Source organism: Caenorhabditis remanei, chromosome III, assembly GCF_010183535.1.
Source record: "Caenorhabditis remanei strain PX506 chromosome III, whole genome shotgun sequence".
Taxonomy (NCBI): domain Eukaryota; kingdom Metazoa; phylum Nematoda; class Chromadorea; order Rhabditida; family Rhabditidae; genus Caenorhabditis; species Caenorhabditis remanei.
The window spans coordinates 4,721,251-4,792,070 of record NC_071330.1 but is presented as its reverse complement, the minus strand read 5'-3'; the positions used below and the strand labels follow the sequence as shown (position 1 = coordinate 4,792,070).

General features: G+C 39.1%; 11 protein-coding genes and 1 pseudogene across 12 annotated transcripts; 8 read left to right on the top strand and 4 right to left on the bottom strand.

Moving 5' to 3' along the window:
* Positions 1–22,873: 22,873 nt before the first annotated feature.
* GCK72_009099 (uncharacterized protein) lies at positions 22,874–23,878 on the top strand (the record flags this gene model as incomplete). The annotated part of the gene is made up of 5 exons (XM_053727212.1): positions 22,874–23,087; positions 23,165–23,277; positions 23,322–23,528; positions 23,578–23,703; positions 23,747–23,878. The coding sequence occupies 5 exons, from the start codon at positions 22,874–22,876 to the stop codon at positions 23,876–23,878; spliced, it is 792 nt and encodes a 263-aa protein (XP_053586789.1).
* Positions 23,879–24,734: 856 nt separating this feature from the next.
* Positions 24,735–26,178, bottom strand: GCK72_009098 (uncharacterized protein; the record flags this gene model as incomplete). Its single annotated transcript, XM_003091882.2, has 3 exons — positions 24,735–25,148; positions 25,900–26,007; positions 26,056–26,178. The coding sequence occupies 3 exons, from the start codon at positions 26,176–26,178 to the stop codon at positions 24,735–24,737; spliced, it is 645 nt and encodes a 214-aa protein (XP_003091930.2).
* Positions 26,179–30,326: 4,148 nt separating this feature from the next.
* On the bottom strand, positions 30,327–32,098 carry GCK72_009097 (annotated as a pseudogene). The gene is made up of 3 exons: positions 31,851–32,098; positions 31,352–31,569; positions 30,327–30,463 (listed from the first exon to the last, which is right to left on the bottom strand). Coding segments are annotated over exons 1-3 (603 nt in total).
* A 2,381-nt stretch (positions 32,099–34,479) lies between these two features.
* GCK72_009096 (uncharacterized protein) lies at positions 34,480–38,786 on the bottom strand (the record flags this gene model as incomplete). Its single annotated transcript, XM_053727211.1, has 4 exons — positions 34,480–34,617; positions 34,670–34,786; positions 35,452–35,695; positions 38,635–38,786. The coding sequence occupies 4 exons, from the start codon at positions 38,784–38,786 to the stop codon at positions 34,480–34,482; spliced, it is 651 nt and encodes a 216-aa protein (XP_053586788.1).
* On the top strand, positions 37,892–42,417 carry GCK72_009095 (uncharacterized protein; the record flags this gene model as incomplete). Its single annotated transcript, XM_053727210.1, has 6 exons — positions 37,892–37,933; positions 40,063–40,194; positions 40,272–40,444; positions 41,343–41,570; positions 42,086–42,140; positions 42,199–42,417. 6 exons carry the CDS (start codon positions 37,892–37,894, stop codon positions 42,415–42,417), a joined length of 849 nt encoding a protein of 282 aa, XP_053586787.1.
* A 171-nt stretch (positions 42,418–42,588) lies between these two features.
* Positions 42,589–44,669, bottom strand: GCK72_009094 (uncharacterized protein; the record flags this gene model as incomplete). The annotated part of the gene is made up of 3 exons (XM_053727209.1): positions 42,589–42,933; positions 42,976–44,316; positions 44,367–44,669. 3 exons carry the CDS (start codon positions 44,667–44,669, stop codon positions 42,589–42,591), a joined length of 1,989 nt encoding a protein of 662 aa, XP_053586786.1.
* A 1,454-nt stretch (positions 44,670–46,123) lies between these two features.
* Positions 46,124–47,699, top strand: GCK72_009093 (uncharacterized protein; the record flags this gene model as incomplete). Its single annotated transcript, XM_003091880.2, has 5 exons — positions 46,124–46,288; positions 46,824–47,114; positions 47,198–47,314; positions 47,365–47,450; positions 47,501–47,699. 5 exons carry the CDS (start codon positions 46,124–46,126, stop codon positions 47,697–47,699), a joined length of 858 nt encoding a protein of 285 aa, XP_003091928.2.
* A 704-nt stretch (positions 47,700–48,403) lies between these two features.
* GCK72_009092 (uncharacterized protein) lies at positions 48,404–48,808 on the top strand (the record flags this gene model as incomplete). The annotated part of the gene is made up of 3 exons (XM_053727208.1): positions 48,404–48,456; positions 48,508–48,660; positions 48,709–48,808. The coding sequence occupies 3 exons, from the start codon at positions 48,404–48,406 to the stop codon at positions 48,806–48,808; spliced, it is 306 nt and encodes a 101-aa protein (XP_053586785.1).
* Positions 48,809–49,644: 836 nt separating this feature from the next.
* On the top strand, positions 49,645–51,682 carry GCK72_009091 (uncharacterized protein; the record flags this gene model as incomplete). The annotated part of the gene is made up of 6 exons (XM_053727207.1): positions 49,645–49,707; positions 49,755–49,873; positions 50,069–50,276; positions 50,358–50,747; positions 51,228–51,410; positions 51,602–51,682. 6 exons carry the CDS (start codon positions 49,645–49,647, stop codon positions 51,680–51,682), a joined length of 1,044 nt encoding a protein of 347 aa, XP_053586784.1.
* A 3,256-nt stretch (positions 51,683–54,938) lies between these two features.
* Positions 54,939–57,360, top strand: GCK72_009090 (uncharacterized protein; the record flags this gene model as incomplete). The annotated part of the gene is made up of 9 exons (XM_053727206.1): positions 54,939–55,034; positions 55,081–55,206; positions 55,256–55,351; positions 55,437–55,514; positions 55,615–55,765; positions 55,815–55,938; positions 56,889–56,988; positions 57,037–57,219; positions 57,265–57,360. 9 exons carry the CDS (start codon positions 54,939–54,941, stop codon positions 57,358–57,360), a joined length of 1,050 nt encoding a protein of 349 aa, XP_053586783.1.
* A 1,822-nt stretch (positions 57,361–59,182) lies between these two features.
* On the top strand, positions 59,183–59,604 carry GCK72_009089 (uncharacterized protein; the record flags this gene model as incomplete). The annotated part of the gene is made up of 3 exons (XM_003091875.2): positions 59,183–59,308; positions 59,357–59,480; positions 59,528–59,604. The coding sequence occupies 3 exons, from the start codon at positions 59,183–59,185 to the stop codon at positions 59,602–59,604; spliced, it is 327 nt and encodes a 108-aa protein (XP_003091923.2).
* A 7,457-nt stretch (positions 59,605–67,061) lies between these two features.
* On the top strand, positions 67,062–70,285 carry GCK72_009088 (uncharacterized protein; the record flags this gene model as incomplete). The annotated part of the gene is made up of 10 exons (XM_003091877.2): positions 67,062–67,161; positions 67,240–67,427; positions 67,495–67,565; positions 67,819–68,288; positions 68,767–68,957; positions 69,009–69,096; positions 69,293–69,525; positions 69,571–69,666; positions 69,752–69,881; positions 70,044–70,285. 10 exons carry the CDS (start codon positions 67,062–67,064, stop codon positions 70,283–70,285), a joined length of 1,809 nt encoding a protein of 602 aa, XP_003091925.2.
* Positions 70,286–70,820: the final 535 nt, after the last annotated feature.

Genomic DNA, 70,820 nt, shown 5'->3' with positions numbered 1-70,820 from the left:
CCTTCAGAAAGTGCATATGAAAAGTGACACGTATTAAATCGAATTCGGGTCAGGAAGTGTAACGCTCTCTCATGATGATAGAGTTGAACAATACGAACATAGTGGTAAGGCGGTTTCATGTTATCTATCACGAACCTCGAGATCCAGGCGCTCAAAATTTCCTTCCGCTTCTCAGATTTCCTTCAGAAAGTGCATATGAAAAGTGACACGTATTAAATCGAATTCGGGTCAGGAAGTGTAACGCTCTCTCATGATGATAGAGTTGAACAATACGAACATAGTGGTAAGGCGGTTTCATGTTATCTATCACGAACCTCGAGATCCAGGCGCTCAAAATTTCCGTCCTTTCACAGATTTCCTTCAGAAAGTGCATATGAAAAGTGACACGTATTAAATCGAATTCGGGTCAGGAAGTGTAACGCTCTCTCATGATGATAGAGTTGAACAATACGAACATAGTGGTAAGGCGGTTTCATGTTATCTATCACGAACCTCGAGATCCAGGCGCTCAAAATTTCCTTCCGCTCTCAGATTTCCTTCAGAAAGTGCATATGAAAAGTGACACGTATTAAATCGAATTCGGGTCAGGAAGTGTAACGCTCTCTCATGATGATAGAGTTGAACAATACGAACATAGTGGTAAGGCGGTTTCATGTTATCTATCACGAACCTCGAGATCCAGGCGCTCAAAATTTCCGTCCTTTCACAGATTTCCTTCAGAAAGTGCATATGAAAAGTGACACGTATTAAATCGAATTCGGGTCAGGAAGTGTAACGCTCTCTCATGATGATAGAGTTGAACAATACGAACATAGTGGTAAGGCGGTTTCATGTTATCTATCACGAACCTCGAGATCCAGGCGCTCAAAATTTCCGTCCTTTCACAGATTTCCTTCAGAAAGTGCATATGAAAAGTGACACGTATTAAATCGAATTCGGGTCAGGAAGTGTAACGCTCTCTCATGATGATAGAGTTGAACAATACGAACAAATGGTAGTGGCGGTTTCATGCTATCTATCACGAACCTCGAGATCCAGGCGCTCAAAATTTCCTTCCGCTCTCAGATTTCCTTCAGAAACTGCATATGAAAAGTGACACGTATTAAATCGAATTCGGGTCAGGAAGTGTAACGCTCTCTCATGATGATAGAGTTGAACAATACGAACATAGTGGTAAGGCGGTTTCATGTTATCTATCACGAACCTCGAGATCCAGGCGCTCAAAATTTCCTTCCGCTCTCAGATTTCCTTCAGAAAGTGCATATGAAAAGTGACACGTATTAAATCGAATTCGGGTCAGGAAGTGTAACGCTCTCTCATGATGATAGAGTTGAACAATACGAACATAGTGGTAAGGCGGTTTCATGTTATCTATCACGAACCTCGAGATCCAGGCGCTCAAAATTTCCGTCCTTTCACAGATTTCCTTCAGAAAGTGCATATGAAAAGTGACACGTATTAATTCGAATTCGTGTCAGGAAGTGTAACGCTCTCTCATGATGATAGAGTTGAACAATACGAACATAGTGGTAAGGAGGTTTCATGTTATCTATCACGAACCTCGAGATCCAGGCGCTCAAAATTTCCTTCCGCTCTCAGATTTTCTTCAGAAAGTGCATATGAAAAGTGACATCCTTATCGTTTTGATAAGAAATCTAAAGATATCTGCAGGGGAGAAGACTAAATTCTCCACGACAGACGTGTCAGTTGACCTATGTGTTTATTTCTTATCGTTTTGATAAGAAATCTAAAAATATCTGCAGGGGAGAAGACTAAATTCTCCACGACAGACGTGTCAGTTGACCTATGTGTTTATTTCTTATCGTTTTGATAAGAAATCTAAAGATATCTGCAGGGGAGAAGACTAAATTCTCCACGACAGACGTGTCAGTTGGCCTATGTGTTTATTTCTTATCGTTTTGATAAGAAATCTAAAGATATCTGCAGGGGAGAGGACTAAATTCTCCACGACAGACGTGTCAGTTGGCCTATGTGTTTATTTCTTATCGTTTTGATAAGAAATCTAAAGATATCTGCAGGGGAGAAGACAAAATTCTCCACGACAGACGTGTCAGTTGGCCTATGTGTTTATTTCTTATCGTTTTGATAAGAAATCTAAAGATATCTGCAGGGGAGAAGACTAAATTCTCCACGACAGACGTGTCAGTTGGCCTATGTGTTTATTTCTTATCGTTTTGATAAGAAATCTAAAGATATCTGCAGGGGAGAAGACTAAATTCTCCACGACAGACGTGTCAGTTGGCCTATGTGTTTATTTCTTATCGTTTTGATAAGAAATCTAAAGATATCTGCAGGGGAGAAGACTAAATTCTCCACGACAGACGTGTCAGTTGGCCTATGTGTTTATTTCTTATCGTTTTGATAAGAAATCTAAAGATATCTGCAGGGGAGAGGACTAAATTCTCCACGACAGACGTGTCAGTTGGCCTATGTGTTTATTTCTTATCGTTTTGATAAGAAATCTAAAGATATCTGCAGGGGAGAAGACTAAATTCTCCACGACAGACGTGTCAGTTGGCCTATGTGTTTATTTCTTATCGTTTTGATAAGAAATCTAAAGATATCTGCAGGGGAGAAGACTAAATTCTCCACGACAGACGTGTCAGTTGGCCTATTTGTTTATTTTTTATCGTTTTGATAAGAAATCTAAAGATATCTGCAGGGGAGAAGACTAAATTCTCCACGACAGACGTGTCAGTTGGCCTATGTGTTTATTTTTTATCGTTTTGATAAGAAATCTAAAGATATCTACAGGGGAGAAGACTAAATTCTCCACGACAGACGTGTCAGTTGGCCTATGTGTTTATTTCTTATCGTTTTGATAAGAAATCTAAAGATATCTGCAGGGGAGAAGACTAAATTCTCCACGACAGACGTGTCAGTTGGCCTATGTGTTTATTTCTTATCGTTTTGATAAGAAATCTAAAGATATCTGCAGGGGAGAGGACTAAATTCTCCACGACAGACGTGTCAGTTGGCCTATGTGTTTATTTCTTATCGTTTTGATAAGAAATCTAAAGATATCTGCAGGGGAGAAGACTAAATTCTCCACGACAGACGTGTCAGTTGGCCTATGTGTTTATTTCTTATCGTTTTGATAAGAAATCTAAAGATATCTGCAGGGGAGAAGACTAAATTCTCCACGACAGACGTGTCAGTTGGCCTATTTGTTTATTTTTTATCTTGGTGATAAGAAATCTAAAAATATCTGCAGGGGAGAGGACTAAATTCTCCACGACAGACGTGTCAGTTGGCCTATGTGTTTATTTCTTATCGTTTTGATAAGAAATCTAAAGATATCTGCAGGGGAGAAGACTAAATTCTCCACGACAGACGTGTCAGTTGGCCTATGTGTTTATTTCTTATCGTTTTGATAAGAAATCTAAAGATATCTGCAGGGGAGAAGACTAAATTCTCCACGACAGACGTGTCAGTTGACCTATGTGTTTATTTCTTATCGTTTTGATAAGAAATCTAAAGATATCTGCAGGGGAGAAGACTAAATTCTCCACGACAGACGTGTCAGTTGGCCTATGTGTTTATTTCTTATCGTTTTGATAAGAAATCTAAAGATATCTGCAGGGGAGAAGACTAAATTCTCCACGACAGACGTGTCAGTTGGCCTATGTGTTTATTTCTTATCTTGGTGATAAGAAATCTAAAATATCTGCAGGGGAGAAGACTAAATTCTCCACGACAGACGTGTCAGTTGACCTATGTGTTTATTTCTTATCGTTTTGATAAGAAATCTAAAGATATCTGCAGGGGAGAAGACTAAATTCTCCACGACAGACGTGTCAGTTGGCCTATGTGTTTATTTCTTATCGTTTTGATAAGAAATCTAAAGATATCTGCAGGGGAGAAGACTAAATTCTCCACGACAGACGTGTCAGTTGGCCTATGTGTTTATTTCTTATCGTTTTGATAAGAAATCTAAAGATATCTGCAGGGGAGAAGACTAAATTCTCCACGACAGACGTGTCAGTTGGCCTATGTGTTTATTTCTTATCGTTTTGATAAGAAATCTAAAGATATCTGCAGGGGAGAAGACTAAATTCTCCACGACAGACGTGTCAGTTGGCCTATGTGTTTATTTCTTATCTTGGTGATAAGAAATCTGAAAATATCTGCAGGGGAGAAGTCTAAATTCTCCACGACAGACGTGTCAGTTGGCCTATGTGTTTATTTCTTATCGTTTTGATAAGAAATCTAAAGATATCTGCAGGGGAGAAGACTAAATTCTCCACGACAGACGTGTCAGTTGGCCTATGTGTTTATTTCTTATCGTTTTGATAAGAAATCTAAAAATATCTGCAGGGGAGAAGACTAAATTCTCCACGACAGACGTGTCAGTTGACCTATGTGTTTATTTCTTATCGTTTTGATAAGAAATCTAAAGATATCTGCAGGGGAGAAGACTAAATTCTCCACGACAGACGTGTCAGTTGGCCTATGTGTTTATTTCTTATCGTTTTGATAAGAAATCTAAAGATATCTGCAGGGGAGAAGACTAAATTCTCCACGACAGACGTGTCAGTTGGCCTATGTGTTTATTTCTTATCGTTTTGATAAGAAATCTAAAGATATCTGCAGGGGAGAAGACTAAATTCTCCACGACAGACGTGTCAGTTGGCCTATGTGTTTATTTCTTATCGTTTTGATAAGAAATCTAAAGATATCTACAGGGGAGAAGACTAAATTCTCCACGACAGACGTGTCAGTTGGCCTATGTGTTTATTTCTTATCGTTTTGATAAGAAATCTAAAGATATCTGCAGGGGAGAAGACTAAATTCTCCACGACAGACGTGTCAGTTGGCCTATGTGTTTATTTCTTATCGTTTTGATAAGAAATCTAAAGATATCTGCAGGGGAGAAGACTAAATTCTCCACGACAGACGTGTCAGTTGACCTATGTGTTTATTTCTTATCGTTTTGATAAGAAATCTAAAGATATCTGCAGGGGAGAAGACTAAATTCTCCACGACAGACGTGTCAGTTGGCCTATGTGTTTATTTCTTATCGTTTTGATAAGAAATCTAAAGATATCTGCAGGGGAGAAGACTAAATTCTCCACGACAGACGTGTCAGTTGGCCTATGTGTTTATTTCTTATCGTTTTGATAAGAAATCTAAAGATATCTGCAGGGGAGAAGACTAAATTCTCCACGACAGACGTGTCAGTTGGCCTATGTGTTTATTTCTTATCGTTTTGATAAGAAATCTAAAGATATCTGCAGGGGAGAAGACTAAATTCTCCACGACAGACGTGTCAGTTGGCCTATGTGTTTATTTCTTATCTTGGTGATAAGAAATCTGAAAATATCTGCAGGGGAGAAGTCTAAATTCTCCACGACAGACGTGTCAGTTGACCTATGTGTTTATTTCTTATCGTTTTGATAAGAAATCTAAAGATATCTGCAGGGGAGAAGACTAAATTCTCCACGACAGACGTGTCAGTTGGCCTATGTGTTTATTTCTTATCGTTTTGATAAGAAATCTAAAAATATCTGCAGGGGAGAAGACTAAATTCTCCACGACAGACGTGTCAGTTGACCTATGTGTTTATTTCTTATCGTTTTGATAAGAAATCTAAAGATATCTGCAGGGGAGAAGACTAAATTCTCCACGACAGACGTGTCAGTTGGCCTATGTGTTTATTTCTTATCGTTTTGATAAGAAATCTAAAGATATCTGCAGGGGAGAAGACTAAATTCTCCACGACAGACGTGTCAGTTGGCCTATGTGTTTATTTCTTATCGTTTTGATAAGAAATCTAAAGATATCTGCAGGGGAGAAGACTAAATTCTCCACGACAGACGTGTCAGTTGGCCTATGTGTTTATTTCTTATCGTTTTGATAAGAAATCTAAAGATATCTGCAGGGGAGAAGACTAAATTCTCCACGACAGACGTGTCAGTTGGCCTATGTGTTTATTTCTTATCGTTTTGATAAGAAATCTAAAGATATCTGCAGGGGAGAAGACTAAATTCTCCACGACAGACGTGTCAGTTGGCCTATGTGTTTATTTCTTATCTTGGTGATAAGAAATCTGAAAATATCTGCAGGGGAGAAGTCTAAATTCTCCACGACAGACGTGTCAGTTGGCCTATGTGTTTATTTCTTATCGTTTTGATAAGAAATCTAAAAATATCTGCAGGGGAGAAGACTAAATTCTCCACGACAGACGTGTCAGTTGACCTATGTGTTTATTTCTTATCGTTTTGATAAGAAATCTAAAGATATCTGCAGGGGAGAAGACTAAATTCTCCACGACAGACGTGTCAGTTGGCCTATGTGTTTATTTCTTATCGTTTTGATAAGAAATCTAAAGATATCTGCAGGGGAGAAGACTAAATTCTCCACGACAGACGTGTCAGTTGGCCTATGTGTTTATTTCTTATCTTGGTGATAAGAAATCTAAAAATATCTGCAGGGGAGAAGTCTAAATTCTCCACGACAGACGTGTCAGTTGGCCTATGTGTTTATTTCTTATCGTTTTGATAAGAAATCTAAAGATATCTGCAGGGGAGAAGACTAAATTCTCCACGACAGACGTGTCAGTTGGCCTATGTGTTTATTTCTTATCGTTTTGATAAGAAATCTAAAGATATCTGCAGGGGAGAAGACTAAATTCTCCACGACAGACGTGTCAGTTGGCCTATGTGTTTATTTCTTATCGTTTTGATAAGAAATCTAAAGATATCTGCAGGGGAGAAGACTAAATTCTCCACGACAGACGTGTCAGTTGGCCTATGTGTTTATTTCTTATCGTTTTGATAAGAAATCTAAAGATATCTGCAGGGGAGAAGACTAAATTCTCCACGACAGACGTGTCAGTTGGCCTATGTGTTTATTTCTTATCTTGGTGATAAGAAATCTGAAAATATCTGCAGGGGAGAAGTCTAAATTCTCCACGACAGACGTGTCAGTTGGCCTATGTGTTTATTTCTTATCGTTTTGATAAGAAATCTGAAAATATCTGCAGGGGAGAAGTCTAAATTCTCCACGACAGACGTGTCAGTTGGCCTATGTGTTTATTTCTTATCGTTTTGATAAGAAATCTAAAATTATCGCCCCCTCTCTTTAAATCACGTTGGTATGAGAAGGCCGATTTCGGTAGGCGGAGCTTCGTCAAAAGTGTCGATAATTTTGTTCCGCAGTCATTTTTTGAATAACTCTTTTTGTTTTAGAGATTTCCAAAAAGTTCTTTTTTGAATTTACTTCAAAAGTTAATACGGATGTGGCGACTCGGAGGGGGTGTGTTCGGAGTATTCAGATCAAAGTTATGGGCACAAAACCGAGAGCAACTTTTTCCTCTAAAATAAATGGCTTGAGAAATACACGATTTTCGCCGTTTTCTCTTTTGTACGGCGCCAGCTTTGAATATTTCTGTGGGATTTTCTGGACTTAAGATCTCTGAAAATCTGGCTATCGAGACATGTAAAAATTGTTTGGATATCTGAAAAAATAAGATTTACAGCCATAAAAGTGTGAGCTCAACTTTTTTCCTCGAATTTTTCACTTTCCTCACGATATCTCGAGTTGTATTGAACCGAGAACTTTGGAATTTGGTACAGTTATGTAACTTGGCATGGGAAAGATGGATAAAAAATCAGATTTTAAGTTGGATTTGTTAGTTTCGAGTTACACTCAAATAACCTCAAAAAATGAGCAAATGTAAAAATGACGTAAAAATGACGTGACGTAATGGATAATGGAATTTTTAATCCCAGGTTTCTTTCTTATTTTTTTTTTCATTTCTTAAATTATTTCTCTCATTTCTTAATTTATTTATGTAGAATGGTCCGTGAAGCTAAAGCGGATCCAGATAATCGAGAGGAATGTTGAAAAATCGAGAAAAAAGGTTGAGCTCACACGGCAAAGCTCCGCCCACCGAAATCGCTTACGTCATACAGTACCGGACAAAAAGGTATCAATTTTGGCTGTTTTCTGTGAAAATGACCAAGTTTGACAGTGTATTTCGGTGTCCCCTGATTGTCCGACAAACTCAAGTTTATATGGGTTAGACAGAGCAAAAACAGTACATTATTTTTGTAGTTGACCATTTTTTCGTAGGGACACAACCATCAAAGTTACAGTTCATCAAAGTAATTTCTCCCTGAAATCGACTAATGTCAATACAAATTAGCAAAATTTTGGAGATTTTTACTTTGGCAACCTATAACTCGCAAGATAGTGTTCCTACAAAAAATGGTCAACTACAAAAATGATGTTCTATTTTTGCTCTGTTCAGTCCATACAAAATTGAGTTTATCGGACAATCAGGTGACACCGAAATACACTGTCAAAGTTGGTCATTTTCACAAAAAACAGCCAAAATTGATACCTTTTTGACCGGTACTGTACCTATTGGATCCAAAGAGATTTTTCTGGCCAAATCATTAACTCACTCAGTTTTGCAAAATTTGTGGATCCGAAAAAAGGAGTTTTTGACACCGATCTAAACCTTTCGAGATCTAATGAAACCAAAAAGTCGGCTCTATTCCAGTTTAGATGTTCTTTAAAAACTCGAACGTCCCCTAAAACGCTTAAACGTTCTTTCAAACTCTAATATTTTTGAAACGACCTTTCAAATGTTTAGACGTCCCATGAAATATTGAGACGTCCCTTGAAATTCCAAAAAATAGTTGTGAATATTTAGACGTCCCAAAAAACATTTAGACGTTCCAAAAAACGTTTTGACGTCCCAAAAAATATTTAAAGGTCCCTCCAGCACTAAAAATCACAGAAAGTGTTCAAGGGAGTCTGAATATGTTTTGGGACGTTTAAATGTTTTTTGGGACGTCCAAATATTCACAACTATATTTAGGAAGTTCAAGGGTCGTATAAATGTTTGAAAGAGCGTTTAAGTGTTTCAAGGGACGTCTAAGTGTTTTTTGGGACGTCGGAGTTTTCAAAGGACATCTAAACCAAAAAGTCTAATCAAAAATATCGAAACCGACGGGTATTCATTGTTTCGAACTCAGAGGCTTAAATTCTTGGTAGTAAAGTCAGCTTTCACTTGCCACTTATTAAAAACCAACTTTTGAATGTAAAACTTGCTAAGCACTGGGCTCGAGGCGCAGCCGAGTCTGGCGGAGCGAGCCGTTAGGCTCGGGACGCTATCTGCAGGGGAGAAGACTAAATTCTCCACGACAGACGTGTCAGTTGGCCTATTTGTTTATTTCTTATCTTGGTGATAAGAAATCTAAAAATATCTGCAGGGGAGAAGACTAAATTCTCCACGACAGACGTGTCAGTTGGCCTATGTGTTTATTCCTTATCTTGGTGATAAGAAATCTGAAAATATCTGCAGGGGAGAAGACTAAATTCTCCACGACAGACGTGTCAGTTGGCCTATGTGTTTATTTTTTATCTTGGTGATAAGAAATCTGAAAATATCTGCAGGGGAGAGGACTAAATTCTCCACGACAGACGTGTCAGTTGGCCTATGTGTTTATTTTTTATCTTGGTGATAAGAAATCTGAAAATATCTGCAGGGGAGAAGACTAAATTCTCCACGACAGACGTGTCAGTTGGCCTATGTGTTTATTTTTTATCGTTTTGATAAGAAATCTAAAGATATCTGCAGGGGAGAAGACTAAATTCTCCACGACAGACGTGTCAGTTGGCCTATGTGTTTATTTCTTATCGTTTTGATAAGAAATCTAAAGATATCTGCAGGGGAGAAGACTAAATTCTCCACGACAGACGTGTCAGTTGGCCTATGTGTTTATTTTTTATCTTGGTGATAAGAAATCTAAAGATATCTGCAGGGGAGAAGACTAAATTCTCCACGACAGACGTGTCAGTTGGCCTATGTGTTTATTTTTTATCGTTTTGATAAGAAATCTAAAGATATCTGCAGGGGAGAAGACTAAATTCTCCACGACAGACGTGTCAGTTGGCCTATTTGTTTATTTCTTATCGTTTTGATAAGAAATCTAAAGATATCTGCAGGGGAGAAGACTAAATTCTCCACGACAGACGTGTCAGTTGGCCTATTTGTTTATTTCTTATCGTTTTGATAAGAAATCTAAAGATATCTGCAGGGGAGAAGACTAAATTCTCCACGACAGACGTGTCAGTTGGCCTATGTGTTTATTTCTTATCGTTTTGATAAGAAATCTAAAAATATCTGCAGGGGAGAGGACTACATTCTCCACAACAGACGTGTCAGTTGGCCTATGTGTTTATTTTTTATCGTTTTGATAAGAAATCTAAAGATATCTGCAGGGGAGAAGACTAAATTCTCCACGACAGACGTGTCAGTTGGCCTATGTGTTTATTTCTTATCGTTTTGATAAGAAATCTAAAGATATCTGCAGGGGAGAAGACTAAATTCTCCACGACAGACGTGTCAGTTGGCCTATGTGTTTATTTCTTATCGTTTTGATAAGAAATCTAAAAATATCTGCAGGGGAGAGGACTACATTCTCCACAACAGACGTGTCAGTTGGCCTATTTGTTTATTTTTTATCGTTTTGATAAGAAATCTAAAGATATCTGCAGGGGAGAGGACTACATTCTCCACAACAGACGTGTCAGTTGGCCTATGTGTTTATTTTTTATCGTTTTGATAAGAAATCTAAAGATATCTGCAGGGGAGAGGACTACATTCTCCACAACAGACGTGTCAGTTGGCCTATGTGTTTATTTTTTATCGTTTTGATAAGAAATCTAAAGATATCTGCAGGGGAGAGGACTACATTCTCCACAACAGACGTGTCAGTTGGCCTATGTGTTTATTTTTTATCGTTTTGATAAGAAATCTAAAGATATCTGCAGGGGAGAAGACTAAATTCTCCACGACAGACGTGTCAGTTGGCCTATGTGTTTATTTCTTATCGTTTTGATAAGAAATCTAAAAATATCTGCAGGGGAGAGGACTACATTCTCCACAACAGACGTGTCAGTTGGCCTATTTGTTTATTTTTTATCGTTTTGATAAGAAATCTAAAGATATCTGCAGGGGAGAAGACTAAATTCTCCACGACAGACGTGTCAGTTGGCCTATGTGTTTATTTTTTATCGTTTTGATAAGAAATCTAAAGATATCTGCAGGGGAGAGGACTACATTCTCCACAACAGACGTGTCAGTTGGCCTATGTGTTTATTTTTTATCGTTTTGATAAGAAATCTAAAGATATCTGCAGGGGAGAAGACTAAATTCTCCACGACAGACGTGTCAGTTGGCCTATGTGTTTATTTCTTATCGTTTTGATAAGAAATCTAAAAATATCTGCAGGGGAGAGGACTACATTCTCCACAACAGACGTGTCAGTTGGCCTATGTGTTTATTTTTTATCGTTTTGATAAGAAATCTAAAGATATCTGCAGGGGAGAGGACTACATTCTCCACAACAGACGTGTCAGTTGGCCTATGTGTTTATTTTTTATCGTTTTGATAAGAAATCTAAAGATATCTGCAGGGGAGAGGACTACATTCTCCACAACAGACGTGTCAGTTGGCCTATGTGTTTATTTTTTATCGTTTTGATAAGAAATCTAAAGATATCTGCAGGGGAGAAGACTAAATTCTCCACGACAGACGTGTCAGTTGGCCTATGTGTTTATTTCTTATCGTTTTGATAAGAAATCTAAAAATATCTGCAGGGGAGAGGACTACATTCTCCACAACAGACGTGTCAGTTGGCCTATTTGTTTATTTTTTATCGTTTTGATAAGAAATCTAAAGATATCTGCAGGGGAGAGGACTACATTCTCCACAACAGACGTGTCAGTTGGCCTATGTGTTTATTTTTTATCGTTTTGATAAGAAATCTAAAGATATCTGCAGGGGAGAAGACTAAATTCTCCACGACAGACGTGTCAGTTGGCCTATGTGTTTATTTCTTATCGTTTTGATAAGAAATCTAAAGATATCTGCAGGGGAGAGGACTACATTCTCCACAACAGACGTGTCAGTTGGCCTATGTGTTTATTTTTTATCGTTTTGATAAGAAATCTAAAGATATCTGCAGGGGAGAGGACTACATTCTCCACAACAGACGTGTCAGTTGGCCTATGTGTTTATTTTTTATCGTTTTGATAAGAAATCTAAAGATATCTGCAGGGGAGAAGACTAAATTCTCCACGACAGACGTGTCAGTTGGCCTATGTGTTTATTTCTTATCGTTTTGATAAGAAATCTAAAGATATCTGCAGGGGAGAGGACTACATTCTCCACAACAGACGTGTCAGTTGGCCTATGTGTTTATTTTTTATCGTTTTGATAAGAAATCTAAAGATATCTGCAGGGGAGAGGACTACATTCTCCACAACAGACGTGTCAGTTGGCCTATGTGTTTATTTTTTATCGTTTTGATAAGAAATCTAAAGATATCTGCAGGGGAGAGGACTACATTCTCCACAACAGACGTGTCAGTTGGCCTATGTGTTTATTTTTTATCGTTTTGATAAGAAATCTAAAGATATCTACAGGGGAGAAGACTAAATTCTCCACGACAGACGTGTCAGTTGGCCTATTTGTTTATTTCTTATCGTTTTGATAAGAAATCTAAAGATATCTGCAGGGGAGAAGACTAAATTCTCCACGACAGACGTGTCAGTTGGCCTATTTGTTTATTTCTTATCTTGGTGATAAGAAATCTAAAAATATCTGCAGGGGAGAAGACTAAATTCTCCACGACAGACGTGTCAGTTGGCCTATGTGTTTATTCCTTATCTTGGTGATAAGAAATCTGAAAATATCTGCAGGGGAGAAGACTAAATTCTCCACGACAGACGTGTCAGTTGGCCTATGTGTTTATTTTTTATCTTGGTGATAAGAAATCTAAAGATATCTGCAGGGGAGAGGACTACATTCTCCACAACAGACGTGTCAGTTGGCCTATGTGTTTATTTTTTATCGTTTTGATAAGAAATCTAAAGATATCTGCAGGGGAGAAGACTAAATTCTCCACAACAGACGTGTCAGTTGGCCTATGTGTTTATTTTTTATCGTTTTGATAAGAAATCTAAAGATATCTGCAGGGGAGAAGACTAAATTCTCCACGACAGACGTGTCAGTTGGCCTATTTGTTTATTTCTTATCGTTTTGATAAGAAATCTAAAGATATCTGCAGGGGAGAAGACTAAATTCTCCACGACAGACGTGTCAGTTGGCCTATTTGTTTATTTCTTATCGTTTTGATAAGAAATCTAAAGATATCTGCAGGGGAGAAGACTAAATTCTCCACGACAGACGTGTCAGTTGGCCTATTTGTTTATTTCTTATCGTTTTGATAAGAAATCTAAAGATATCTGCAGGGGAGAAGACTAAATTCTCCACGACAGACGTGTCAGTTGGCCTATTTGTTTATTTCTTATCGTTTTGATAAGAAATCTAAAAATATCTGCAGGGGAGAAGACTAAATTCTCCACGACAGACGTGTCAGTTGGCCTATTTGTTTATTTCTTATCGTTTTGATAAGAAATCTAAAAATATCTGCAGGGGAGAAGACTAAATTCTCCACGACAGACGTGTCAGTTGACCTATGTGTTTATTTCTTATCGTTTTGATAAGAAATCTAAAAATATCTGCAGGGGAGAAGACTAAATTCTCCACGACAGACGTGTCAGTTGGCCTATTTGTTTATTTCTTATCGTTTTGATAAGAAATCTAAAGATATCTGCAGGGGAGAAGACTAAATTCTCCACGACAGACGTGTCAGTTGGCCTATGTGTTTATTTCTTATCTTTTAATGAAAATTTTTATGATATCTACAGAGGAGAAACTCACTTCTGTGTGTAGAATGTGCTCGACCAATTGATTCCATTTGTTTGATTGTGATCGCAGTTCCTGCTCCTTATCTCCTAGTCGTCGTTCGATATGTTACAACTTAGCAATGTGGTTGATTGACGTGGTGCTTTTCGGCTGGAATAAATAATTTTTTAAAATTTCAATAAAACAGTTCTATGAAAATTCATATATAAAATTACGAGAGTGATGACGGTTATGTTGATGTCTCTACAATGCACATGAAAGTGAAATGAGGAAATAACACTAAAGACTTTGAACCTAATGACTTTGACACTAATGACTTTGAAAAATTTTAAGCCTATAAAGAGAGGACTGCTCAGTGTGGCAGTGAAAGGAACAACTGACTGTATTTTGTATGCCTAACCTCATATTGTCAGAGGGCGTGTCCTATTTGCTGTCATCAATCTCTGATTTCCCATTGAGATTAGAGACAGGTGCGAGCGTTAGCGGCAGAGAATAACAAAAAGAACATAGGCCGCCTCTTTTAGCATTTATAGTTGGTTAATTAATCTTTTGTGTGTGCACCTGTCGACATCACCTCAATCGACATATCTACCAACTTGTGTATTAACGGTTCTATGGGAAATATATCCAACGGGAAATATATCCAACCTAAAGGTTACCGATTTGAAATTTTTTACCAATGAACCGAAATCAAACTTTTGATGCAGATAATAATGGTAAGAGGACAGTACCAAATTTTGAAAGTGCTTACCAAGTTTCGAGTCTTTATTCGGGTGATAGGCATCTTTCCTGATCGATTCCATAGGTCGTTGCGCTGATCGAACTTCTAGTAGACTGCGGCGCCCAGTGCTGGAAGCAAAAATTAGTTTAAGCGTAAATGGTGAAGTATGTTGCAGGAAATAAGAAGCATTAGAAGAAAAATAAAATAAAGGAGATATATAAATAATTCAAGTTAGGCAATCATGCAATAATCACTTGAATTAAATGAAAGAAGTTTTGAAAAATGCGTGCCCAAAAAGAGAGGACTGCTTGGTGAGGGAGTAAAAGGGACAACTGACTGTATTCCTATCATTTACCCTTCCCTGGTCAGAGAAGCGTGTTTGAATTACTGCCTCCGGGAAGATGTCACAAGGAGATACGGGGGCAGATGTTATTAGGTGGAGAAAAATGAGCCCGACAATGGGCCAGGTGACAGACAATGTGAAAATTAGTTGACATGTTAACATCGGATTACCGCATCTGTTGTTTGTTCGTTCTATCGCAATTGGAAATAATAATAATAATAATACTAGGGGTCAGGGAACAAAAATATTAAAAAAGGGACAACGTGTTTAAAAGAGTGTCTTTATCTATCTTTCATATATTTTTATTGATAAAAAAAACATTTTACGCTAAGACTAAAAACGTGTCTGTTAATTAATTAATTCTCTGCTTTTTCAGTTCCCCATTTTTTCCCTTAATATTTTCTGACATGCTATCTTGCTTTCTTTTATTTCTCCCTCTTATCAGGTATATCGCCTCGTGAGGGACTGAATCGGGTCTTCTGTATACTTTATGATTATTTTCCCAGTTTATAAATAAATTAAACTAAAACATCGGTCGACAAAAGGAGTGTAAGAGTGAGCTTGATGAGAATATAAATCTACTTTCAAAGTTCGATTTGTTAAGTTTCGACTTTAATGATGATAAATGTTTTAAAATCTCTTGTTTCCGGTATTAGTTATGGTTGGTTGTTCTCTTTCTTTTCCCTGACCCCTAGTATTATTATTATTATTTTCCATTGCGAACAAACAGCACATGTCGTAACCTCATCTTCACATGTCAACTAACTCTCTCTTGGAGTTAGAAAATAAAGATAGAAATGAGAGAGGAAAAGTAGGAACTAACGGAATAAAAATGATTTTGGGATGGAACACCGAGAACATCAGTTAAAAATCACTTGTTCAGATGCAATTCAGCGTTTGTCAATATCTCATCTAGAAACAAAGTTATAGGAAATGCCTAGTTTTGGCCTCTACCAATTTTATCAAAAGTAAAAAAATGCGATTTCTCAGAGATTCCTCGGTCAAATGACCTGAATTTTTGATGGAAATACTAAACAAAACATGCTTGTTCAGATGCAATTTAGCGTTTGTCAATATCTCTTCTTGTTTGGAGGACCGCGAATGCAGTCCGCTTCATGTGACTCCAATTCCAGACCCTAATTAAATAGTTAACAATTTTAATAATTTTGAGGAAAAGGCATGTTTGGAGGACCGCGAATGCAATATATACAATCGATCCAACCTGATATGTTCAGGGGGCGGGGCATATGCACAGTATACGGTCAGATTTCTCAAGAAGATAACATGACAGGTGGTAAAGGCAATTGAGCAAGAGACAATTGATTGATATGTTCACATTGGGTTACGACATCTGTTTGTTTGTTTGTTCTAGTTTGAGTTATTAAAAGAGGGTCAGGGGAGAAAAGATAATAAAAAAAGGAAAAAAAACATGTTTGTAAGAGTGAAAGAGTCACTGGAGGTCAGGTAAAGTCCCTCACGAGACTAAACCTGAGAAAGGGAAACCTGGAAAGAAGGATAACAGGTGTTTTGCATGGAGGGGGGGGGGGGAGAATAAAAGAATCAGTTATCAAAATCGTGCAATGTTACACAAGAAGACCCAATGAATTCCGAAGGGCAAAGGCATTCTAAATAGGTATTATAGTTCAGAAAAATTAGAAAAATTAGGATTTACACCGATAAGACACATTGGGCGACGGGAGGAAGAGCCTAACCTGACATGGGTATCAATATTAGGAAAATATGAGGCCTCGATTATGAAATTATACAAGAGAAGTAGTTGCGCTTTGAGCCTACGGTGACGCATAAAAAATAACTCAAGTTGGAAGAGGCGATCATAGTAGAATCGATAAGGTGTGTGACAGCGTTGAAAAATTTTCTGCGAAAAAAATCTGAGAGGAGTTTCAAGCTTGTGCGCTAGTTCAGATGATGGTGGATCTTTCTACTCCTAAGTCTTCAGTTTTGTATAAAAACATTTTTCTGAGCAAATCACGCTGAAACCCTCAAATCAGAGCAGTTGGTTAATTATTCAACGCGCAAGTCAGGGAGCGTCTTAATTAAAAAGACGCCTCTATCACAAGTCTTACGGTATCTACAGTACCGGACAAAAAGGTATCAACTTTGGCTGTTTTCAGTGAAATTACCAACTTTGAGAGTGTGCCATAGTAATTCTGATTGTCAAACAAAGAAAACTTTTAATGGATCATACAGACCAAGAGTAGAACTTCATTTTTGTAGTTGATAACTTTTTTATACGGACACTCCCAAGCAAGTTACATATTGACAAAGTAATTTCTCCCTCAAAATGATCCATTTCAGTGCAAAATAGAAAGATTTTGAGCTGTCGTCTTAAAATGACCATAACTCTCTAGGGTGTGTCTGTACAAAAAAGTTGTCAACTACAAAAATGGAGCTCTACGTTCAATCTATATGATTCATTAAAAATTTTCATGGTGTGACATTCAGAATTACTACGCCACACTCACAAAGTTGGTAATTTTTCACTGAAAACAGCCAAAGTTGATACCTTTTTGTCCGGTACTCTACCACCTGATTCTTTATTTCAAACTTTGATATCTCTTGAACACATTTTTTCTAGTCTCTGAAAATAAACTTGAAACTCAAACCAGTATTCTCAGTAATAAAGTAAATTAGAAATCCCGAATAAACCAGATAGAAAACTCCTCAAAACTTGGGACCTGCTAAACTTTCTCTGTGGGAAACTTGGAACCTTCAACGGTTGGAGGATGCACCTGTCCTTACCCTTGATGACTATCGTCTCATTTCACATTCGTTTGAATTTTTCTATTGCCTCATTACTGTTAACAACACAAACCACCTGCTCACTTATCTCCATGGAAAATCACTTTTTATGACATAATCTATTAGACCATCAGACGCCTGCCCTCTTTCAGATGCATCTTACTTGGAACATTCTCAGATGTGGACCCGTGGGTCTAGCGGGCGTCGGCGGGCCCACCCAAGTCCGAGGAGTTAAGTGATAATGTCATTTTTGTGAGGTAACTGGGTGATAAGCTATGCAATCAGAGAACAGTACACAGTTTAAACGAATCCCAATTTATTGAAAGGAAGTATAAAAAACAATATATAACGTTTTGTCTCGATAGACACACAACTTGGTTAATCTGTTATCGGTTTTTTTCAAACTTGGCTCAATCATAGAGATTATCACCCTCTTTCAGATGCACCAATCGGATTTCTGGTTTTTGACCTACCGACCGAGTTACAGCCTTTTGTCGGTCAATCAGACTATATTTTAATTGGTACATTCCCAAAATTTTTCGGTAGAGGACACACAACTTGGTTGAGCGACAAAAGGCTGTAACTCGGTGGATAGGTCGAATATCAAAAATCTGATTGGTAAATCTGAAAGATAGTAATTAATTCTATAATTGGGCTAAGTTTGAGAAATACCGATAATATTTTACAATTAAAATCCTTTAAAAAACGGGATATGTTCTATGATATTGACTTCCGTGGAGCAGAGGATGATGTTGACTAACTTTCTACGTGGCATAATTACAAAAATAAATACACGTTTGAATTCTTCCCATCAAGGCAAATCTTTTTTATGGAATAAGAATTCCACAACAGTGACTTTTTTGTAAAACACGTCCTCACTAATTTCTACGTGTCTTTATTAAAGAAATCGGATTTAATGTACTTGAATTCGAATTTCTGCCACTTTTCAGGAAAATCTATAACATATTAACGTAGTAAAAATCCCAGAAACATCTATACTTCAAATATCAGAAAGTATTGTTATTGCTTCTCATAATTCTGAAAAAGTGCTCTATGCGATTTCTTCTCCGAATTCTCCTCCATTTCCAAATCTTTCAATTGAGAATAACCGGGTGGTGGTGTACAAACTGTTTCCGATTTTGTGCTCAAGTTCTGAATTCATAAAATCAATAAACTTTTTAAAATAATTCCCAACCGAATACTTGGGCGGACTATCCAAATTAACCGTAATCGGCTGATCTCGATTGTTCAGTTCGACGAGTCGATTATAGATTTGTGCTCTGCGAGCAGCTTCTTCTCGTTGTCTTCGTTCGGTCAGGATCTGGAATAGAGAGGGTACTGTAGGTATTAGGGGGTTACTGTAGATATACCCGTTTTTTCTCAAAATGAGAGCACAAATGAATCATCGACGCCAGACATAGACCATTGTATACGAAGAAGAAGCAGGATAGGACGAGGAAGATTTTCACGTAGTCTCCGAATATTTTCTTACTGTAGGCTTCCAAATTTGCATCTTTTTTAGAATTGAACCAGTGAAAGCTGACATCCACAAGTGCAATACTCATAAATATAATATTGACTATTATAGTGATTACCTGGAATGAGATAGGGGAGTGCGCTCCACCGCTAACTATTAGGTTGTCCCAAAAGTTTTCGAACATATTTTTGCTATTCTGCTATAGGACAGAGAGCAAGAATCAAACCAAATAGTGTATGTTTTCCATTATATAAGACGTCGGGTGTATTAGCAATAACATTCATTTCTTCTGGCTGCCTTCTCTCAATGAACGCGGCACCAATCTTTGTCCCCGACCGACTTCATTTTCGTCATGTGATTTTATTTTTGTTTCTATCTAACTCCAAAATCACTGAGATTGAAGAACGTAAGGTTGAAGTTTAAAAGGATAATGCCCCTCAGCGGTAGACAATTAGCCGTTGGGTTCATCATTTCAAAAATAATGATTTTTCTTTGGCCGAAGAAGCACGTTCTGGAAGACCAGTGGAGTTCGACATTGACAAGTTACGAGAGGTAGTGCAAAGTGACCCATTTCATTTCATTCGTGAACTGGCAGCAGTAATGGGCTCTACTCATTCTGCGGTAGAAAGAGGACTGGGAGCTCTTGGCAAGTTAAAAAAAATGGGAAGATGGATTCAACACAATTTTCTAACTTTGACCTTGAGCGCCGAGTGGACATGTCACTGCAACTTCTAACCATCCTTCCTAATTTCAACTGGCTGGATCATTTGGTTACGTCGGACGAGAAGTGGGTCTTATACGAAAACAACCACAGGAGAGCCCAGTGGATTGATGCTGATAAACAGCCAGAGGGTGTCGTCAAACAGGAGTTACACCCTAAGAAAATATTGCTCGCCGTCTGGTGGTCTGTTCATGGTGTGCTTTATTGGGAACTGCTTCCCGAGGGAAAAACTATCACCACCGACTACTATTCTTCTCAATTACAAAAGGTGAAGTCCAAACTGAAAACCTCCCCTCTACACGGGCACAGAGTCCACTACCTCCATGACAACGCAAAACCACACACCGCAAAGACGACCAAGTCTCTCCTGGCTACATTCCACTGGACAGTCCTTGCTCACTCTCCGTAAAGCCCTGATCTCGCTCCTTCGGATTACCATCTGTTCAGCGACATGCATCGATCCTTTGAAGGCCAGGACTTCAAAACAAAGTCAGAGGTCGAGAAATGGTTGAAGAAGTATTTCGACTCGAAGCAGCTTGAGTTTTGGCGGAAAGGTATTGAATCTCTACCTACTAAATGGCAAACAGTCGTGGATAAAGGTGGTCACTATGTTTGATTTTTGGAATATTCTGGCTTTGAATAAATTTGATTTCAATAATGTTCGAAAACTTATGGGACAACCTAATAGTTTGACCTACCAACACGATACCATATGGTATGAATATCCTCTCGAATTCAGTGACAACCGCCAGTAATCCAGTGATTTGAGAGAACAGGTAGATAAGAGAGATAGCAGTGTACAGTACTCTCGCTGGAAGAACATTATTCTAGGCCACCAGAAAAGGAACTCACTTTCATTCGACATTTTGAATTCCTCGCCTTCTGGCTTCTGTATGTACATCAAAGCGGCCAGTCCGATGCACCAAGCTATCAGAATGTACACTTTGAAGCTGGAAGAGTGGAGGAAATTCCTCTCGAAACACTCTCGACAGAACACGTGGCATCCGTGTTTGGGACGTTGATGACGTGGCAGGGATTGGTAGTTTTGGTGGAGTTGGTGATGGGTTCGGGTGACGGCTTGTTGACGGAAGGGGAGCTGAAATAAAGGTAGTTAAAAAGCGAGGACTGGAAATCGCTAAACTGGAAATCTAGGCCATGGGTACTTGAACTCCAGTGGTCTAGAAACTCTGACGGTGGAGAGTTAGGCCACGGAGCCAACCTTTTAGTGTTATAACTTTCTAATTTCTTGCTCAGATTCTCGAATAAATAGCTCAAAATGTACAGCTTGAAATTCTTTATAAAATGATTTAGCTTTCCAAAATTGAACATTTCTGGAATTTTTAAAAAACAAGAAAAAGTACACCTTGGAGAATCTTATATTGAACGGACGGGGACTAGGAATCCGAAGATTTGGGAAACTAGGCCATGAGGACTAGAAACCCAACTTGGGGGCCACGAACTTACATTGAAATCCGCTTGCATTTGAGATGTAGAAAAGGAGAGAAGTGAGAAAAACGAGTAGCTTCTAGACAAATGATAGCGAGAAATGAATTCTTTCGGAAGCTCTCAATTTATTGATTTTCGATTTCAAATTTTGTTTCACGTGAATCTGAAAATGTTCAATTTCAAAAAATTTTAAATATTCATTTCTCGAAAGAACTACTAGTTTTTGTAACATCACCTTCTCTCTTTCACAATCAAATGCAATCGGATTTCAATGTGGGTTTTTCATGGCCTAGGTATGGGAAACTAGTACGCTAGATATTTTTAAAAAATTGCGGAAAATCTGAAAGCGGTCATTTTGAGCTATTAACCGAGAAATTTGAGTCAGAAATTAGGAATTTGTGGAGGTTTTACAGCCGATGCCTTCGTGGCCTAGTTTTACACAGTTTGAGTTTCTAGTCCATGGCCGAATGTTTGGAGTTTTTGGATTCCTAGTCCCCGGCCTTCAAAACCAGGGTTTCACGTATTTCATCCGAGCGACTTGCTATTCAAAGCGACTTACACTGATTTTTATGTTTTTTGAAGTGTTCAAAAGGTGAAAAAAACCTTTTTTCACTGAACTAGCTTGTTGAAAATTTCAAAACGATCATTTTGAGCTATTTTTCTTAAAATTTGAGTCAGAAATCAGGAAGTTATGGAGGTTTTATTTTCAACCTATCTTTCGTGGTCTAGTTTTCCATATAAGGGTTTCTAGTCCATGGCCTAGCTTTCCAACCCTTAAAATTCCTAGTCCGCGGCCTCCAAAGCCGTGACCTAACTTTTCAGGATTTGAATCCCTAGTCCCCTCGCTTGTTCCAGCTTCCCCATCGTCAACAAGGCGCACCCGTAATTCCCGAGTACGGGAGCATAACGGCCAAGTTTTGAAATAAAAATTATAATTAAAATGATATACGTGAGCCCCGGAAAACACTTTTCGAATACATTTTTTCATTTCCAAGAATTTTACGTGATAGAAAATGTTCCCGATACCAAACCTGAGTTTTCAGTTATCCCGCTGTTAAATTTGAAGCAAAATTTTGTGCGAGCGGTTACTGAGGTCTCCAAATTGAGGTATACAAATAGATAAAAAGAGAGTAGGAGGGAAGAGAAAGCTCCAGGGTGTCCATGTTTTAAGGTAATCGCTACTTCCAGGGTGCTGAGCCAATGCGCGGGGTGAGAGCAAGCTTCTGGGTGTCCATGTTTTAAGGTAATCACTACTTCCAGGGTGCTGAGCCTAGGGGCGGAGCGAGAGCAAGCTCCAGGGTGTCCATGTTTTAAGGTAATCGCTACTTCCAGGGTTCTAAGCCAATGCGCGGGGTGAGAGCAAGCTTCTGGGTGTCCATGTTTTAAGGTAATCACTACTTCCAGGGTTCTAAGCCAATGCGCGGGGTGAGAGCAAGCTTCTGGGTGTCCATGTTTTAAGGTAATCACTACTTCCAGGGTTCTAAGCCAATGCGCGGGGTGAGAGCAAGCTTCTGGGCGTCTCTTCGTTGAAATTCACATTCCGTGGCAAGCAAAATAATTGGTAATGAACAAGAAAGTGCGAAACACGCGGTGAGAAAAAAAACCTCCCTGACCTCACGTGGTCTACAAAATTCTGAAAAATTAATGTGGCCTTTATGCTCCCGTACTCGGGAAATACAGAGAGGCGTCAACAAGCCGTCACTCGAACACATCATCATCTCCACCAAAACTACCAATCCCTTCCACGTCATCGACCACGCCCCCAACACGGATGCCACGTGTTCTGTCGAGAGTGTTTCAACAGAATCTTCCTGGGATCACTAGCCTTCAAATTGTATCTTGTGGTGGCTTGGTGTCTCGGACTGACAGGTTTAATGTATCTGAAGAGGGATATGCCGGATTCAAGTGAGTCATGACCTAGAAACCATAACCTTTTCCTCTTCCAGCCAGAGCGGTCTACACCACCATTTGTCTCATCTACCTACTCTCTCAAAACGCTGGATTACTTGGGGTGTTCACTCAAAATGAGCGGATCTTCATACCGTATGCCATTGTGTTGGTACGTAGGTCTTTACTTTTCGATGGAGCGCACTTTCCTTCCAGGTAGTCACCATAGTAGCCAACACTATCCTTATAAGCCTCTCTATGGTTCTCATGATTGCAAAGTATCTAGCATTCATTAGTATCACACAAGGGTTTCTGTGGGACCACCCGATATTAGTGTTCCTCGGATCAATTGTCTTCTTCGTATACAATGGTCTATGTCTGGCGTCGATGATTCATTTGTGCTCGGATTTCGACAAAAAGCGGGTATGACTACAGTATCCCCATGATACCTACAGTACCCTCTCTATTCCAGATCCTGACCGAACGAAGACAACGAGAAGAAGCTGCTCACAGAGCACGGATCTATAATCGACTCGTCGAATTGAACAATCGAGATCAGCCGATTACGGTTAATTTGGACAGTCCGCCCAAGTATTCGGTTGGGAATTATTTTTAAAAGTTTATTGATTTTATGAATTCAGAACTTGAGCACAAAATCGGAAACAGTTTGTACACCACCACCCGGTTATTCTCAATTGAAAGATTTGGACCAAAAATCTGAAAAATCTGAAAAGACATCACAAAGAGCACTTTTTCTGGATTCTAGCGAATAAACTCTTTGGCCAGTGGAGCGCATTTGCATTATTTTGAAATCAAAATAAATAAAGAACTTCATTCAATACTATTCTAGTCAGTCTCCTTCACATCCTTCCCTTGATGCAACCGCTCTTTCGAATTCTGAAAAATTGGAGTGTTGTATTAATATGCAGTTATCTCGAAACTCGAAAATGCAAGACAAAAACTGTCAACTAGTGAAATAAAGAGCAAGAAATTTGCCACATTTTATTAGTTCAACACTTTTTGATAACTCTTAAACTGGAAAAGTTACCGGCGTTCAAAGTTAGAAGCACGAGAGAGGAGGACGCAGACGAGCAGACACTCCAGCTTCTCTGCGTCTCTCACATTCGCCTATCAAAAAGTGACCAACTAACAAAATGTAGCGAATTTCCTCCTCTTTATTTCATCAGTTAACAACTTTTTTCTAGCTATTCCAGGTTATGAGATACAAGCTCATTGTCAATAGAGCGCGCTTTCCACCCCACCTCTCTTATATTTCTCCTTGAAAAACCGATCTCCAAACACGAAAAAAATCGATAAAACAGTGATACAAGCCGTGATGATTAAAGCGGAGAAAACGTAGAAGTTGGTTACAGAATGGACGGTTCTAAACAATTTTCTCAGTGGGGCGCATTTGCTATAATCAGATTTTACCTGTAGCAATAGCAAGAAGGGGCGATTTTCTCATCGAGAAGAGTTTTGTAAATTGGATTTTCTTCGATGATGATATGCTTGGAAGAGTTCATTGTAGAAATCGAAATGAGGAAATGAAGGAACAAGAAATTACAACAAGAGACACGTTCTATAATACATTTTAGGCCTATTTATATTATTTAATGGAAAAAATAAGAATTATTTAACTAAAAATTTCGATTCGATTTTCCCGGTGATACCGAATTCGATGACATCTCCACTCTTAATCTTCGTCACTCCAGCAGGTGTTCCAGTCAAAACGACGTCTCCAACTTCCAGTGTGAAGAATTGTGTCGTGTATTCCAACAAAGTGGGAATATCGAAAATCATGACGTCCGTCCGACATCTCTGTTGATCTTTTCCGTTGATTTTGCAGAATAGTTCGACGTCGTGCGGATTCTGGAGATCTGACGATGGGATGAAGCCACCGACTGGGCAAGAACCGTCGAATGATTTGGCGAGGTACCATGGGGCGCCCGCTTTCTTCGCTTCGTCCTGGAAATCACGGGCGGTCATGTCGAGAGCGACGGTGTAGCCGCCGATGTAGTCCATTGCGTTGGATTTCGAGATTTTCTGGAAAAAAAGGGACGATTTTTGGATGAAAATCGGGTCTGTCTGTGTGTCCGGTAATCCAGATGTCGGTTTTTCCGGATTTCCAGATTAAATGTTTTACAAGAATTTCAGTCTGTGTGTCTGTATGCCCGGATGTCTAACTTTTTTACATAAAAATTTCAGTTTTCTGTCTGTCACTTTGTCTATAAGCGCGGCACGCTTCTTGCAACCGCGCTCTACCGAAACCGAAGAAAATTGTGTGCGAAATTGAGAGATTCAGAGAAACAGAGACATTTCTTAAGGGGACTTCGGTGGAGCGCGGTTGTAAGAACTGTGCCGCGCTAGTAAATGTCATGATTCGTTGAATTTCAGAGATTTCTGTGTGTCCGGATGTCTGGATGTCAATTTTTCTCAAATTGTCAGATTACTGTCTGTCTGTGTTTCTAGATGTCCGGATGCCTTTAAATCAATATTTCAAAATACATAATCTCCGCCTATTTTCTCATATTTTTCAAAAAAACATGTGAAAAACGAAATTATGCGGCAAAGTTACAAAATTTAAATAGATGCCGCCAATTTTCAACAGCTCTGTCACATGTTTTCAGTTTATACGCGATTTTTCGGTAACCTATTCAGTTTTTTGTGAGTAAAATTGAAAAAAAAAACTAATTTTCCAACAAAAACTTGCTTTTCTACCAGAAAAATAGAAAAAATGTCAAAAATGAGAGTTACAGAGGGAATATTCTGATTTTAAAAATATTTTCCAACTTACCGATGCCTTCTTTCCAATGACAACACCCAATTCCACTTCCTGATGCAAGTTCTGACATCCGGGCGGTGCGACGATCGGTTCGCCTTCGACGATGAACGAATTTACTGTCTGAAAATTGGTTTTTTGAATATTTTTATCGATTTTTTAATTTTTTACTTTCACAAAAAGCATCGGCTTCTTTGGAATCGCATTTCCCAACTCCAATGCGTGGTCTTTGTAGTTTCGGCCGACACAGACGATTTTTGTGGCCAAATTGCGGAAGTTGGCAAGTGATGACATGTCTGAATTGTTCATTTTTATTATTTTAGTTCACCTTTTTATTTTAAAAGTCCATAAAACCTTCAAAAGATTGGGAAAATAGCTGAAAATCCAAAAAAACCGACGAGAGAATATGCATTGGCGTGTTAAAAACGAAGAGACGCAGACAGTTCAATAGAGCGCACTTGCTGACCCGCGTGATGTGTTGATTTTTTTCCGTTTTTGAGGGTGCCGCCGACTTTTTTTCAGTGGTTTTTTTGAGTTTTTAATCTGTTTTTAGTTGAAAAATTTGATTTAAAAGTGTTTTTATATTAAAATTTATAGTTTAAAGTACTATTTTACATTATTCGACGTGTTTTTCTGTTAAAAATCGGCAAAATTGCGTGCAAGCCAACATTTTTGTGGTTCTGCTGATTTTTCCCAATTTTTAAGTCTTTGCGAGTAATTTTTAAAGTTTTTGATGTGAAATTTAAGTTTTGGAATGTAATTTCACTTAAATTCTTAGTATTTTGCTCAAAAAGTTGGAAAAATAAAATTTTTGAGAACTTAGTGTGAAAAAAAATGGTTTTTTTTAATGAATTTTCATGATTTTTAAACGGTTTTTTCTTTTAATTTCAAGTTTTACTTATTTTTACTGAATTTTCTAAAAAGTTTCAGTATTTTTGAAATAGTTTGTCAGAAGTTTCGTTTTTATCAAAAAACGTTTGTTTCCCAGTAGTTTCTTCCCCATTTTCGCTTTTTTCCACCGATTTAAAACATTCCTAGCTTAAGACTTTCAAATTTTCCCATCTTTTCAACTGATGAACATCCGAGAATTAATCTTCTAGAATCTTGATCATCCTGACTTATTCGAAGAGGTTTTGTTTCTAAAAGATAATCTTGGAAATGCATCTCAGAAATTAATTCTGATCTTTCGATATACCAGACAGCTCATTTTGAAAATTACATTTTCAACATTATTCAATCTTCGAAAATGTCCCATCTTCTAGAAAATCTGGATTCCGCCCGCAAGTCGAAAACTCCGAAATAATCTCCCGACAAAACACAAATCGGAAAAACTGCGAAAAAGTGTCATAAATTTCGCAAAAATCGGTGTATTACGACAGTATTGCGTATCGTTTTTGCATCATCACAACTCGTTTTTTTTGGCCTCGGGTACCGATACATGTTCGCTGCAATAGTGTCCCCGCCGATGCCCTGCGAATCGGTTTATGTCACTTTCTCTGTCTTGTTTAGTTTTTCCAACCAAGTTTTCGCATGTTTACATCTCTATAGGTGCCAGAAAGTCGGTCGCTCTTTTCGCTCCACTCGCTTACCTGACATTTCACTTGTGTATAGAATAGTCAATATTGAGAATTCTAGGCAAATCGATAATGATAATAGAGCGAGTGGGAATGTGATGTGAAAGTAACTTTTATCAGCATTTTTTTCTTCGTCGTGAGACCCCTCCCACTCGAATAGTTGACCGCTTTGGTTTCAGTTAGCAGAAGTGTGATCTTTGTCATCTTTTTGTATGACGTCTTCGTAGAATTCGTTGGAACATACAAAGTACAGTAAGTATGGTGTTTTTGATCTCGGAGTGAGCGGTCACTAGGATACGGTAGTTAGTGTCCTAGTAATCTTTCAAATCGAAATCTTCAGATTGCAAGATTGACAATCTCCTTTTCGGTATTTGCTGAAATCTCAGCTTTTCTGATGTTTCTGAATAACTTCATCCAGTTTGCGCTAGCTGTTCTCTGGAAATTCTGACTGTCTTCTAGCAAATCTCCACTTTCTGACGTCTAGTGACCCTAGAAGCATTAGAATCTAGATGAGGTACAGTAAGAAGCTTCTCTCTTGTCGAACTCTAGTCCTCGAAATCATCAGAATCCGAATACTTCTAGGTTACTGTAATTCACAGATTCAGTGAACCCAAGATTTCTAAGATTCTTCTTTAACAGCGGACCTCCTAGAACAAGCAACTTTTGAATCCGCAGTGTCTGTGCACCTTGACGCCTTCTGACTGTATTCGTTACTCTTCAAATTCGAGATAACATCGGAATCCTTGGAATCCAAGCGCACCAGGATGAACTTTTTTTGTACAAATCTTAGCCGGCTTGTACAGATTCATTTTTCTTCTTCTCCGTTCTATCTATCTCTTCTTTCCGCCTCCCAAAAACTCATACCACCCAACCATCGCCAGCAACACTCACACACAAAACATCGATCGTCCTCCAATTCGGCTAGAAAAAAGGACGCACTTGATGGGTGGAAAGGGAAGGAAGGAAAGAAGAGAAACGTTGCCTCTCTGCGTCTCTTCGCCCTCTAACCTTATCTCTTGCACTCTCTCACTCACCACACATACACACAAGCCACGACGACAACACAACGAGCCATTGGCCTCTGGACGAGGCGCCGCCGGCCGGCACCGCGGTTCTCTATGTCTCCAGTGAGTCATAGCACATTTCGGCAGTCTCTCGTCTTCACATATTTCGGGTTGTCCTCCACACACTCTCTATCTCGCCTCATCGTATCCCCGTCGGTCTCTCTCGCTTCGACCGCCCGCTCTCACTTTCCGCCTCGTCCCCACCGCCACCGCCGCACCGGTGCTGATTTTTTGAATGAATTGAAGAGAATGAGAGAGATGGATAGGGCGAGAGAGAGGGGCACAGAGAGATAATGAAGAAAGTGGAGTGCGATAGGAATCATTTGACCGCCCCCTCTTTAAAGAAGCTTCCAGAAACCTTTCTCCGTCCACCCTTTGAACTTTTTAATGCCATGTAGGTGCTCTTCATGTGATTCTTGAGATTTATGGATGAGAAAGTCGAAAGTACAGTGCATGACTCATAATGGTTGGTACAAAAATTTCTAACTCCAGTAGTTTTTTGTACTGTTTTGTGACTCAATGTGTACTATAGTGACTCTTGAAGGAATACAGTAACCTGTGTAACAATTACTGTACCTCGTCATAGTCACTTGAGAAATTCGAAACGTTCTAAAATAACTGAAATTTCTGGAATTCTGAAGTTCCCACGATTTTCAGCTTTTCTGATTATATGATATAACTTTGCCTAAAAAGTTTCAATTTCTGTCTTAACTGTCGTCAGTATAGTTGTGTACAACTGGAATGATTCATCGAGCAGGCGGAGACGGCGATTGGACGACCGAAAAAAAATTATGTTGTATGTTTTAGACTCTTTTTTGATGTCTAATTTTTTCACTCCGAAAAATACCTTCGCCCCCTGAATTTGAACAGCAGTAATCGGGCTGGAAAGTTTCTAGATAATGATCTGTGAGTCGAAGTTGTTTAATCGAATTTGTCAGTTTCCGCCTCCTCTCACACCACCACCACCCATCTCTTTTTTCTCCGTTTTTTTTCAGCGTTCTGTTGATTTTGATTCACATGATTTGGGCAAAGAAACATGTGACCCCAAACTCATAGAGGTTTTTTAGATGTACGAGTTTTGTACCGAAGTCGTCGGGTTTTGGCCGGTCTTTTGGTCTCTAGGCACTACAGATTTTTCGAATTTCTATTTTCTAGTCAGTTTTTTGCGGAAATGACTATAATTTAAAGCACGCTGTCACAAAATTCCAGAACAATTCCAGTACGTTGTTGCCTCGTTTGTTGAAGTTTCACTGATAATACGTCCCGGTCTGTCAAATGGCGCCAAACATACAGTAGTGTGAAAGTTCAACACAAAACCAGTTTTCCTGTAAACCCAACCCCCATGAGCCGTTCACATGTTTCAATTGGGTCATGTGAGATGACAGAACGCTGAAACTGTCTGTCTGGACTGGTTGTCTATAACAGCATTATCACTTTTTGTTGTTTCCGAGTTTCAGTTTGAGTCTCACCCTCTGAATGAAAACTTTCTACTCAGTTACAGTTACTGGAGCCCTGGCATGAGTTTAGAGCAGAATTCGTGAAGATTCTAATTTCGTAGACGGATTCAGAATCCTCACGTCTTCAGCTTCTCAGTTATATGTGTATCGATTCTCTCTGGTTATCTCAATCCAGATCTATCACTTCCGCTCGTTCCTTTACTCGATTCCTTCCTATCCCCAATATTACAAATTATCATTCTCTTCCTTCTTCCAGAACCACACCTATCCATTCGTCGAGAAAGTGTGTGCAAGCTCTTTCTCTGAGGAGACAAGCACCGCCCGCCCCCCGTTGTCCTTGTTTTGAACTATGTCGGAGCCCCAAGAGCAGCAGCAACAGGAGCAATCGCTCTCGGCAACACAAGAGTCGTCGGATCAACCTCCAGCGACAACTGCACCGGCACCACCAGCAACACAGACGTCGCCGCCTCATCGTATGCCTCAACTAAGTGCTCAGACGATTCAAGTCACCGTCAAAACATTAGATGATCGAGAGGCCACCGTTACCATTGCTCTTGATGTACGTTTTTTGAGAAAACTGGAAAAGGGCGGGGCCTCGCGGGGAATGAAATTATTGTTATTTTGGAAAAAAGTGGGCGGAGCCAAACGAAACAATGTTTTCGAAAAAAAAAAGAGGGCGGAGCCTGATTCTGAAATCTCAAATAACGTTTCTGAATGGAAAAGTGGGCGGAGCTTGGATCTTAAATTCTGAAAAATACGTTGAAGATGGACGGGCCTTCTAAGAAAATATCATGAAGTTTGGATTAAAATGGGCGGAAACTCTTTTCGAAATTATTAAAGATGGTTGGGGCTTCAAGTTCAACATTTTGGGCGGAGCCTCTTTCTGAGAAGAATGAATTTATGAAAATGAGCTGAGCTTAAGATCGACAGTGTCCAAAGAGGGGGCGGGGCTTAGTGAAGTTAAGGATTTAGAAGTTAAGCAATTACAACAATTTTCTGAACTAAAAATTAAATTGTTTCAGCTTTAAAAACTCACTTTAAAAGTGGGTGGTGGGATAACCTCATATCCCAACTTCAAATATTTTCAGCAAACAGTTCATACATTGATCTCTCGAGCACGCGCCCAACTCAATGTCTCTTCTGGCTCACAACGTATCATTTTCGGCGGACGAGTTCTTCATTCAGCACAAACAGTTCAAGGAGCTGGAATCACAAATGGACAAACTGTTCATCTAGTGGATAGAGGACCAAGCGCGTGAGTTTTTAGGCAGTTTTTGAATGAAAATCCTCAATATATCATTGAAAAATTCTGAAATTTTCAGCGTTAACGATCGTCCGAATGTCACATCCGCTACACGTGGAATTCACGCACATGCGGCTATCGCACAACCTGTGATTTTCCCAAGACCAATCGCAACCGCCGCCTCACCGGATTCCACAATGGCGCAATCAAATTTCGCAGTTATCCCCAATGTTCGGGTGCCCGCGTCGATCGGAGGCTCACCGGTGCTCAGTTCGAAAATCGCTGAAGAAGTCATCACACAGAAATCGATTTCGTTGAGACTTCGTGAAATTCCAGTTCCACGAATTCTGCAGCCGGCTTCAAGTTCTCAATTCTTGCATGATCCAACTTATATTCAATGGACAATCAAAGTGGTCGATGATCTCATTTTCCGACCGAGAGAGCGTATCGAACAGATCGTTCGTCAAACGATCAATGAGCTTCCATTCCTTCCGGCGACAGTAAAAGCTGGAATGACACTGAAATGGGAGCAACGATCCTCTGTGTTGACACTTCATTTCCCGGAAATGTGAGTTAAAATTAAGAAAAATAACTTCAAAAATGAACCGAAATCAATTTTTCAGCTCACCACACGTCCCCTCCCCAGCCCTCGAAAAACTCGATTTCTTGGCTCTTTGGACTGAAAACTTGGAGGCGTTTGTCGCTAAACTCATTGAAGCCGATGGTCTCACCGATGCGGTCAACAAAGTTCTTCTCATGGCTCAAACAAACGAACGAGTTGAGAGCGATGTGACGCAGGCGGTGAGAGATGCACGAGTCCGGGCGTTGGATAATATTGCAAAAGATTTGGAGGATATGTGGGCTGGAGTCACACATCAGCGAGATTTCGGTGAGTTTTTTGGGGAGATTTTGGACATCCGGACATTTGTAATGGCAGAGAGACAGAAAATTATGTCAGGAGGACATCTAGAGTGTGGGAATTACAGTCGAACCCATATTCTTGGATATCCGGACACACCGACATCCGAACAGAAACTTAAACGAACAGACAGAACTTAAAACATTCCAGCAATCAGAACTGTAGACAGATAGACATCCGGACAAACATAGAGCTGTACACATATCAAAACTAGAATCTTGAATTCCATAATCTCATAGCACATTCTTTCTTTTTCCAGAACGCGTCCGATTCCAAAATAACAACTCATTAGAATACCGCCATATGAAGATCGAAGAATACTCTGAAACCGCTCGAAATCCGCGATATTTCATGAGACACGCCCTCGACACTGATCTCCTCAAAGTGATTCGCAAATTCCGTGTGCAAAGTATGAAATTTGCCGCTCTCGAGGACATTGTCGACGAGTTGAATGAGTGCGGCGCGCTGAAATTCATTCGAGACTCGATGACCGAATCGATTGACTATCGCTATCGTGCTCTATCGATGTTCTTCCATTACATGCAACGAATGAGGCATCAAGTCGCACATATGACTCATTTGGTCTCCGATCTTGATGTTCCGTTTATGACGCCGAATAGTCCGCAACGGTTGCTTCCCAACTATGCAAGCAACGTTCTCACAGTACCATTCCCCCATTCTGGTACCATAAAACTGTTATTCAGTCCGATAACTGACAGAAACCGTGACCAATTCTTCGAATGTCCGATAGTGGAAATCATTGAGCCACCGCGCGTACTGTCAGACGTCGCGGGACGACACAACGGTGACTGGCCATACCTACCGTACCACCCGCCAAGTGTCCATATGGAATCAGTGCATCAGACACCGCGTCGGATGGCAGATCCACGTCTGATTAGAATGCCACAGATGACTACACAAGTGACGATTCCACATATGCCGATGCCAGGAACCGCTGGAGTAGGACAAGCGCAACATTTCGTGGTGGCTCATGAAGTGAATCAACCGATAAATATTCTGGGAGCAGTGGATCAAACTAATGGGCTCACTATCGCTGACGTTCTGCAACAACAACAAGAATATATTGAACAATTTATGGCGATGGGTGCACCCGAAGTGCAAAGACGAACTGCGAATCGACCGAGACGAGTGGTGACGACTGGAGACGCGCCAAGTATTCCTGTGGAGACACAACCACCGCCTGGTGATGCAGCACAACCCGGACCAAGCACTCGTCGTACCACAACTGGACGATTTAATGTGCAACCAGAGGCGCGTGGCGCTGAAACTGAAACTCTCGCCGCTTTTCCAGTGCAGATTGAGCCAAGTGAGCTTCAACGGATCGCTAGAAACATTGCATCGAGATACCGTGCGGAGGCTCTCCAACGAATCGCTACTAGTCTAACAGCACGCTTCAACGATGAATCTTGGGACACTCGACTTCAGAATATGCCACTGTGCACACTTCGGGAATGCGTTGCTATCGCATTGGAGTTGCTGACGTCATCTGGAAATTCTGTCAATGAATCGAGAGATTTGATGTTGGCACTAGTGAGAGATGAGGAAGTGTTAGTGCGAGCCATCGCTGAATGCGTCAAGTCACTATTTGGTCGTGGAGAGTTCCCAACTCACGTCGCCCGAATCATCATGCCACGAAGCGAGACTGCAGGATCCCGGAATGACTATGAATCAGTGGATTATGTGGAGGATGCGCAGAGTGATGAGTATGATGGAATGATTGTCAGAGTACCATCCGACATATCACAGCCACAATCTGGAGATTTGAGAGCGATAAGAGAACGAAGACAATCACGGCGTCAACTTCTGGAGAATCGAAGAGGACTCGTAGCAGCGCTGTCTGCTATGAACGCGTCCCCTTCGGCTTCCACACTCGGACCTTCCAATCCACCACCAGGACCTTCATTCAATTCAGAGGATGCCGCTGAAATTCGAGCGGGACGGCTGCCACTCGGCAACCGACCCAATAGAAGAACCGTCCGGGAAACAGTGCATCCGACACCAGCTAGAGCAGAGAGTCCTAATCATATCTCTGTGACGTTCACCTCTCACACCTTCCCCGCCTTTGCTCCATTGGTTATGGGAGCCGGACCATCCACATCACAAGGACCGTCGTGGCCAGAAGCCCCCAACCTTCCGATTCGTCCGGTGGTATCACCAACACCAACTACTGGAGGTCTTCTAGATTTCGATATCTCAGAAGGATCGGATCAACCGGAAATGGTGGATCAGGCCGAACAGACCGATCCGCAACCAGGCTCCTCATCAACACCATCTCCACCGTCAACGACGTCTGGCGCCACATCCGCCCCAGCCACCGTCACTTCTTCGCCGTCACGCCATTATGATAACGTGCGAAGAGCTTCACCAGACATGGTATTCGTCGACGGAGAACCGGTTCTCGAAACACAGCCAGCTGATGCTGTACGTGCAGCTCGTGCTCAGATTGACCATCTCGCTGCGAATTTCAATGGAAATCTTGCGGATACCCGAAGACAGAATCCATTCACTGCGACTGAAGATTTCATGATAGTGAATGATAGAGCAAGAAGTCCGAATCGTCCAGTATATGCACCACACAAACCAATGATTTCGATTGATCCATTCATGAAGTGTGCGAGTCGTCTCTGCGAAAGCAATTTGCTATCAGATTCTGCTCAATCACCGGAATCCGAGAGACTGACGATGCAATCGATTCGACCGGATGATGAGTTTATGCGACATTTACAGGTTAGTTTTAAGCTGAAATATTTGATTTAAAAAGCCCCAATTTTCAGTCAATCACTCGACATGAAGAGCGACGACCGGTTCAAGTGAGTCGCGACGATCCAGACTACAACTACACCATCAAAAGAGATCACGTCGGAGAGCTGAGATTCGATAATATGAGTCAATTCAAGAACTTCATGAAAACGATGGTTCGAAGTTTGATGGCTCATTGTATCGATGCGGACAGTGTGCACACGATGAGTGAGTTTTTGGCTCCGCCCACAAATTGAGGCCCCGCCCACCTTGAATCAATTAGAGGAATCTTCACTTCTATAAGCTCCGCCTACTTTTTAGAACTTCGAAGCAAGATTTATTTTAGCTCCTCCCATTTCGTGATAGCTCCGCCCTCTCTCCGTAAAAGGGCGGAGTTTCGCTAAGAAATCGCTTTAAACTCCGCCCATTTCTGTAATCCCGAAAACCAAATTTTTTCAGACATGCATCCAATCAGTGGCTACCCCGCTGCCAACCACGCTGAAATCATCAAAATGGTCAGAACCCATCTTTCCACTGATCTCGAACGTACCGGTCCATACAGCCGTCCGAATGGTGTCGGTCTCGCCCCGGAAAATCTGCGAGTCGTCGACAGATTGATGAGAGAACGAGAGCGAAACATGCAACAGTTCGCACAACGAATGGCCAATCCAATGCTCCTGAATGAGAATATTCTGGATAGACCTCTGCCCCCGATCTCAAACACCTTCCCCGCTTTTCCGACTGGAATCGATTTGGAACGAGAGGTTTTGGTGCCGGGAAGAATCGCCTCAATGCTGACATATCTTGTGGATTATATGGAGATTCCGGAGAATCCACGACCACCAGGACTATTCGGATTCCTTTTGGACATCACTTTTGGAATTCTGACCCGTCACGACTTCGCGCAAATGGCTCGCGAATCCACCGCCTCCAACGTGCTCCTAGAGTACGCGAGAAACGTTCAAATGTACATCAACGACAAGTATTTGGCTGGAAAAGATAGTAATTCGACGAGTGCTGAATTGCATGAAATCGCTGAGACTATTGTGAACAATGAGACGTTCTTCACCAAATTTTTAGACCAAAATCCTCAATTGCCAAGAACTTTGGATATTGGAAATGGATCCTCGGTTGATGTCGTTTGGATTTTCCGTCAGATTGAGCTCTCGTTCATCAAGTCACTGTTGACAATGTCATTGTGTAGTAAAGGTGAGTTAATCTAGCGAAAAACGCGTCAACGGCGCGCCAGTTGAATGGTTTTGATGAAGTACTCTTCTAAGCACCGCCCATTTCCATGAAAATTTCTCTCAATTTTCAGATAGCCGTTCCGTATCGCAAAGTGTGATGAAAGTTGGAAACGAGTATCTCTACCGTAACATGACAGTCTTCTTCCGACTATCCGACCGTAATCTGGATCGATTGAACACTCAATTGAAACGTGTCAGTGACTACTTCGCGACGATTCGTTATGGAGAGACAGCAGAAGCCGCCGAGGGAATCAATGAGTTTATTGGTGGCTGGAATTGTGTTATGGAGAGATATTTCAACAGTTACAAGAGTGAGTTTCAGAATTCATCTAATTTTCATAATCCCGCAATTGCAGACTTCTCCGAACGCCATCTTCTTCAGTTCATTCAAAAAGTTCGTACCGGTGGCGCCGATTTCAATGACGTCGCCTATATGATGGATTCTGAGCCATCGTCATCGTCTTCATACACATCTCAACCGTCATCGTCTTCTGGACAACCTGCAACGGCTACCACTGTCTCCACTAACAATCGAAGTATGTGTTTTTGAAATAGTATAAATGTGAAGCCCCGCCCCCTTTCTTGTCTTCTTGTCTCGCGCTTTCAATATCTGTGCTTTCGCACTAAAAATCAGCCCCGCCCCCTCAAAAATCACCAGAATATTGTCATCACTTGAGCATGCCTTTTCTAATATTTAGGCCCGGTGCATCACTACTGGACCCAAATCACGCGCTTCTTCCAGGAAAACGCAATCACGCTGGCCGTGCGGAATGTGATAACGTCGATGTGGACATGGTGGCGCCCATGATGACGTCACTGTCGACGTCGTCACCACTGATGACTTCAACGGGCACCTCGACAGGACCTGGAGTGTTCGGAGAGCCAGGACCATCAGAATCGACGGACAACAATGATGATGAGATGGAATGATAATTTATTTATTTTTTTTCTTTTATTTTTTACGGGTTTACAGAACCCGAGCATATCCAGATTTCCCTTTATTTTTTCTTCTCATGTATATATTATTGGCACCCATTTTTTGCCATTTTTACTGTCGGATTTCAAAAGTAATATCATAATGTTAAAGAGCTGAAAATCTGCCAGTTTTGGATGTAAAATTTTCTCTTAAAATCCCATTTTTATAACTATTACTATACCCCAAAAGAGCACATTTCCAGCTCTATGAGTTTTGCTTCTGAAATCCATTTTCCCACCTTTTTATATTTTTGTTACTATTACTTCTTCGCTTCATTTTAGCGCTCATCTTTCTAGTTTCCCTTATAGGTCAAATTGGCTTTTCCCCCACCACAGAACTTCTATTTTAGTGTCATTTCTCTCCCCCTGTTCCTATCAGATTTCTATTAAAACCCTCCACATCTTTCCTCCTCCTCCATCAGTCAGAATAGCATATCGCCACCCAAAAATTATCCCTTTTTCTGTCATGACCTGAAACTATGCTCCATATTTCTTCCCCCAAAATGTCATCTCTTCTTCTCATTTCTTCTGGTATCTTCCCCTCAATCATGTGTCTTATTTTATGTCCCCTTCTCACTAGTTTTTGGGACTTTTCTAGTCAATTTATTGGGAATTCTAATGATCTGAACGAACCAATAAATATGAATTGAAAATAATCTATTCTGGAGTGGTGTGTTTATTTTCAGCAGCGTATCCGGACGATGATTTTCAGTATTTTAATATTTAAAAAATGAAAATAAGAAGAAGAAAATTGAAGAGAATTTCAGAATGTCAGCAGCAACTAAGGATAGACTTGGTATATTTGATAAGGTAGTTTGAGTGGTATATTTCAGAAAAATCGGATTTTCTAATTTTAGTACTAAAAGTGACTGAAAATCTAGGAAAAATAGAATTTTTGGGTTGTTTTTTTAAGAAAAATGTGAATAGAAATCAATTTTCTATCAGTTTTACAGCGAAAAATCGCGAAAATCTTCAAAAAAATTCCTTTTTTTGTGAGATTTGTACTATTATTCTACTCAAATCGTCTGAAAATCTTGAAAACCTAGTGATTTTCATAAAAAATTCAAAGTTTTGCCATGTTTTGCCATTCTCCGATTCAAAAATTTTCTGAAAATTTCAGCGATTTGCTTCTTTAATTCTCTCGCGAAGCTGTCGTGTCGCATATCTTATTCCCATTGTCAGGTTTTCAACGAAAGTACTCCAGCTTTATAATTACGAAGCCAAAAATATCAGAGTGAGGTTCGCTTCTGGTCCTGATTTTTTGAACTTTTGAACGGGAAATTGGAAAAAAAGTGGGCCTTTTCTCAATGGAGCGCATATGCAATAATCCCGAATCATCATTACTACAAAGCCGCCTATCCAATAGCTGAAATCTACCTATGACCCCTTCTGATCCCTCACTCCAAATATGAAGGTACAGTAATCCCAACACAGTTTCTTTGGGAATGCTCAAATGATTTATTAGTGGACACAACAAAAGACAAGAAATGAATTATTTCTTTGCATCGAACTTGTCGAACATCTCATCGATAGTGTAGCAGTATCCCTCGTAGCAGACGGATTCGTAGTCGCATTGAGTGCTCGAATGGCAACGAAGTCCACGAGCGATGACTGGAGGCGTGATGGCCAGAAGGCAGAAGACGAGGAGAGTCAGAATATTCATTTGGAATGAGAAGTGAGACTTCTGATGGTTTTCAAGTGAATTCGGAGCGATATTTATACTCTTCTATTCCCATGTTTCTATGCAAATTTTGAGAAAAAAACTGCAGGTTGGTGATCAGGAATCAGTTCCCACAATCATCCATTCCAACTTTTTTGTTCGTAAAAAGCTACAGTTTTTCTCAAAATTTGCATAGAAACATGGGAATGAAAGACTATAAATATCGTTCCCAATTCCCCTAAATCCATCAGAAGTCTCTCTTCTGCTCTTCTCATTCCAAATGAATATTCTGACTCTCTTCATCTTCTGCCTTCTGGTCATCACGTCTCCAGTCATCGCTCGTCGTCCTTGCCATGAGAACACTCAATGCGACTACGAATCCATCTGCTACGAGGGATACTGTTACACACTCGATGAGATTTTCGATGGAAAGAAATAATTCATTTCTTGTCGTTTGTTGTGTCTCACGAATAAATCATTTGAGCATTCCCAAAGAAACTGTGTTGGGATTACTGTACCTACATATTTGGAGTGAGGGATCAGAAGGGGTTATCGGTAGTTTTCAGCTATTGGATAGGCGACTTCGTAGTGATGATTCGGGATCAGTGCATATGCGCTCCATTGAGAAAGGGCCCACTTTTTTCTCCAATTTCCCGTTCAAAAGTTCAAAAAATCAGGACCAGAAGCGAACCAACAAGATTTATGAGCTCTCCTCTGTCATTTTTCACTTTCACTCCTCTTTCTCTCTCTCCATTTTTCACATAATTTATGATTTTGGTGAAATAAAGAAAATGGGAAAAGAAGAAGTGGAAGAGATTGATTGGTAAATTATATGTATACATTTTGAGAAATTGCCAATTTCAAATTGGTAAGGAACCAAGAAGGAGAGATTGGAAAAAGGGATTTCGGGGTCTGGATTCTTTTGGAAAATTGAAAAAGAAACGTAAAAATTATTGAAAAATAAAGAGTTTTCGCTGGTTTTCCTTGCAAAAACTCAACATTTTCATGATTTTCAGCAAAAAATTGGGAAGAATAACCTTTTTTCATTAAAACTATAAACACGGCACGCTTCTTACAACTGCGCTCTACCGAAATCGAAGAAAATTGTGCGCGAAATTGAGAGAATCAGAGAAAAAGAGACATTTTTCAAGGGGATTTCGGTGGAGCGCAGTTGTAAGACCAGCGCTTATCTAATACTTCAAATTCGGCCAAAATTAGCAATGGAGCGCAATTGCACCTCAACAAAACTCCTAGTTTTCTTCAGCCTTCAATTTTCCAGAAAACCCGTGATGTCATCAAGTCGGATATGATCAAAATGAGCAATGGTGGTGGTGGTCAAAAAGTGGCAGTAAAAAGCGGGAAAACGGCACAAGAGTCACCGGAAGAATCCATGGCCAGAATTGAGAAAAAGGTGAGAAAACAGTGTAAAATTTTGGGGTTTTTTGGAGAATTTCCAAAAAAAAAAGTTGAATTTTCCTCACATCCCAGGTAGAAGAGATGTCGTCAAAACACGAGGATCTCATGAAACTGATGGCCGACAAAATTTACGGACCAATCGAGACGGGCAACGAGAAATACGAACATCAGTCGTTGGCGAATTTGATGAATATTCCAGATGATATGGAGTATTCACAAGATGATGAGGAGGAGGAATTTCTTAGGTGAGAGATAGACATCTGGATTGACAGACAATGGGATAAGAAGAGATAAACGCATAGTTGTCAAAAATTTGCAAGGCCCGGCCGGCCCGAAGGCCCTGCTGCAAATAATGACCCTTATTTTTCGAAATTTTTTCAATTTTTCATCGAAAATGTGAAAATGTTGATGATTTTTCAGAATTTCTTAAAATACGGAGATTTTTCCGATTTTTAAAGCGTAAAACGCGCCTTCGGCACGCCCGGCTGCTACTCGGACACACGGATATACAGACAGACTAACACTACATTTCTCTGACTTTCACATGATGAAATTTTATGAAAAGTGCGCTAAAGGCGCCCTTGACTTTTTTGATACTAACTGTAAACGCGTCAAAGGCGCGCCAGATCTTTTTTTAACCAAATTGGTTCTTTTTCGATTGGTTGATAACCAATCGAAAAAGAAAAAAACGTCAAAAGTGGCTTTGCAAAAAAAAGCGTCGAGGGTGCCCCTGACATCCTTTATATTTAAAAAAACACAATTTTTAAGTAAAAACGCGCCAAAGGTACTAACAGTAAAAAGTGATGTCAGTAATGGGTTCTCGATGTAGTTTTTGTATACATCGGACATCCGGAATTCTACACACACACAGACAGAAAAAATATTTGTCAAAAATTGTTATTCACATCACAGAAACGCGCCGACGGCACTCCAGTGAGCTTTGTGCTGTTTGTGCTGTATAAGCCCGGTACAGTTCTTACAACTGCGCTCCACCGAAATCCCTCTGAAAAATGTCTCTTTTTCTCTGAGTCTCTTGATTTCGCACACAATTCTCTTCGGTTTCGGTAGAGCGCGGTTGTAAGAAACGCGCCGTGCTAATAATACGAAGTAAAGAGCAAGTTTGCAACATGAACACACTTTCAGATCCGCCACCTCGCAACCATCCACTTCAATGGCTCGTCAACGTAAACCAGAAGTCGTCACTCGTCAACCAGTGGCCACCAAGACACCGAAAGTTTCCAGAAAGACGACATCACCTCCACGTGTCGAATCGAATCCACAAATCACCGCCTCCTACATCTTCTATCGTTTCGCTTTCATGTTCATTGCTATTTTCGTTGTACCTTATATCACTGCTTACTTCCGCAATAAGTCGGATTAGATTGTTTCTTTTTAAAATTCCAAATATCTCAAAAACGGAAGATGTTTCGAGCTAATGAAAGAAAGAGCTGGAAATTTGCAACATTTTTCTAGGTTGATTGAATTTTGAAATGATTGAAAACAACTATATCTCCGCTGTTTTCAGCAATATCAAAAAGTTGTCAACTAATATTATCGGAGTAAAAAAGTTCCGACATTTTTTCTCGTTGCGGACTTGAGATTTCGGCGCCGCCCACTTTTGCAATCTTGCGGCGCGGTGTTTCGCAAGGTAAGCGCACAGTGGCGGTTTATAGTATTTTTCACGAGTAAAATATATGGAAAATGTCAGTTTTCTGTCAATTTTAAAGAATTTTCTTTGAAATATCATTCTGAAAAGCAATATTGACAATAATTGCGTGTGTTTTATAAGTTTGTGTCACTTTTTCAACAGAACTCGTTAGATTTTCGCCGTATCTCTTTGTTTCTTTTCTTTTTCCCTTTATTGCATGATTTTTGTTATTTTTCAGGTTCCAAATGACTCTCAAACAACGTCTCTACATGTGCATGTTCCATAATCCCCAAGTTTTGTGTTAGTTTGATTTCAGAACTTTGTTTTCTCTCCGCCATTCTTTTGTTTCAGAGTGATCGCTTCCAATGGACAGCCGCCGGACATGTCGCCAAGAAGTCAACGATGTCATCGTCGCCAGCTATAAATTGGAGTTCAATTTCTGTTGTCGTGTTAGTTGCAGAAGTAGCTTTTGTTGTTCTCTCCGCCTGTATTCTTTCAGATGACCAACAGCACCACAGATTCGGAGAGGAGTCAAAAACGATGAAGAAAGAAGGCTTCAGTGTGAAATGAAGGAGAATGAAGAGAGGGAAAAATAAGAAAATAAGAAGGAAAACGAATGGAAAGCAGGGAACTGTGATGAAGAAAGAAGAATGAAAGAGGTGGCGGAAAGGAAGAGGAAAAAACGAGAAATCTTCACAACAAATGAGAAGGGAAGAAACGAAGGAGAAGAAGAGACGAAATCTACTCGAGTGAATCATCCCCATCGATGTCATTATCGATCTCATCATCGATGTCTTCATCGATGTCTTCATCGATGTCTGACAACTCGTGCTCCTCGAATACTTCAGCGGAAATCTCATCATCGCTATAAGCGTCTTCGTCTTCCGAATCATCAATGCGGATGTTAACAAGACGGCCTTGCTCATCCGTCTCGTAGAGAAGAGAGAAGTCAGTGTCTTCCAGCATCGTCTCTTTTTCCAACATCATTGCTCTCGTTTCATCTTCGTCTTTGCGGCATTTATCAAAAAGAGCTTTTGCGTCTTTTGCTTTAAAAGAACGGAGGAAGCCAATCGTTCTACTCTCCACCTGAAAATAGAAATATGTTTCGTTGCACCTCTCATCACTAACAATCGGAACTTTGTCGTCTCTATTTCCCATATTGCGGATATTCTGCTTTGTTTGGGACCACAAAAACTCGATTGGATTCCACATGCAATGATAGGGAGGCAATCTTAGGATTTCTACTCCCCAGACTTCTTCTGCCCAGGCATCAAGTTCGTAAACTGTGAACGCCTCCTTCCCGCCGTTCTTTGCGACATATTCCTTGGACAGTTTGTACAGCTGGGGCCTCAACGTCTTTGCTGGAAACGGAACGCCATGTGCAGTAAGCCACTTTTTAAGGTCCGCTTTCAAAGTAAGGCTGGTTGGAGGCTGAAAGAGTCGACATAAGTTTTTCATATAGTATTTTGGATATACTTTTTCCCGGGTCTTATTATGGTACGGGGCGTTATCCATAATAAGAACCGGTTTCCGGCCAGTTGGAGCGGCGGCTGCAGCAAGAAGTGGAATAACGCGGTGCATGTATTCCTCACACGCCGTACTATTCATATCTCTGTGATAATCTTCATACTGCTCATCCACGTTTTGTCCCGATACTCTAAATTCTACACTTTCCGGAATTGTTCCCATTTCTGTGAGGACTGCAAGTACAATTCCTCTTTTTCCTTTTTCCTTGGGTTTCTCCGGACCAGAAACTGGGGCGCCGATATCAGCCATTTCTGCCCTCCGGTACATTGTTCCATTTTGATGCTGCCATCCACTTCGAGCACTCATCCCGTCATGCGCCCAGGTTTCATCGAAAGCTGCAAAAAACGCATTTTCTTTGTTCAACGTCTCCTTTCTTGAAAGATATTGCTTCCTTGCCGCGATGATGTTGGGACGTTCTTGGAGGACAGACATCCGACCAAGTTTCTTGAAACAAAATCCAAGGCCAGAAAGAAGAACTCTAAAATAAGAGAGACCGAATCGGTACTGAATTGAAGATTTGGCCCATTTCCAGATTCTTTCAGCAGTAACTTTTTCCTTTCTCTCCCAATAATTGTGGACTTCTTTCACGATCTTAGAACGTTCATACAAGGTTAATCTGGAGGCAATTTTTCTACTTCTTTCTCTTTTTCCCATCTCCTGAATCCTTCGTCTTCTTGCTGGAATCGGAAGACCTTTGCAGTAACGAGATACTGTAGATCGATGGAATCCAGAAAAAGAAGCAGTTGCCTGATTCACGGCGTGGAACATTGTGTAGACTGAGTCAGTTCCGAGTTTCTCGTTGATCATTTTGATCATCGTTGACAGATGAGATACAATCTCTTCACCACTATTGGCTAATATCTTATTAGTGGTGATTTTGGAAAAATCTTCCACTTTCAGTGATGCGATAGTTTTGCCGATTCTCGTGTGTACTTCTTCCATCTGACAAAAACCCAATTAAATGCTTATTCTGTTTATTCAATTCTCTCAACCTTTCTTTGGAAGTAATCATGAGCAGTGGAAACTGCTATTTCAGATGACGTTTGATTATCCACATTCGCCGTGTCACATGTTTCTACACTCTCATATTCGAAATCCGTCTGAGTCATCTTCAAACACATGAAATTATCCAGTTTGTGTGGAGTCACTTGTGTTTGCTTGTTTTGGAATTGCTTCGGGATGAATTTGAATTGCATCGGGTTGGGAACAACTGCTCCAGCAACACGAGAACCAGGTGACGGAACACTACGGAGAGAAACACGGACCAGGCGAGGAGTACTTGTAGATGAATCCATACTTCTATTTTTTACCCTGTATATTTTCCAAATGACACTTCTTAATTAAACCAGCTTGAAGCTGCATAAAACTTTAACTGGGGCGTACCCTAACATGAAGCCCAACATTTCAAAATTGGATAAAAACAATATTTATTAACAGTTTACACGCTAATATCATATTGCACAATCATTTAAATGAATTTTTCCACGAAATATTATTTTCTTCTTCCTCCACTTCCTTCTTTTTCTTTTTCTTCCTCTCTTCTTCCTCCAGTTCATTCTTTTTCTTCTAATTCCTCTCTTCTTCTCCTTCGTTTCTTCCCTTCTCATTTGTTGTGAAGATTTCTCGTTTTTTCCTCTTCCTTTCCGCCACCTCTTTCATTCTTCTTTCTTCATCACAGTTCCCTGCTTTCCATTCGTTTTCCTTCTTATTTTCTTATTTTTCCCTCTCTTCATTCTCCTTCATTTCACACTGAAGCCTTCTTTCTTCATCGTTTTTGACTCCTCTCCGAATCTGTGGTGCTGTTGGTCATCTGAAAGAATACAGGCGGAGAGAACAACAAAAGCTACTTCTGCAACTAACACGACAACAGAAATTGAACTCCAATTTATAGCTGGCGACGATGACATCGTTGACTTCTTGGCGACATGTCCGGCGGCTGTCCATTGGAAGCGATCACTCTGAAACAAAAGAATGGCGGAGAGAAAACAAAGTTCTGAAATCAAACTAACACAAAACTTGGGGATTATGGAACATGCACATGTAGAGACGTTGTTTGAGAGTCATTTGGAACCTGAAAAATAACAAAAATCATGCAATAAAGGGAAAAAGAAAAGAAACAAAGAGATACGGCGAAAATCTAACGAGTTCTGTTGAAAAAGTGACACAAACTTATAAAACACACGCAATTATTGTCAATATTGCTTTTCAGAATGATATTTCAAAGAAAATTCTTTAAAATTGACAGAAAACTGACATTTTCCATATATTTTACTCGTGAAAAATACTATAAACCGCCACTGTGCGCTTACCTTGCGAAACACCGCGCCGCAAGATTGCAAAAGTGGGCGGCGCCGAAATCTCAAGTCCGCAACGAGAAAAAATGTCGGAACTTTTTTACTCCGATAATAAAATGTAGCAAGTTTCAAGCTCTTCATTTCATTAGTTGAAAATATTTCACTACAATTTCTAATTTTTGAGATAAACTCGATTTTCCAAAGAGTTCTCACCAGAGCGCAATTGCAGTCCCCTTCCATTTTCTCCCTGTCCTTCCCATCGATCTTGTCATGTTTAGTGTTAAAAGTAGATTATTTAATGCATTCCAGTCTTGAAAATATAATATTTTTCTTGATTTCACCTTTTTTTTCTCTCTATTTTTATTGGTTTCTGTGCGAGTCTTTGCTATATTTCTAGAAATATTTTCTCTCGAAACTAAAAAAAAATGCAGAATTTTTCCAGAATTTCAGCTAGAATGGCGGCGAGACGAAACGTGGACGAAGTGATGGTTCGAGCGGCGGCTCACGCGAGAAAAGAAGAGAATTTCGATATGGGAATATTCGAATTCACTGCAATCGCCGGACATATTCTCGAAAGTTCTTGTAAACATCCGGATGGCGTGGAGCAACCGGATTGTTTGGTGGGTAGGATGAGACATCTGGATGCACGGATGGACAGGAGGACGGAAAATATGGAAATAATATTAAGAAAAAAAAATTACCGAAAATCGCTAAAACTAGCGAAATTTCAATGAATTTTCAGTAAAATCGTCCAAAAATCGTGTTTTTTTTTAATTTCGATTTTAGAAATATTTGCTTACTTTTCGTATTTTCAAGCGGAAAACCACCAGAATTAGCCAGAATTTTGCAAATAGAATCGAAAAAATGACTTTTTTCGCTTTTTACAATGAAAAGACTCATTTTCGAAAAAAATATTCAAAAACAATGCAAAAATCAATAACTTTTTTCATAAAAATTCGTTTTTCTCGTAAATATGCTATTTTCAGCGATTTTCGTCCGAAAAAAACGAGAAAAACAGGGATTTCAGGTGAATCAGTGAAACAACAGAATTTTTAAGCGAAAATTGATACATTAGACTAAAAAATACTCAAAAAATAAGACATTTAGACCAAAAATGACTAAAACCAATCTCAAAATCATCCCAGATTTTTTCAGAAATGCAAATACGAGCGTGAACTGAAACTGGAGGAGCTTCCCGAGATGGTGTTCGCCCGTAATTCTCTCACAATTCGGTTCTCAGATCATGGATTGAGAGGATACATTCAATTCAATTGTCTCGACGCACTGAAGATGGTCTGTTCTGACCGTCTTCCCGATGTGAAGGTTGGCGCGTCGACGGCGTGGCAATCGACGAGACAGGATAGGATTCTGCAGATTTCAGAGCATCAGAAACCATTCGATTGGACGTATACAACACATTATAAGGGAACTTTGGTTGGGTTGAAGGTAGGGGAAGATTCTGGAGATCAGAAGCTATTAACACAAAAATTTATCGATTTTTCCAAAAAAAAACTAGAAAATATTTCTAGGCCACGCCCACCACTGACCGCATCGATATGGAACGGCTGAAGCGACGCGACACTATCAGCTTCTCGACGAACGTCATTTTATTCGAAGACGAGCTGGCAGATCATGGAATTGCTCAGGTTTTCTGGAAATATAGATATTTTCAAAATTTTATTTCCAATTTTTCCAGTTATCCGCTCGAATTCGTGTCATGCAAGAGGGATATTTCTTCGTCCTCCTTCGTTTCTACATGCGAGTCGATAATGTGCTTTTGAGGTGGGTTCAGATGTGGAAAACGGCTAAAATTATTAAAAATGAATTTTCAGAGTATGTGACACACGGATCGTTGGAGATTTAGGAGACCGTCACATGATCCGTGAGTGGCAACTTCGTGAGGCGAAATACGAGAATCTTCGTCACGTCCACCCGGAATTGCTTCTCGACGCGGATCGCGCGTGGATGCACTTGCCGATTGTTGAGGAGCACGTTGAGAGAATTTCCATTGAACGCCCTGATGATAATTAAATTTTTGTTTCGCATTTTATTTATTTTCTGATCTCTTTCATTTGTAAATTTTCCGGTATATTTTGTAACACCGATAAGCCTGATTTTCCCGTGATAAATAGAGTGACGTGTCGAAAAGGGTGTTGACCGAAATTTTCGATGAAAACCTAAATTTTTGATGCCGAAAATTTCGAAAAAAAATCACGAAAACCGAAAAAGTTGCAAATTATTTCCGAAAAAACCGGCATGACATGACTTTCATTTCATTTCGAAAACCGAAAAAAATTTTTTTTCGGTTTTCGAAAAAAAATTTTTCGAAAACCGAAAAATTTTCGGTTTTCGGTTTTTCGAAAATCGTGTCATTCCGACGTTTCGGTTTCCGACACGTTTCGGAAAAAAGTCAACGGTTTTTCCGACACGAGGCCGTGGCCTAGTGGCCGAGAAAACTCCGCGCGTGTACTTCACGAGGAAAAGTTGTTTTTCTTTCAGAAATTAAACTCATTTTTCGCAAGTTTATTCTTTGTTTTGTGATTTTTTTTTTGATTTTTTGGTAGAATTATATGATTTTCAGAAACTCTAAACTTTGCTCTTCTATCGTGGTTGAAAATGTCAGCGAAAAACGACAATTCGATCGTCTGGGCTTTTTTCAATAAAATTAATCAAGAAAAAGACGTGGAATGCTCCAAATGCGGCAAATCTTATAAATTTTGTAATCGACGTCGGGAATGATAGCGCATATACGCTCCGCTCACTCGGAAGAACTCAACGATACGATAATGTCGGTATGTAGTGAATTGAATTTTTCAGAAAAACAATGAAACTATTTCAGCGAAAGATCATCAAGTAAACCGCCGTCGTCGTATTCTGCTGCAAATGATGCTTTCATTTTGTTAGTGAAGAATTTCTTCTCATTTTGTGATGAATTCATTTCAGAGCTATCTGCACATCCAATGTTTTTTCCGATTTGTGAAAAACAGATGAGGTTACTATAATGAAACGTTTCTTCAAAAAAAAACATATTGATTTGCAGCCTCCAAGAGAAGAAAGAAGATTCTAGTGTTAGTGAGAGTGACGATGATTCAGAAGAGGAGTGTGACTCTTCGGCGGATGTGTCGAGTCTAACGTCATAAGATTTCAATGGACAAGCCGGCAGCACTGTCCCAATTATTGATCCCACCAATCAAGAATACGGCGATTCTTAATCTTTCAAAATAGATTTACAATGTTATAATCATATTATGTTTAAAGCTCTTTGTTCCTTTCCTGTTTTCCACGTTCTTCCAAACATCATCTTGTTTTTGATTAATTCAACAATAAATAAATTCGGCGGTTTTAAAAGTTGCATTCACAACAATTTTTAAAATTTATTTTTTACTGAAAACCGACTAATTTTCAGAAAAAAATGAGAAAATTTGCGAACAATTAATGAAAAATTCACAACAAACAACTTTTCCTAGTGAAGTACACGCGCGGAGTTTTCTCGGCCACTAGGCCACGGCCTCGTGTCGGAAAAACCGTTGACTTTTTTCCGAAACGTGTCGGAAACCGAAACGTCGGAATGACACGATTTTCGAAAAACCGAAAACCGAAAAATTTTCGGTTTTCGAAAAAATTTTTTTTCGAAAACCGAAAAAATTTTTTTTTCGGTTTTCGAAATGAAATGAAAGTCATGTCATGCCGGTTTTTTCGGAAACAATTTGCAACTTTTTCGGTTTTCGTGACACGCATTGAAATATTTTTTTCCGATTTCCGGAACAAAAATTTCCGAAATCCGTGTCAACACGTCACTCTAGTGATAAATGTGATTTTTACTCGATTTTTTTTCAGAATGTAAAGGCACAATCAATTTCACGAGAGAGAACTCTCGCCACGAAAAAATTCTTACTGTAGATGTTTAAAGGCGCATAGGGTTTTGAGAGATTTTTCGTTTTCTTTTTCAACATTTTCACACGTTTTTCGACTGAAAATGAGTACATATCGGCTGAAAATTTACAAATATTATCGATTATCCGCTATGGGAGATGCTGAGGTGATCAAATTATTCAAAAAAAAACCCAGTAATTAATCATTTTTCAGACAGAAAACGTGTCAGCCTTCATTGACACCTCAAGTCGTCGTATTTCAGTGTATTGTGGGCGATCGGAGAAGGAAAGAGTTCCGATTTTATTGGATACTCAGGAATTTCCGAAAATCATGTGAGTTTTGACGGAAAAATCTGAGATTTTATGCGAGAAAGCACCAGTTTTACTAGTTTTCGCCATTTTCTTTTCTTAAATTTCTAAAATGTTCTATAAAGCAAGAAGTCAAATTGTTTGCTGCTTTAAAAATCAGAATTCAACCTGAAAATCCACCAAAAAACTATTTTTTATAAAAAATTTCATTATTTTTAGCTTCCGCGAGTCGCATGTCTACGTATTGTACAGCTTGAATACAAAAGATGGATTCCGTTTGACTCTCGATCAAGATGGAAGTGAGAAATTCAAGGAAGTCATAACTTCGACCAGAAAACTGATAGCGACGGATCGGAGAGCGTCATCTCCAGAAGTCGTTTTCGAAAGAGCTGGAATTCCACGTGACAAAGGAAACGAGAAGCGGAAGGTGAGATTTTCACCGATTTTAGCGGGTTTTTTTCATTTTTTCAAAGAACAAAAGCCATTTTTCTATTATCTTTCATTCCAGAACCCATCGTGTCATTCTCAAGGAGCGCCGCCACGTGAAGTCAGCATTGCTTCATCAGACCGAAAATATCACTCACAAGCGCCTCGTGTCCGTCAAGAATCCACTCCACAAGTTCCGATTCCGAATTGTCGACGTGATTCGACGGCCGTTTTTCCGAGAAATCCGTCGTCGAGTCCTCAGATGTTTTTGTGTTCTCCCAGTTACTCGTCTCCAATTGATCACAGTCAGCCACGTGGCGTTTCTTTTGATCTGAATTCTGTCTCTACCGCTTATAATCCGAATCCACACTCGATAAATTCGTTTGAACATTCGGTAATTCGACCGACAGAACACGAATACGGAGAGTCGGTGCCGGTGAAGAAGAGTAAGCGAGGAAGCGGACACGAGAAGGTAAGCTCCGCTCCGTGTATGAAATATCGATTAGTTTCGAAATAAGACTTTATTAGCTCGGCACAGTTCTTACAACTGCGCTCCACCAAAATGCCCTTGAAAAGTGTCTCTTTTTCTCTGGATCTCTCAATTTCGCACACAATTTTCTTCTGTTTCGGTAGAGCGTAGTTGTAAGAAGCGTGCCGTGATAATACAACAGACGTGCAAAATCTCGGCCTGGACCTGGCAGATGAAAAATTTGCCGGCCCGGATTCAAAAAATGTGCACATTTTTTCACAGAATTTTTCGAACATTTTTGAAATTTTTAAGTGTCAAAATAGTTAAAAATTTTATAAATATTTAGGTACGCTTCAGTTTTTATCGATATTTAAAAAAGACGAATATTCGACTTTTCTGCGAAAAATTCAAATTTTAAACATTTTTGTACTGAAACACCATCGTTTTTTCAAGCCCCGCCCCGTTCAATTATCTATTTTTCAGAAAAAAACCGCCGACGCCTATGTCCAGACTGACGATCTACTTGATATCCTTATTGAAGATGAGGAATTCACACAGAAGGCGTTGCAGAGTCTAATGAATAATCCACAGTTCAAAAGTCTCGTCGAAGCGACACAAAAACGATTGGAGAAGATGGATGTGGTGGAAATGAAGAGATTGCATTGGGTAAGGAGGTGGACATCTGGACAAATGAGTACATGGACGCACAGACAGACAAAGAAGGAGAATACGAACCACTCATTTTGGTGCAAAAACTGCAAATTCGATCAACAAAAAACATTTTTCAGTGTAATTTCGAAGATAAATTTCCATTATCAGAACAAGCTCCGCCCCTTTTCAAATTGTTTTTTTTTCAGAAAACCGATCCCCAACGACATAGCCAAGGAATGCCGCCGCCTGTCATCAGTATTCAGACTTCGGAAATGGAGAAAAAATAAATATTTTTATTTTCTCGTGTTTGTGTTATTCACTCTTTTTTAGCCCCTCAATTCTAGAATTTTCTGTTTTTTCTTCAAATTTTCCCTTCATAACGATCATGTACTATTTCAGAACCTCTCATGTATCATTTTTGTCTGAAATTATGGAAAATTTCGAGCGTTTCTCTTATATCAATGCACCCTGATCATGTTCTATTAATTTTTTGTTTTTGTTATTTGTTGCTGAAAATTTATGGTTTATTTTTTGAACGTTTTTACTATTCTTCTAGGCTTCGAAAATCATTTTACAATTTCAGTGGCGAAAATTTGCAGAAACCATGCCAGTATTGCGGAGCACAACATCCCAACGACTCAGATTATCCCATTTATCCCCTCCATTATATCTTCATTTGCCCTCCACCAAGCACACTTGCATGTTTTTTTTTCATGTCACGACATGGAAAAGATCCCACTCAAATTTCATCGTTTCTCGTTTTTTTTGCTTGCCGTTGTCTTTTGTCTCATTTTCTTCTTCTTCTTCTGCCATTTGCCTCCTCTGCCTTCTTCTGATTGTGCAACACTCTTCCATCACACCTGTCGTTGTCTTCCTTCTTTTTTGTCGTCGAGAAGTTTACAATGAGATCTCTCTCGCATTGCAGCATGCACTCATCTCCTCCCTCGCTTTTTCTCTTTGTCTCTTCTCAAGGGAAAGACAAAAAAAATTGGTGGAAGAGGGGAGGGGAGTGAGTCCATGAGTTTTTGATTTGACTCGCTTTTTTCGAGTCGTTTCGACCCGGAAACGGGTTTCGTCATTTCTGTTTCTTCAACTCCTGATCTAGTTGTTTTATAACTGTAAGAATACTAAAAATCTATTAGTTTTCGTTAAAATTGATAGAAATGTGAAATTTTGAAACCGGGAGGAAATTTGAAAATTCATTACCTTTGAGAACTTTTCACGGTGCCAATAGTAGTCACAGGGTCTCGGGATGAGTAGTGAAATCGAACGCACCCCACTAGACATTGGCGGCAAATTCAATTTTTTTTCAATTCGGCATTAAGCATTACGGGTTGATACGCAGCTTGATGTACCACTTTTTGAGCCGATTTATTGTCCGTTTTCCCGCATTTTCGCTCAGTTTTTCGCCGTCGCGCGCGCGTCTTTTCGAGGTCAACTATATTTTTTAAAAATTTTGAATTTCGCGCTAAAATTTTAGCTGATTTCAGCGGAGCGCGTTTATTTTCAGTACTCATCCCGAGACCCTGTGAGAAGTCAACTCTCTTTAACGGTCAGGGCGGCCGTGTAGTCCTCTCGGACAAGATTTTTGCTTAATTCTTCGTTTGCTAATTGTATCCAAAATTTATATCGAAAAAACAGAGAAAAACTACGAAAGTTTTTTGGAAAAGTGAAAAAACGAGAAATTCACCAGAATTCTTGTCCGAGAGGACTACACGGCAATGGAAAATCTCTTCCACGAAGCTTCCTTTTGAGTCAGGAGAACGGGAATCGTGTCGTTTAGAGCGATTTCGAACCTTTGTGGAAAATTTTTGTCATTTGGCCGTGTAGTCCTCTCGGACAAGATTTCTGGTGAATTTCTCGTTTTCTCACTTTCCCAAAAATGTTCGTAGTTTTTCCCTATTTTTTCGATATAAATGTTGGAAATAATTGGCAAACTAAGAGACAAAAATCTTGTCCGAGAGGACTACACGGACGCGCTGAAAAACTCTTCCACCTAGGCTCATTTAAATGTCATTTTGAGCCAGGAGAGTGGAGTTTTCAGCGATTTTTAGCATATCCGTTAATAATAATAGTTTCTTAGAATATTTGAAATCATCGGAATCTGCACCCCACTCCAGAGTTGTACGAAATGAGATCCGGAACCGGAATGTCAAAAAAAACCCCGGAATTCCGGAATCCGGATTCCGGACAACTATGCCCCACTCCCTTAAGTGGATTCCAAGACCCACGATTGATTTCTTCCATTCGAAATAGCTGTGAGAGCCCAACGTTCCTCTGATAAGAGTGAGAATTTCGAAACGAACAAATAAAATTTTAACGAGATCACAAAAGAGAAATGCTTTTGATCTTCACACTTTTCCACTGAGGGGGACCACTCATTTTATAGATTTTCAAAACTAGTCGTTATACGTGTGCAGAATATATTTTAAATGGAAAAAAAAACTGAAGCGTTCGATTAGAGGCGTGAGTTTCTAGGCCATCGACAGTTAGAGATTCTGGTGGCCTAGAATTCCACTCATTATTTCCTAGGCCCCCTTATTTCCGGTCTTCCTCCTCCCCTCAAAAAACTATTATTTTTCACTAAACTCCAACAACACATGTTTCTTCTTCTAGCTCTTCCCACAAAAATTGAGAAAACATCTGGCTCCGATTATTCCTGCCGTCTATTTTTTATTATGAAATCTTCTTTTTCCACGAGTTTATAGATTATTGGAAGAACGGAAGTGACAAATGACATCTCCCGCCAATGCTCTAATTGTTCTCTCTTTTTCCGCCGTTTCATTTTGTTCAAGTTTTGAAAATTTTGTTGTAAAACTATTAGCTCGGTACATTTCTTGTCTCTTTTCTCTGCGTCTCTCAATTTCAAACACAATTTTCCTCGGTTTCGGTAGAGCGCCAATGTAAAAGTTGTGACGTGGTAATATGAGAGCAAACCAGACGACTGGCCTAACTTTTCATCTACTGTATTTTTCTAGGCCACGACCGTAATGCGTGTTTTTCCATAGTTGTCAAGGCCCGGCTTCAAAAAATGACCTTTTGTTTTCCTAATTTTTTTTCGAAATTTTTTGAATTTTTTATCGAAAAAGTGACCATTTTTGAATATTTTTCAGATTTTCTTCTAATTCTGGATCATAGTCGAAAAGTTGACTTTTTCGCGAAAAAAATCAAAAAAATTCGAAAAAATCCGAAAAAAATTTCACAATTTGACTTTCGCGTCAATTTGCCCGTGCCTTGACAACTATGTGTTTTTCGTATTTTCATATTAGCGAAGGACATTGTTAGTACCTACGCTCCACCGAAATCTCCTTCAAAAAGTTTTTTTTCTGCGTCTCTAGATTTCTTATGGTATTTTTCCGTTTCCGTAGAGCGCGGTTGTATTAGCACGGCACAGTTCTTACAACTGCGCTCTACCGCAACGATAAAAAATAGTATGTGAAATTGAGAGACGCAGAGAAAAGGGACATTTCTCAAGGGAATTTCAGTGGAGCGCAGTTGTACCAACTAATAGAAACTAATAATTGAGCTAAAAAAACTAAAAAAATGTATTCCAGAAGTTTCAAAAGTCTGTCAAAAATCAAAAAAGAGAAAGGCGATGGTCAGGAAGAGAGGATCATGAAGAAACATACACATCATAAGGTTGTTATCAATAGAGCGCACTTTCATCATTCATTCAAATTTCCAGGCTTACGGAGATTCAACAGGAAAAGAGCCTCTAATAGACCTTCAATCGATTCGGAAATGGTTGAATTCGTTCGGAAATCAAGGGCATTCGTCGGAAGCCGTACTGAATGTATTATTCACGTTAGGGGTGAGAGCAAGTGTGCTCTGTTGTACAAATTATCAAAAAACTAGTTTAGGTGATACTGTTTGTGATCTACCAGGTGGCTTCCTTGCTACATCGGATGAATAAACGAGTGGAGAAGCAGTTGGAGAGTAGGACGAAGCAGAGAAAAGTAAGCAATTTTTTTTTTGAAAAGTTGTCATTAGAGCGCGTTTGCAGACTCAATATTTTCCTAAATTAATATTGATTGATTTCAGGTAGAAGTCGCTGATAAGCAGACTGGTGATGAGATGGTATTCACGGATCTTCACGAAAATGTTATCAGAGAGAGAATGGTAAGCATTTGCGCTCTACCGGAATGTTTTTTTTCAAATTTTGCCGGGTTACTGTAAATTTCGTGATGGGACCCAAATATTTATCAAATTTCAATTTCAGATTCCCTACCGTATGCCTGTAATCAATGATGATCTCACACTCCGCAACTCTCAAATATTTTACGAAGAGATGAAAATGCGGAGAAGTTGTCGACAATTCAGTTCTAGAGATGTCCCACTGAAAGTTATTCAGAATTTATTGAAGACGGCTGGTCAGTTTTTTTTTGGGAGAGAGGGTTACTGTATCTATGGTATTTTCAGGTACCTCCCCAAGTGTCGGTAACCTACAACCATGGACATTTTGTGTGGTCTCGAGTGATTCGATAAAAACAATGATAAGGAAGATTCTGGAAGCTGATGAGAGAGATAATTATGTTTCGAGAAAGTGAGTTTTTTCTCAGTTTTTCTGGAGTACTACAAACTGTATTTTTCTTGCTAATTTTAAGTTAGATATTGAAAAATGTGAATTTTTTGTTCACACTGTCAACAATTTTGCAGATGCAAGTTCTCATTGAAAAAGTAAATTTGCATTTCCTGCTTTCAAAACTAGATTTAGCAAGCCATACATATAACTTTTTATATTTTAATGAGTTATAGAGAACAAAGGTAGAGCTTCATTTTTGTACTTGACGACTTTTTTGTACGGACACTCTCTAGCAAGTTACGCATCGACAAAGTAATTTCTCTCTCAAACGGACCAATTTCAGTTCTGACTTAAAATGATCATAACTCTTTAGGGAGCGTCCATACAAAAAAGTTGTCAACTACAAAAATAAAGCTCTACCTTTGTTCTGTGTGAATAAAAATACCTGTCTAAATAAAAATACATAAAAAACCTACTGGATGTGACAATCAGAATTACCATTACACACTTTCAAATTTGGGCGATTTCACCTGAAATCGGCAAAAGTCCGTATCTTTTTTGACCGGTACTGTACCTACTTATTCATATACAATCAGTTCAAATTTATCGGAACGGTTCCGCAGTTGAATAATTATATTTCCTGTAGTAAGAAACTAAAAAATCTTGTTTTTTCAACATCAGAACCATACTGAAAAAAAAATGAGTGCGTTTTCAAATCACCCGGTGCTGTGTCAACTTGGTTACTTGCTTGAAGCACACCGTCCACTAAAATTATGATTTAATCAAAGTTCAACATTTTTGTCTGTTTGATTCTATTTTAGTACTTCTAATCAGCTCGATATGTGCTTTTGAAGTTTGAAGCCAATGAAACTCGCTACCGGAAATTTAAAGAAGATACGAAACTATTTGTGAACTATCTAGCTATTCACCACAATCTCAATTCCTGATAACCAAATTTGAAAATTTTGCAGAAAAGGAGCATCCTGGGTAGTCGATGTATCCCAACTACAAGACACATGGCGACGACCTTATATCACAGATGCTCCATATCTATTAATCGTCTGTCATGAGGTAAATGAGCTCCATTACAAATCTGGTAAGTTTCCCGTTCAATTTTAGATATTCCGTGACGTAAAAGACAAACCGGAGCGGGTATTCCACTATAATCAAATCAGCACTTCAATAGCAGTGGGCATCCTTTTGGCGGCAATTCAAAATGTTGGGTTGAGTACTGTAGTGACGTCACCACTCAACGCAGGACCCGATATTTCGAGGATATTGAGGAGGCCGGAGAATGAGAGTGTAGGTCAAACTTTGTTCGATGGAGCAAATTTACTTTTACTTCAGATTTTGCTCCTGCTGCCACTCGGCTATGCATCAGAAGACGTTCTTGTACCAGATCTCAAAAGAAAACCGGTAGAACATATCACAAAACTTTATTGAGCGATTTTTTACTCTTCAATTTCTTATATTTCCAAAAAATCTTCCATTGTGGTCTTTCACTTTTCATATCAACTCTTTCATACTGCCCTGAAAATGAAGATGCATTTCTTTTAAATTTAAATTATTATTGACGGTATTCAGTTCCTCCTTGATTCGGGTCCCGCCACGAAAACTACAGTACCCATTTAAAGGCGCACACCGTAGTTTCGTGTCGAGACCCAAAGTGTTCCTGACCATGGCTTGTTTATACTTTTCTGAAAGCTCTTAACTCACTGATCCCGAATATGTCTAGAAAAATTTATCTCTTCCCGGCCTATACCCTTTTTTATTCAAAAAAAGGAATCTATACGATTGTGACCATTGAGCAGGGAAAAGGGATGACGAGGAGGATGGGCGGTACAAAGTAATGTGTTCTAAATGTCACTGAGAAGGGCATTTTCGTATTCGGCAGTGTCGACAACCCACTCATTCATTACTCTTTTCATTCGTTCACGCTGATTGCAGTGGTTTGAAAACGATGGAGCTCTTTTTGGTGAGTTTTTTGCAATCTTTTGATCTACGCTATTCAATGGGGTCAAAATCCCTGCTTTCGTAATAACTTGGTTTCGTCGCGTGCGCTTAAAACAATTTTTTCAGAAAGTGATATTTGGATTAAATAGAGCAAAAAAGATTGGGCGAAATCGATTTTTTGGGTTGTAAATGCCAGAAATTTCAACATTTCCTAGTTTTTAATTCAATTTTCTGCCATTTTCTAACAAAACTTTTCAGATTTTCTTATTGAAGTTAGAGCTTCTCGTGGAAAACTACGATCGGCTAAAATATCTGCCGATTTCTTTTTAATGACAGATATGTAATTAGATAGTGTCACACAGGGTCTGGGAGTAAGTACTAAAATTAATCGAGCTCCGCTGAAATCAGCAAAAATTGAGCACAAAATTAAAAAAATTCAATTTCTGATTTTCTCAAAAAGACGCGCGTAAAATTTACCAAAAAAGCTTGAAAAATGTCATAAATCGGCTCAAAAAGTGGTCGATTAAGGTGCGTATCAAAATGGCACAACGAAACAGCGAATTGAAAAATTTAAAATTTGAATTTCCCTCCAAGTCTAGTAAAGCGAGTTTACTCCTCACCTCCACAAAAATTACAAAAACAGACACAGATCGGTTTAGCACATTGCTTACTGGTGAATCATAGTTCGCTCTAATGAACAGTAGATTTTTTGAAAAACCAACACATGACAATAGTAATTTCCCCATTATTTGACACTAAATTTCCAATTTCATTGCTAGGGTTCACTGGTCAGACCCCTGTAAGCATACTTGCAAATTTTCGGGTCAATCCGGCAACGCTTCGAAAAAGGCACCTAATTTTTTACCAATTTTTTGAATTTTTTAAATAAATTTTACATTTAAAAATTCAATTTTTTGATGTCTGACTATCTTTTGATTGAATTCTGTGGTGTAGGCGAAAAGTTCAACATTTTCGGAAAAAATTGAAGTTTTGATCAAAATTTAGTTTTAAAAACATTTGAATTTTCAACCCCGGGCCAATAGAAGCTCCGATTTCGGCCCGGTCCGTGAAAAATTTGGTTTTAACTAAAAATGAAGCCAAGTACCCTTCATAAACTTCAAAACACAAGTTTATAAAAGGTTATCACTCAGTTACCTGAAAATTGAAAGTTGGTAAGGTTCCAGCACATACCGTAATCCTAATGATCGCGATCTGGGTAGAGAAAAATCTAGCTTTCTTGTATCTGCTCTGTCTGTCCGTTTCTCAATTAATACATGACATATTCCAGCTGATCCTCCTCCCACTTCTCCAAATGGTTGATCTCATCTACTGCCCATTACTCATCCTTACCTTTGCCTCCATCTGCACCATGTCTCTCATTCTTCACCGCTCTCGATACACCGACAAAGTTCTTGAGAACTCTCTCCACAATGCAAGAGTAAGATTGAATCATTTATCTTCCTACTATTCTCTCCGTGATTTTCAGTCCGTGATCTGTATTCTCCTGGGTTTATCCATTGCTCTCATGATCGACGCATTCATCGCTTCCCATCCGATCATCCTCACCTCCTACTCAATTTCCACTATCGTTTCCGTGTTCTTCTTGAAATGTAAGTACTAAATAGTGTCCGGATGTATTATCACTATTTTCTTTCAGGGATTAACTACACCTTGAGAAAATTGGAGAACAGGGCTGAGAACCATGAAGAGGCTGCTGTTGACAACTTGGCCTAATTAATTTAATTTACGAATTTTCTCACTAAACACTGTAAGAATAGTTTTGCTAGGTCTCGCCACGAAAACCACAAGATAGCAGTAGTTTCTCAGTAAACCTAACTTCGGAATTGTTTAAAACGATTTTCAGTCGAATTATTTCACAGATTTGTATAAATTTTTGAAAGCCATTACATATTTGTAATTTTCTAAATGTGAGAGTAATTATTATGTCCTTATATCCCAAAAATATAAGTTATGGTAGGTTTTGTGACCAGCTAGTATTCGAGAAGTTCCAAAATGTCAGTTTCAGCAAAAATGTTTCTAAAAATTCTTGACTCTTCTAGACTCACCTTCCTTTTTCAAAGCTATAAAAATACTATGACTGTTGTACTTATTCCAATAAACCCATTTTCATTGTGTCCATTTTTTATCATTGCTATCTATTGTGGGGTTATTCATGAAATATAAAAGTGTATTTTATTACATTTTTTCCTTATTCACGAACAGTAATTAGCGTTGGTCTAATATAATTTTTCCCCTTGTTTGAATTTTTTGACATGTTTGTGTAGAAAAATGGGATAATTACTGTAAAAAAGGGGGAGAAATATCGAAAAATGAGGAAGCACTATTAAAATACACTTTTACATGTCAGGAATAACCTCATTACACATTCAAAACACACTTAAGTTATTTCGAATAATCAAAAATTCTTCTTTTAATAATATTTCTTTACCAGCCAATCCATGTTCTGAACACTGAAACCAAATAAATAAATCAGTTTCCTCTTCCCCTATTTCTGTCTCTTTTTCAATTTTCATGTAGTGATTAGGGCCAAGGTTGACATTGAGAAGGAAGTGATTTTATTCCAACGTTCAGAAGATCAGATTGTCCTGATCACCTGTTCTTTCAACTGATTTCTGGTGTTTGTTTGAGTTGTCATTGGGGGAGATTCAGTGTTGATTTGATTGGAACCAAGATTCTCGGATTCAGCATGTTGAGAGCTTTCAGGGAAGTGTAAGGGTCCCACCACGAAGACTACAGTAGTCCTAGTTCGAAGGCGGATACCGTTTTGCAGCATTTTTTACCCCGTCACAAAACTACGCCATGCGCCTTTAAACAAAGAGTACTGTAATTTTCGTGGTGGGACCCAAACCAGGTAATGATTATGGTTTTCTGAAAGCTCTCTACAGGCTGCTAAGTCCACTTTGAACATTTACACTATGGCTATCTGAGAATTCATATCTTCCATTAACATCACAAATTCCACTTTCAAAAATCAGCCGAAGCGATCAAATCACCAAAACAAAACGCAGTGAACAACAACATCAAAACTACAAGAACATCATCAGAAAAACCAGTTTTGAAATAAGGAAAATTGTGTTTCACGAATAAGTCTTCTGATGATAACATAGACTTCGCCACGTCATCAGATTCAGAAGACAGTTTAGATCAGTGACCTAGAAGAGGGAGAGACGCAGACAGAGAAAGAGAAGGTAAATGAAAAGAATGTTGTTGTGTTTGTTTGTTTATCTTTGATTCGATTTTCGACTTTAATTTTCTGTTTAGTTAATTGGCGAAGAATCAAATTGGAGGAACGGAACATACATTTTTGAGGTTTATGATTGGAACAGAATTGGTAAAAAATAGAATTTTGGGAGATGCTAAATTTCAGAATATTTGATAAGTCTGTAAATTATTTTGTTTGAGTTCTTTTCAATGGTCAATAGTTCAAAATGAGCAGAACTCCGTTTTTTCCCGAAAATAATAGTAGCAAAGTCGTCCATTTCGTGGTGAGACCATTTTAGATCCTTTCTTTTTTGTCTTAAACAGTCATATATATAAGCAGGAACAAACATTAATCGGGTTATTCAGGTCATGTAAAAATATATACTAATACATAGTTCACCCTAATCACGAGCGGAGAATTTTTTGTTTTACATAATTATTCTACAGTTGTCCTCTTTTTTACAGTTCGTTTTTTGAAAAGGAATGTCAAAAAATGCAGAAAAAGTGGAAAAACGCTGTTAGACCAACTGATATCTGTAGAAAAATAGACTCTCGACGCTTGTGAATAAGGGAAAAATGTATTAAAATACAAAGTTCCGGCATTTTTCGGATAGTTAACCTTTTTCAAAAGTTAAATAATATTATAGATTCGCATCACTTTTTTTTCAGAAAATTACAATCATGGCATCGTTTGGACCAAACCACAAAAACTACAGTAATTCCCAATTTAAAGGCGCATACTGCCACATTGTGGTGTGATGACAAGGCTATAATTGTTTGAAAGGCCTCGGCTCACTGATTTCAGAAATATGAGTTTCACGTTTTTTGCCACGGAGCTAGAAAATTTACGGTGAGTTTTGTGAAAACTGATTTCTTGTAATATTTGAACTTTCCCACGCAATTTTTCTGAGTTTCGGTAGAGACGTCCTTTCGTAATTCGACCGTTTTGTATTTTCAGATTTATCAGATTCAGATTTATTGTTTGGAAATCTAATCTCAAAAGTTAGTCATTCATAGTTACAAGTAAAACCACAAAATCATTTTCGAAATGGAATTCCTTTTTTCGTATCTAATAAAGGTCATTTAACACGATGATGCATCTTCTCCCCTTCTCTCTCTCTCTTTTTCCCGCCGCCACCGCAGCTTTTGACCATTTTCAATGCCACCCACATTATATAGTGTAACCCCCCTGTCTCTCTAGAAGAAGAAGATGACCAAGTTCATGAACCCGTACTATCAATCAAACAACTACACTTACCACTACTACTTCTTACATTTCAGACGATAGCATGCATGTTGAGAAATGAAATTGGCTTAGAAAAACATTTCGAATAAAAAAAACAAGTGAAGAATGTTACAAAAAACGTAATACAAATACAGTATTACACATGGGGAAAGCGACTGAAAATAAATTGCGCCAATTTCAGCCTATATATTTGGATGGAACACCACGCTTCTTTCATTCCTTTTACTCATTGCTTTTTTGTTTTTTGTTGGATGGAATTTAGGAAGGACAAAATATAATTTTTGTAGATGTTGACTGAGATAATAATAGTTGAGTCCATTTTGGCTAGCTTAAACTTAAAAAAAGGCTTCAGGGTTTTTCCATCTAGAAGGGCTACGGTATTTTCTGGGAAACAGCTATTGCTGAAAAATTCAAGTTGGAAATTTTGCTTTTTTAAAAAAGTAATCGTGCACTTCATTCGCCACCTCTCGACTTGATTATTCTAATAGTAGAGGATTCCTGGGTCTTGCCACGAAACTAAGAGGGTTACTGTAGTTTTAACAACATGATAGAGTTGAGAAGTTTTGAAGTACTGTAACTTTGTGAGTTGCTGGAAATCATTTTTTAAATTCAAATATTTAGAATTTTCAAAATTTCCCGAGGGAATACATAGTCAAACCCAACTTTGCCGTTTTTTAAAGACTTTTTTCTGAATTTTACTTGAATTAGCCATGATTATACTATTATACTCATTCGAATCCTATTTTCGAAAATATAAGACTGTAAAACAGATAAAGTTAAGGTACACAACCTATTTTCGAGAAGTTTCGAAAATCTGAAACTTTGCTAGTTTTTATTGTTTTTTATGCATTTCAGCTCAAAATACATAAAAAATTTTGGAACTTTCAAGGAAAAATTAATTTGGGTACTTTTACTCGTCAAGACACTTAAAACAAACCCGAATCCGAGTCACAATTTTGAAAATCTGTTAGTGATTTGTTTCTTTATGCTTTCTCAACGTTTTTTGATATGTTTCGATCAATTACTTGGATAAAAACATTTCCGACATCTATTTCCCAGTTAAAAACAGTAAACTGTCAAACAGAAACCAAAAAATAAACAACAAAATTCTTCCTCTTCTCCCTTCCAACCACTATAATCTTGTCTACGATCAATTTCACGATTTCCGTGAAAATAGTCTCGAATCGAATGGACATGTGACAACACATACATCTAAAAGTGCACTAGACGGGTAACCCCCACCCACCACTCCGTTTCATTACACAAATATATAAGCCCCGCCCCTTTTGAGAGTGACCGTCAAAAAAGTTGAAGTCAGAGGTCATCAAATCAAAGATAGTCCTACATTTCTTCTTTATCAATTATACCTTTTTTAGTTGATAGAGAAGAGAAAAAAGTAATTGGTTGGGAGGGTTACCAACCTAGATCTATTTACTTTTATTTATTTTCGTAAATTTTTTAAATTTTGGTGATTAAAAACTGTACTCATTTTGGTCTCACAGAGTACAGTAATATTTCAATTTTCGTGGCGAGACCTGACAATTTTTCCAAATTTCTCTGTTCATTCGAACTTTCTTAATTTGCTGTTTTTCAAAATATAAACTTTCTATATTTGCCACAAAACTGATAAAGTTACTGTAGATTTTTTCGATTGCCCAATTTTAAAAAATTTTCGAAAACCTGTAACTTCACTAGTTTTCATTGGATTTTTAGCTGAAAATACGTGGAATTTTTTGGAACTTTTAGAGAACAACTAATTCGGGTACTTTCCCAACCCCTTTTTAAAAACAAAATCCCAAGTATAGTCTTTATTATAGTCATTCGAACTGAAATGACCGCTTGATTTCAGAAAGATAGTTTTCTTGCGTTGTTTTGGCAAAAGAGATCAAGTTACAGTAGTTTCAGTAAAAAAATTGAGTTTCGAAAAGTTTCGAAAATCTGTAACTTCACTAGTTTTCATTGCTTTTAATGGGGTTTAGGCTCAAAATGTGTGAAATTTTGTAAATTTTCTAGGAAAAATACACTGGTAGACTTTGGTATGATCATACATGTAGAACATTTTCAAAACAATTCGATTAGTTTGTTATCAGATCTTTCTGCCCATTTGCGCCTAACACTTCAAAAATCATGCAAAAATTTCCAAAAGGAAATAAGAAAGTAGGTGAAGGTTGACTGTTATCTCTTATCTTCTTTTTTCAAGCCAATCCATCCTCTTCAGTAGACTTCCCCCCTTTCCAAAATTTTTATTTTCTACTATTATCCTCTCTCTCTCTGTTTCCCCCCGGAAGAGGTAGATACCCCTTCTGTTCCGGTTTCCAGAGATAATTTGAACCCCCCGAAACAAAAGTTTTTTGTCTTCTCATAGGCTGTCAGGTAACCATCCATCGTGTGGCCCCCGACCGGTTCGAGACCCACTGGACAGTTTTATTTTTCTCTCTTTTTAACGCATTTCAGGAGAAATTTGTTTTATTCAAAAGAAACAAATTTCTTTCACTTTTTGAATACTAAGTTGGAACTGGTCAGTAGCGAATTGAGAATCGCGGGAAGAAATCTCACCTTGAACTTTGAATTTTATTTGTTTTTTGGAATTTGTCGCACGAACCTCGTGTTTTTGGGAAGGAATAGGAATTCGTGACTTTTGAAGATTGATACTTTAGGCTACAAGGACGATACAGAGCTTACCGGATACATGTTGTTTTTCATAATGTTTTCTCACTATTTCTGATTTTTCTTACTAAGAAAGAGATTCAAGACATATTCTAGCCTCAAAAAGTCAAACCCTCGTCTCAATTTTCAGACCAGCTCACTAGAAAATGGTTTAGACCTTTTGAATGGGAATGAATAGTAAATTTTACGCAGATTCCAAATATGTGAATTAATTCTTGCAAAGAGAGTCTTTGAGAAAAAATATTCTTTTTTGTTTTCTGATCAAATAGTTCAAAAATGAGCATCAAATTGACTTCATACTTAATTGACTTCAAATGAAGGTTCAAAAAATATTGACCAGGTTTCGCGAATTAATAATTTTCATTAAAATTTTAGTTCCAAAATGCCAGTAATTCCCAGTTTTTGTTCTAAACATGATTTTTCCCGAACTTTGTCAAATTCTTTTTAGAATCTTCATTCTTACATAAAACATTTGTTTCAAACTACGAAAATTATGTACAAGGTAATTTTAAGACTCTTGATCAGAAAAAACGGATATAACTTTTCTCAGATACTCCCGTTGCAAGAACTGATTACAGATTTGGGATCAGCGTAAAATTTTCTTCAAGTCAAGAATAGTCTCTACCCTAGCTGTCAAGGCCCGGCCCCAAAGCCCGGGCAAATTGGCGCGAAAGTAAAATTTTCAAGTTTTTTGAATTTTGCGCGAAGAGGCAAATTTTCGACTATCATTCAGAATTGGAAGAAACTCTGAAAAATAGTCAAAAATGCTCACATTTTCGATAAAATTTTCGAAAAAAAAATTGGAAAAAAGGGTAATTTTTTGAAGCCGGGCGGCCTTCGGGCCTTGCCGGGCCGTGAAAATTTTCTACCGGCCCGGGCCTTGACAACTATGGTCTACACTAAAATTGTCATCCCCCATTCAAACGGCTCAATTTCCCTCCTTTTTTGGAATTAAAAAAACTATTCCTTAGGGTTTTCCAATAATTTTCACCTACTAGACTGTCAACCCGAAACTGACTCATATTGTTTCCCAAAACAATTAATTGTTTCTAGGCCGTCCGTAATTCAATTGACGTCAACCACTCTTCTCCTATCCGTTTTTTTTTCTCTCAGTTGATCTTATCATTTTTCTCGAAAATCTCTTTTTCTGGCGTCATGTGTTCGCCAAACAAAACATACAACGAGGCTCCGCCCCCAATTGAGGTTCCGAATCAATTAGCATTTCATCCAAAAAAATAAGTCAAAAGAAAATAGTATGTGCTAGTAGAGAGACGCCAGAGAAATGAGCTATTTTTGAGGTAGAAGAAGGTGTAAATAAGGGAAAAGAAGTAGGAGAAGAAGAAGAAGACGCAATCGAGAAGACGAAGGTCAATTCGAATGGAATGTAATGGTCTCCACGTTTCATACACTCTCTCACATTTCACTTTTAGCTAGAGAAATGGTCAAGAGGTTTAAGGGAGAGAAAAGATGGAAAATATGAACAGAATTGGCATTTTTTCGGGGGTTATGGTCAGTTCGGGATAGGCAAACTCTTCTCAAGGGCAAATTTTTATGTGTCTTCTATCTTCATGTGTAGTTTAGTCTGATCTCTATTCTTTTTCTTCATTTTTCCAAAACCCTGGGTTCCCACTTGAGTTCCCCTCTTTTTAATTGACAAATTCAGAGAATCAAAGAACAAAAAAACTAAAAAAAACGGAATCAAACTCTGGTTGTCAGTTTTCTGGTAAGGTTGCTCCACTTGTGCAAAAATTGGTGCAAGAGAAAAAATCGGCACAGTTCTTACAACTGCGCTCCACCGAAATCTTCTTGAAAAATGTCTCTTTTTCTCTAGGTCTCTCAATTTAACACACAATTTACTACGGTTTCGGTAGAGCGCGATTGTGAGAAGCGAGTCGTGCTAATAAAGGCGCATATAACACATTTTGTACTTTGAAAAACGCGTCTCCGGCGCGCCAGCCATCTTCCCTACTCAATACGTGATTTTTTCATTTCCGTTTCTGTTGAATACACCCCCTCCTAATTTTTAAAAAATTCTTTATATTTTCAGACAAAAAAAATGGGTAGGCGGCTCGGCGCCTTCCTCTTCTTTTCCAGCACTCTGGCCATTATCGGTACGGTGAATGCCGATTTCAATTGTTCACAAGCGCCAGATTCAGGTAACCTGATTTATCTTTACATAGTCTTTAGCGTTTATGAAACCGCGCTCCACCGATAATTACGCTCTTGATTTCCAGACATGAAGCAGACATGTCATATGCTGCAAGAATGGGATAGTGCCGCCCGTAAAGCCATCCGAAAACGTCAGGCATTCAATGCGGGTGCTCCAGGAGTACAAGGAGGATTCTCACCGGCAAACCCTCCGAGATTCGCTCCATCGGCTCAGGGATGCATGAATATTGCATGTATTTGCCCGTATATGGGGGTAAGTCTGACAATTTGAGCAAACCTCAAAAAATATTTGGAAACTTCTAAAAAAATTGAATTTTTAGGGCCGAATGTCGAACGGGTGTATTCTTCCAAATGGACAGCCATATCTGATGTCATACAGGAAAGAGTACAGGTAGGTCAAGTTTATTGAAAAAAGGGACCAGTAGAGCGAATTTGCATCGTTATCAACTTTTATACATATGCGCTCAGATGCTATCTCATTAGAGCACGTTTTAAGACTGTTGTTAAGATTGTCCAATAGAGCAAACTCGCATATCTGTGAAAACCCGCTCTACCGACATCATTAAAAACTGTTCTGTAGAGCGCATCATCACAAATATCCGCTACCCCCTTCCAACCTAACCTAAAATTGCCTTTATTTCCAGAATGATGACAGACAACGAACGAACCCGTTGGCACAATGCAATCATCCAACTCAAACGATCCGGAGAGTACGATCGTCTATCAGTAATGCATCGTCAAGTTGGCTCCGCCTCCGGTGCTCACTCCGGTCCAGGATTCCTCGTATGGCACAGAGAATACATGAAACGAATGGAAATTGCATTGAGAATGATCGACCCGGGAATCTCGATGCCTTATTGGGACAGTGTACTCGAGTCGTATCTCCCTGATCCAAGAGATTCTATTATGTTTGGACCGTTATTCATGGGAATGACTGATGCTTCGGGACAACTTGTCAGTGGACCATTTGCTGGGTTCAGGACACTTGAAGGGCGGCCGAATATTATTAGAAGAATGGCAACGGAGGGGAAGATGTTCACGGAGCAGAATATTAATAATTTGATGGCACAGAACGATTTGGTCAGTGTGATGGCATTCACTGCTCCACAAGGAGGTGAGTTGGAGGGGTGTGGCGGCTTGATTATTGAGAGGTGTTGGGAAAAGTAGTCAACTAATTAACTAATTAAGAAAGGTTGGTAGTTAACAAATTTTAGAGACATTTATCAGTGATAGAACTTTTTCATGAACTCGAATATAACATTTTTGACACAGGTCATGGTAGGCATCGGAGCTAAACAATGTAATGTTAAGTGGGTAACCAATTAACCTAAACATAATTACACTGAGTCGATTGTCAAGTTTTAACACCTACTTTCTCACTAAAACTACAATATCTAATTTCTGGAATACTGTAGCCTTAGTGGTCAGGCTTGATTCTTTACTACCCAAAATAAGATAATAGTTGAATTACAGTACCTCATTGTCATGAAAAGCTAGATAAAACTTTTCAGAAACAGAAACATTTCCCTTAATTTTATAGTCTACGTTATCATAAATTCCCAACTTAACTTAATTTCATTTTCTTTTTCCAGGTTGCCCATTCCGTCCATATTTCGGAGCTCTCGAGTACACTCACGCCTCGATTCACTTATGGATGGGCGGAGACATGAAACCACCATCGACCTCTGCAAATGACCCTGTATTCTTCCTTCATCACACCTTCGTCGACTTCATTTGGGAGATGTGGAGACAGAATCATCAGAATCGGTTTGCCAGAGAAAATGTGAGTCTGAAGGTCGGGGAAAAGAAAACTGAAAAAATGATCATGTTTCAGCAATATCCACCAGACATTGGAGCATGCGCCAACTCACAGCATTTCAGTTACGCACAGATGAGACCTTGGGATAAGATTAATAGAGATGGTAAGTGCGCTCTATGGAGAATTTAAATTATGAAATCATGACTAGTTGGGTCTCGACACGATCAAACCGAAACATGCATGAAAAAAGTTTTTACACATATGAAACATGTTTTTTTTTCGAAACCCTTCAACTTTGCCAATGTTGGTCCGATTTCCTTGATTTTTACATTGAAACACGTGAAATATTCTAAAATTAGGACTCTCCAACGCCTACACGGACAATCTCTACCATTACGCACCACGTCCAACATGTAACAGAAACAATGCCAACTGTGGATCCCAGTACTTGTTCTGTGATACACGTGGCAATCCGCATTGTGTCGCAAAAGTGAAACCAGGTGGTTTGTGTCGTGGATTCGAAGGGCTAGATGCTTGTTATATGGGAACGTGTGTTGCCGGATGGTGTAGAGGAGGACAGCAGTTCCAGCAGGTTAGCGGTCTTACAAAAGAATTTTCTAAATTCGAAAAATTCCAGCCTGCTCAAACAACCGCCGTCGCCAATGTCCAGCAACCTCAACAACAGCAACAACAAGCTCAACAACAGAGACCCCCCGCTGCCACTCCTCAATCGGTACGTTCTCATTTTCTGACTCTACAGTAGTCCACACCTCCCATAGCTTAGTTCTCACCCCCGCACATCCTCATTTCCCTTCCAGAACTGCTACAACGAGGATCCATGCTGTAACCAGTGGTCTCGTCAGAACGAGTGTCGATCGAATACGGTATACATGAACAGATACTGTAGGAAGTCGTGTGGATTGTGTCAGTCGAATGATAATAATCGAGGTGAGTTCTTGAATGTTGCAATTGCGCTCTATTGAGAAACTGAGCTTGTGAACTTTAAACTGTAGGCATTATTCTAGAAACTTAGGTCTGCAGAATGTATTAAACAAACTTCGTATCCTCCTCAGTCGCTACGCAGCGAACCCTAAAATTATTCAATTCCAGGTTGCCACGATCGCCACATCTCGTGTGCCTACTGGCGTGGCCAACAATTCTGCACTCGCCGTCGTCAATGGATGTCTGAAAACTGTCAAGCCTCCTGTGGATGGTGTAACATGAATGAGGCTCAACTCTGTGCTTCAGTCGCCCGACAATCCAGAAGAGTCAAAAGAGATGCAAAGTTTTGGCTCACGGAGCCCGAGTCAGATGATGCTGTCGATGATTTCATGCTGGATTATGGAAGATAATCTCTTTTGTCTTAAACTTTCCAAAAAGTCCCCCACCCTTACGCTTCTCCATGATTTCTCATGATATACTGTCATTTATTTTTTGAATTTTCCGATTGTAAACATACCCACATTCTCCCCCCTACGTGTCCATGAATTTCCCTTCAAAACATTGTCACTTTCATTACTAAAACCACACCTGCCGAAATCACAACTGATCCGGGTTTTTGTACAAAATGATTTCCCCCTCCCCTCCGTTTTTGTTTAAGTTTTTAAAAGAATTTTATGAAAAACATAATAAAATGTTTCAATTTATTTTTTATTGAAAGTTGATACCTAGGTATTTTTGGACAACTTGCTCACGAAAAGTGCCATGTCCTTCATTTTCCAATTCCTGTTTTAGGGAAATAATGAATATCTCTGTTAGTATGGAGGATGAGAGAAAGAGGTTGCCACCATTCGATAGAGATTGGAATTCTATTTCTTTTTCTACGGTTACATTTTTCAATTTCACTTTTGTTCAAGTGTTATAATTGAAAAAGTGTCAAAACGTTTC